General features: G+C 37.4%; 2 protein-coding genes and 2 pseudogenes across 2 annotated transcripts; all 4 read right to left on the bottom strand.

The window, feature by feature from the left end:
• Positions 1–14,127: 14,127 nt before the first annotated feature.
• LOC144372217 (olfactory receptor 14C36-like) lies at positions 14,128–20,866 on the bottom strand (annotated as a pseudogene).
• A 16,136-nt stretch (positions 20,867–37,002) lies between these two features.
• On the bottom strand, positions 37,003–37,938 carry LOC101965919 (olfactory receptor 14C36). Its single transcript, XM_005342709.2, has one exon. It carries the CDS (start codon positions 37,936–37,938, stop codon positions 37,003–37,005), a length of 936 nt encoding a protein of 311 aa, XP_005342766.2.
• A 16,364-nt stretch (positions 37,939–54,302) lies between these two features.
• Positions 54,303–55,178, bottom strand: LOC144372216 (olfactory receptor 14C36-like; annotated as a pseudogene).
• Positions 55,179–64,664: 9,486 nt separating this feature from the next.
• Positions 64,665–65,597, bottom strand: LOC144372215 (olfactory receptor 14C36-like). Its single transcript, XM_078035593.1, has one exon. The coding sequence runs from the start codon at positions 65,595–65,597 to the stop codon at positions 64,665–64,667; it is 933 nt and encodes a 310-aa protein (XP_077891719.1).
• Positions 65,598–72,089: the final 6,492 nt, after the last annotated feature.

The raw sequence follows: 72,089 nt of genomic DNA, 5'->3' as shown, positions 1-72,089 counted from the left end.
AGGAAGAGTGAAACTGGTGGTAATGCGATTCCAGATTTTAAACTATACTACAGAACAATAGTAGCAAACACAGCATGGCACTGGCACCAAAACAGGCTGGTAGACAAATGGTACAGAATAGAGGACACAGAGACAAATCCACAAAATTACAACTACCTTATATTAGACAAAGGTGCTAAAACCATGCAAGGGAGAAAGAATAGCATCTTCAACAAGTGGTGGTGGGAGAACTGGAAATCCATTGCAACAAAAATGAAAATGAATACCTTTCTCTCACCATGCACAAAAGTCAACTCAAAATGGATCAAGGAGCTAGGAATCAAACCAGAGATTCTACATCTAATAGATAATAAAATTGGCCCTAATCTTCATCACGTGGGGGCAGGCCCCAAATTCCTATAGCACAAGAGTTAAAACCAAGAATCAACAAATGGGATGAATTTAAACTAAAAAGCTCTTGAGGAAGAGAAATTATATGTGAAGTGAATAGGGAGCCTACATCCTGGGAACAAGTTTTTACCCCTCAAACATCAGATAGAGCTTTAATCTCTAGACTACACCAAGAACTCAAAAAGTTAAACAACAACAACAAAAACAAACAAATAACCCTATCAACAAATGGGCCAAGGACCTGAACAGATACTTCTCAGGAGAGGGTATACAATCAATCAACAAATACATGAAAAAAATGCTCACCATCTCTAGCAATCAGAGAAATGCAAATTAAAATTACTCTAAGATACCATCTCACTCCAATAAGAATGGTAACCATTATGAAGTCAAATAACAATAAGTGCTGGTGAGGATGCGGGGGAAAAGGTACTCTCATACATTGCTGGTAGGACTGCAAATTGGTGCAGCCAATTTGGAAAGCAGTATGGAGATTCCTTGGAAGCTGGGAATGGAACCACCATTTGACCCAGCTATTCCCCTCCTTGGACTATACCCAAAAGACCTAAAAGGAACATACTGCAGGGACACAGCCACATCAATGTTTATAGCAGCACAATTCACAATAGGTACATTATGGAACCAACCTAGATGCCCTACAATAGATGAATGGATTAAAAAATGTGGCATATATACACAATGGAATATTACTCAGCACTAAGAAATAAAAAAGATCATGGCATTTGCAGGGAAATGGATGGCATTAGAGCAGATTATGCTAAGTGAAGTTAGCCAATCCCTAAAAACAAATGCTGAGTGTCCTCTCTGATATAAGGGGGAGTGACTAAAATTGGGATAGGGAGGAAAAGCATGAGAAGAAGATTACCACCATAATGCAGTTAAAAGGACTCTCTCTGCTTCCTGTGTTCTTCACAGAATTCACCAAAATTTTCCTGGGCTAGCTGACTCTTTGGATGAAATTGCAATTTGCAGAGCCAAATAATTATGAATCTTAGATGCATTTGGACTCTAAATGCCAAGTACTCACTCCTGAGTGTCACCTGTTCTCCACAATGGTTCAGAACCACATCTCTCCTTGGCTTCTCCCATCCACTGTGTCTGCAGCCAGGGTGGATCTGTCTAGTCAGCCCAGTGCCATATGGGATGTGGGGAGCTTGGTCACCACTGTTTTATGTGAGCATGGTGCCTAGCCATTGGGAGCAGGGCCCCTGGGAACCCAGAGCTCAGCCTACAGGGACAGGACAAGGCCTGAGCCCACCACCAGGCAGTGGAATCTGCAGAGCCCAGGAGAGAGGACCTGGCCACGTGCCAGCATAAAAAGTGGATGACACATTGGAACTCCTCTGCTGGGCATTGACTTTAGTCGTTATTGAGAAACTAATGACACTGAGGAGAGACTGATGGTGCTCACTGTGTGTTTTCATCTCTGCCCTCCTTCAACTCAGAGTGAGTTAGCGGTAGGTCTTTGTATGGATTAGTTAACATGAAGTGTGGTGGGCAGCTCTCACTCATTCACCAACCTGTAAGAGGGAAACATCTAAAACTACCTCCAGTTCAGCAACAAAAGTTTCTTATCATTAAGATGAAATCCACATGATATAAAATTAAAACTTTAAAACTCTGATCCAATTTGTTTTTTAGCTGTATTAATATTAACAACTGCTTTATTACAATGCAATATATCTCTTTTTTTTTAATTAATTTATTTTTTTATTGTTGGTCGTTCAAAACCTTACACAGTTCTTAATACATCATATTTCACAGTTTGATTCAAGCGGGTTATGAACTCCCAACTTTACCCCGTATACAGATTGCTGTATCACATCAGTTACCCTTCCATTGATTGACATATTGCCTTTCTAGTGTCTGATGTATTCTGCTGTCAGTCCTATTCTCTACTATCCCCCCTCCCCTCCCCTTTTCTCTCTCTACCCCTTCTACTGTAAATCATTTCTTCCATTTGTATTATCTTGTCTTACCCCTCCATTACATAGTTCTTGATATATCATATTTCACATTTTGATTCAAGTGGGTTATGCACTCCCATATTGCCCCTTATACAGCTTGCAGAGTCACATCAGTTTCACTTCCATTGCTTTACATATTGCCATCCTAGTGTCTGTTGTATTCTGCTGCCTTTCCTATCCTCTACTATCCCCCCTCCCCTCCCCTCCCCTCCCCTCTTCTCTCTCTACCCCCACTACTGTAATTTATTCCTCCCCCTTGTATTATTTTTCCCTTTCCCCTCACTTCCTCTTGTATGTAATTTTGTATAAACCTGAGGGTCTCGTTCCATTTCCATGCTATTTCCCTTCTCTCTCCCTTTCCCTCCCACCTCTCAACCCTGTTTAATGATGGTCTTCTTCTTGTGCTCTTCTTCCCTAGTCTGTTCTTAATTACTCTCCTTATATCAAAGAAGACATCTGGCATTTGTTTTTTAGGGCTTGGCTAGCTTCGCTTAGCATAATCTGCTCTAATGCCATCCATTTCCCTCCAAATTCTATGATTTTGTCATTTCTTAATGCAGAGTAATACTCCATTGTGTATAAATGCCACATTTTTTTTTATCCATTCGTCTATTGAAGGGCATCTAGGTTGGTTCCACAGTCTTCCTATTGTGAATTGTGCTGCTATGAACATCGCTGTAGCAGTGTCCCTGTAGCATGCTCTTTTTAGGTCTTTAGGGAATAGACCCAGAAGGGGGATAGCTGGGTCAAATGGTGGTTCCATTCCCAGCTTTCCAAAAAATCTCCATACTGCTTTCCAAATTGGCTGCACCAATTTGCAGTCCCACCAACAATGTACAAGTGTACCCTTTTCCCCACATCCTCGCCAGCACTTATTGTTGTTTGACTTCGTAATGGCTGCCAATCTTACTGGAGTGAGATGGTATCTTAGGGTGGTTTTGATTTGCATTTCTCTGACTGCTAGAGATGGTGAGCATTTTTTCATGTACTTGTTGATTGATTGTATGTCCTCCTCTGAGAAGTGTCTGTTCAAGTCCTTGGCCCATTTGTTGATGGGATTATTTGTTATCTTATTGTCTAATTTTCTGAGTTCTTTATATACTCTGGATATTAGGGCTCTATCTGAAGTGTGAGGAGTAAAGATTTGTTCCCATGATGTAGGCTCCCTATTTACCTCTCTTATTGTTTCTTTTGCTGAGAAAAAACTTTTTAGTTTGAGTAAGTCCCATTTGTTGATTCTAGATGTTAACTCTTGTGCTATGGGTGTCCTATTGAGGAATTTGGAGCCCGACCCCACAGCATGTAGGTCGTAACCAACTTTCTCTTCTATCAGATGCCGTGTCTCTGATTTGATATCAAGCTCCTTGATCCATTTTGAGTTAACTTTTGTGCATGGCGAGAGAAAGGGATTCAATTTCATTTTGTTGCATATGGATTTCCAATTTTCCCAGCACCATTTGTTGAAGATGCTATCCTTCCTCCATTGCATGCTTTTAGCCCCTTTATCAAATATAAGAAAGTTGTAGTTTTGTGGGTTGGTTTCTGTGTCCTCTATTCTGTACCATTGGTCCACCCGCCTGTTTTGGTACCAGTACCATGCTGTTTTTGTTACTATTGCTCTGTAGTATAGTTTGAAATCTGGAATCGCTATACCACCTGATTCACACTTCCTGCTTAGTATTGTTTTTGCTATTCTGGGTCTTTTATTCTTCCATATGAATTTCATGATTGCTTTCTCCATTTCTACAAGAAATGCCGTTGGGATTTTGATTGGCATTGCATTAAACCTATAGAGAACTTTTGGTAATATCGCCATTTTGATGATATTAGTTCTGCCTATCCATGAACAGGGTATATTTTTCCATCTTCTAAGGTCTTCTTCAATTTCTCTCTTTAGGGTTCTGTAGTTTTCATTGTAAAAGTCTTTCACCTCTTTTGTTAGGTTGATTCCCAAGTATTTTATTCTTTTTGAGGATATTGTGAACGGGGTGGTTGTCCTCGTGTCCATTTCAGAGGATTTGTCACTGATATACAGGAATGCCTTTGATTTATGCGTGTTGATTTTATAACCTGCCACTTTGCTGAATTCATTTATTAGCTCTAACAGTTTCTTTGTAGACCATATTGGGTCTGCTAGGTATAGAATCATGTCATCTGCAAATAGTGATAATTTAAGTTCTTCTTTTCCTATTTTTATGCCTTTAATTTCTTTCGTCTGTCTAATTGCTCTGGCCAGTGTTTCGAGAACTATGTTGAACAGGAGTGGTGAGAGAGGGCATCCCTGTCTTGTTCCAGATTTTAGAGGGAATGCCTTCAATTTTTCTCCATTCAGAATGATGCTAGCCTGAGGCTTAGCATAAATTGCTTTTACAATGTTGAGGTATGTTCCTGTTATCCCTAGTTTTTCGAGAGTTTTGAACATAAACGAATGCTGTACTTTGTCGAATGCTTTTTCTGCATCTATCGAGATGATCATATGGTTCTTATTTTTAAGTCTATTGATGTGGTGAATAACATTTATTGATTTCCGTATATTGAACCAACCTTGCATACCAGGGATAAATCCTACTTGATCATGGTGCACAATTTTTTTGATATGTTTTTGTATCCGATTTGCCAGAATTTTATTGAGGATTTTTGCATCTAGGTTCATTAGAGATATTGGTCTGTAGTTTTCTTTCTTTGAAGCGTCTTTGTCTGGTTTCGGAATCAGGGTGATGTTGGCCTCGTAGAATGAATTTGGAAGTTCTCCCTCTTTTTCTATTTCCTGAAACAGCTTGAAAAGTATTGGTATTAGTTCCTCTTTAAAGGTTTTGTAAAACTCTGCTGTAAACCCATCCGGTCCTGGGCTTTTCTTAGATGGTAATCTTTTGATGGTTTCTTCTATTTCCTCAATTGATATTGGTCTGTTTAGGTTGTCTATATCCTCCTGACTCAATCTGGGCAGATTATATGACTTAAGAAATTTATCGATGCCTTCACTATCTTCTATTTTATTGGAGTATAAGGATTCAAAATAATTTCTGATTATCTTCTGTATTTCTGAAGTGTCTGTCGTGATCTTGCCTTTTTCATCCCTTATGCTAGTAATTTGAGTTCTCTCTCTTCTTCTCTTCGCTAGCATGGCTAAGGGTCTGTCAATTTTATTTATCTTTTCAAAGAACCAACTTTTCGTTTTGTCAATTTTTTCAATTGTTTCTTTTGTTTCGATTTCATTAATTTCAGCTCTGATTTTAATTATTTCTTGCCTTCTACTTCTTTTGCTGTTGTTTTGCTCTTCTTTTTCTAGAATTTTGAGATGAAGTATGAGATCATTTATTTGTTGGTTTTTTCTTTTTTTAAGGAATGAACTCCAAGCAATGAATTTTCCTCTTAGAACTGCTTTCAATGTGTCCCATAGATTCCGATATGTTGTGTCTGTGTTTTCATTAAACTCTAAGAATTTTTTAATTTCCTCCTTGATGTCTTCTAAAACCCATTGATCATTCAGTAACCTATTGTTCATTCTCCAAGTGATGCATGATTTTTCCTTGCTTCTTTTATCGTTGATTTTTAGTTTCATTCTATTATGATCAGATAAGATGCATGGTATTATCTCCGCTCCTTTATATTGTCTAAGAGTTGCCCTGTGACATAATATATGATCTATTTTTGAGAAGGATCCATGTGCTGCTGAGAAAAAAGTGTAGCTGCTTGATGTTGGGTGGTATATTCTATATACGTCAATTAAGTCTAGGTTGTTAATTGTGTTATTGAGTTCTATAGTTTCCTTATTCAACTTTTGTTTGGAAGATCTGTCCAGTGGTGAGAGAGGTGTGTTGAAGTCTCCCATGATTATTGTATGGTGGTCTATTAGACTCTTGAACTTGAGAAGAGTTTGCTTGATGAACGCAGCAGCACCGTTGTTTGGGGCATATATATTTATGATTGTTATGTCTTGTTGGTGTATGGTTCCCTTGAGCAGTATGTAGTGTCCTTCTTTATCCCTTTTGATTAACTTTGGTTTGAAATCTATTTTATTTGATATGAGTATGGACACTCCTGCTTGTTTCCGCAGTCCATATGAGTGATATGATTTTTCCCAACCTTTCACCTTCAGTCTATGTATATCCTTTCCTATCAAATGCGTCTCCTGTAGGCAGCATATTGTTGGATCTTGTTTTGTGATCCATTCAACTAGCCTGTGTCTCTTAATTGGTGAGTTTAAGCCATTAACATTTAGGGTTATTATTGAGATACGGTTTGTTCTTCCAGCCATATTTGTTTATTAATGCTGTTAAACCTGATTTGTTTTTCTCTTTGATTTTTCCCCCCTTTACTGTCCTACCTCCCACTGTTGGTTTTCATTGTTATTTTCCATTTCCTCTTCCTGTAGTGTTTTGCCAAGGATTTTTTGAAGAGATGGTTTTCTAGCTGCAAATTCTTTTAACTTTTGTTTATCATGGAATGTTTTAATTTCGTCTTCCATCCTGAAGCTTAATTTCGCCGGATACACGATTCTTGGTTGGAACCCATTTTCTTTTAGCGTTTGAAATATGTTATTCCAGGATCTTCTAGCTTTTAGAGTCTGTGTTGAGAGATCAGCTGTTATCCTGATTGGTTTACCCCTAAATGTAATCTGCTTCCTTTCTCTTGTAGCTTTTAAAATTCTCTCCTTATTCTGTATGTTGGACATCTTCATTATAATGTGTCTAGGTGTGGATCTCTTATGATTTTGCACATTCGGCGTCCTGTAGGCTTCTAGGATTTGGGGTTCTGTCTCATTCTTCAAGTCTGGAAAGTTTTCTCGTATTATTTCACTGAATAAATTGTCTATTCCTTTGGTTTGGAGCTCTGTGCCTTCCTGTATCCCAATGACTCTTAAGTTTGGTCTTTTGATATTATCCCATATTTCTTGCATGTTCTGCTCATGGTTTCTTAGCAGACTTGCTGAGCTGTCTATGCTCTTTTCAAGTTGAAATACTCTGTCTTCATTGTCTGATGTTCTATCTTCTAAGTGATCCACTCTGCTGGTAGTTTTCTCAATTGAGTTTTTAAGTTGGTTTATTGCTTCCTGCATTTCTAGGATTTCTATTTGTTTGTTTTTTATTTCCTCTATCTCCCTGTGAAATTGATCTTTTACTTCCTGGATTTGTTTATGAAGTTCCTTGTCAATGTGATCTTTCATTGTCTGATTTTGCTGTCTCATGTCTTCCTTGAGACTCCAGATCATCTGAAGCATGTATATCCTGACCTCTCTGTCTGACATTCCATCTGTTGCAGCTATTACCTCTTCTAGAGTTGAGTTGACCTGCATTGCCTGTGGTCCTTTCTTTCCTTGTCTTTTCATACTGCTGGCGTTTCTTTCTGCTTGGTGAAACTGTTGTGTTTTTGAAATTTTCCCTCTATTTATTTATATTGCTCTTGTATAGTTGAAAAGTCTCCCTTGCAGGACAGATGGTGGCTGTGATCCTCCACCAATTGGTGCGATCTGTCTACCACGCTGGCGGGCCCTAGGTCTGCTCTGCTGGTCGGTCGAAGGTCCGCCTACCCAGCAGGTGCGAGGGGCACCTCTGTCTCTCCGTAGGTTGCTGGGCCTAACCTCCCGATGGGTCCCCGGTACGCCTACCTTGCAGGCACTGTGGGTGGGGCCGGCTCCGGCCCGCAACAAGCCGCTGGGCCTGATCTGCCGCTGGTCACAGTCCCGCCTACCTTGTAAGCACTGGGGGAGGGGACGGTCCTGCCCCTCAGCAAGCCGCTAGGCCTGATCTGCTGGTGGTCACAGTCCCGCCTACCTTGCAGGCACTGGGGAAGGGGACAGGCCTGCCCCACAGAAGGCCGCTGGTGGATCGCAGGACCCCGTTCCCTGCAGGTGCGTGTGTCAGCTCTGTCTCTCCGCAGATTGCTGGGCCTGGCCTGCCCGCGGGTCGCCGGTTCTCCTACCTTGCAGGCACTGGGGGTGGGGCCGGCTCTGGCCCCAACCAGCCGCTGGGCCTGCTCTGCTGGTGGTCACAGTCCCACCTACCTTGCAGGCACTGGAAGAGGGGACGGGCATGCCCCACAGAAGGCCGCTGGTGGGTCGCAGGACCCCGTTCCCTGCAGGCGCGTGTGTCAGCTCTGTCTCTCCGCAGATTTCTGGGCCTGACCTGCCCGTGGGTCGCTGGTTCTCCTACGTTGCAGGCACTGGGGGTGGGGCCGGCTCCGGCCCGCAACCAGCCGCTGGGCCTGCTCTGCCGGTGGTCACAGTCCCGCCTACCTTGCAGGCACTGGGGGTGGGACTGTCCTGCCCCTCAGCAGACCGCTAAGCCTGATCTGCTGGAGGTGACAGTCCCGCCTACCTTGCAGGCACTGGGGGAGGGGACGGGTCTGCCCCACAGAAGGCCGCTGGTGGGTCGCAGGACCCAGTTCCCTGCAGGCGCGTGTGTCAGCTCTGTCTCTCCGCAGATTGCTGGGCCTGACCTGCCCGTGGGTCGCCGGTTCTCCTACCTTGCAGGCACTGGGGGTGGGGCCGGCTCCGGCCCGCAACCAGCCGCTGGGCCTGCTCTGCCGGTGGTCACAGTCCCGCCTACCTTGCAGGACTGGGGGAGGAAACTGTCCTGCCCCTCAGCAGGCCACTAAGCCTGATCTGCTGGAGGTGACAGTCCCGCCTACCTTGCAGGCACTGGGGGTGGGGCCGGCTCTGGCCCCAACCAGCCACTGGGCCTGCTCTGCCGGTGGTCACAGTCCCGCCTCTGCAATATATCTCTTTGTAACAGTTTATGATTCTCAAATCAGTGTGAGTTACCACACTGAATAATTGTACAATTTCCAGCTAAATCTTTTTCCAAAATACTTTTTACTTCAAATTGACCACCTAACCCATTACATACATTGTCCCTATAGTCCCTAATTGCAGTCACTGGAAAACACTAAATGTATTCTGTATCTTTGAATTTACATATTTGTGAAATTTCATATAAATAAATTCACTCAGTGTATGATGTGTATTCTGGCTGAAGTGAGCATAAAATCATTGAAATTAGTCCACCTTGTAGCATGTATCATTTGTTCATTTCTGAAAGATGAATGACAAACCATTATTTGCATATGTCAGAAAGATTTTAATCAACATATCTATTTGTGGACATATTTTTTCATTCTCTACTATAATTTGACTGATTTGTTTGGTAATCTTATGTTTTGCTGTATTTGACTTCTCTGGTAAACACACTACACTCTCTTCAATTATATTTAAAAACTGTTTTCAGTGAGCTTTGCATTGCTGTGACAAAAATACTTGAACAAAAACAAAAAACAGCCAGGCACTGTGGTGCATGCATATCATCCCAACAGCTCCTGAGGCTGAGGCAGAAGAATTGCGAGTTCAAAGGCAGTCTCAGCAATAACAATTCACTAAGCCACTCATAGAGGCCCTTTCTCTAACTAAAATACAAAATAGGGCTGGGGATATGCCTCAGTGGATAAATGATCCTCAGTTCAATCTTCAGTACTGCAAAAAGAAAAAAATATCTTTAGATGCTCTCAGCCACTTTCCTGATGTCTCTGTGTGAAATGCTTAGCATCTCTTTAGGTGCTGGTATCTATTACAGTTACACATTCCTTGGCCGTAATTTCTTTAACAATCCCTTTAAAACTCTGATCCAATTTGTTTTTTAGCTGTATTAATATTAACAACTGCTTTATTACAATGCAATATATCTCTGGTATTAATATAAATATTCTAAAGTCTTTTTAAAACTTAGAAAAGTCTGAATGTTATGGCATAATAGTCTCAGTCATGAATGTTACCTTAAAACACACTATAGAATAAGTTACTACATTTTCTTCTTGATTGCTAAACTCTCATCAAATTTTTAACTATGTATTGTTCTAAGTTTTTTGTCTTCTGAAGTTTTGATTCTACAAAGCACTGAAAATCATAATCACAATAAAGGCTCTAACAAGTACTTTAAAATATTGTTTCCTTAAAGGGTAGAGTTAATATTTCAGAAAAGCTCACTTTCCAATACATATCTTCACATAATTTGTATTACTCTAAAAATATATTTCTTTGTTAATGACTAATACACAAAAAAATATTTTTGCTAAATTCTGCAGAAATTTTACACCATTCTCATGAACCTGCAGGGTTTTGTGTTATTTGACACAAAATTTGAGATATCACAAAGTCCTTATACCAATGATTCCTTTTTTTTTTGTATCTATTGCTACCATATCTTGTGACAATAACATTTTTAAACAGGTGCTAAATATCCAACATCTTTCATCAAGAGAGACACCTTTCAATAGAACAGGTGTTTGCTTCTTAGTTTGAATCCATGCTACTTATTGATTCTTAATTTTTCTTCTTGAGCTTTAGGAGTCTTGTTAAGGAAGTCCAGTGCTAAGCTGGCATGATAAAAATTTGAGCTGACTTTTAGAATGGAGTCAAACTAAAAAGCTTTTCCTCAGAAAATAAATAAACAATAACATGAAGAGACATCCTACAGAATGAGAGAAAATCTTTACCACATTCAACTCAGGTATAGCGCTAATCTCTAGGATATATAAAGAAAGCAAAAAAAAAATTAACTCAAAAAAATGAGAGAAAGAAACACAAATAATACAATTAACAAATGAGCTAAATAACTGAACACTCTACAAGAAGAAAAAATACAATTGATAAACAAATATATGAAAAATATTCAACATGTGTAGTAATTAGAGAAATGTAAATTAAAACTACTCTAAGATTTTATCTCACTTCAATAAAAATGGAAATTATCAAGAATACAAATAAGCATTGGCAAGAAGGTGGGTAAAAAGGTGCACTCATACATTTCAGGTGGGACTGAAAATTGGTGCAAACACTCTGGAAAACAGTATAGAGATTCTGCAGAAAAATTAGAATGGAACCACTCCACTGTAAAGAATCTCAAAGGAGACATAGAAACAAGTTGGCAGAGTGACTCTTTGTCCAAGCATCCACGTTTATCTATATCAATAGGTTACATTAGGTCCTTAGTGCCATAACCACATTATTGTTTGAAGTATCACTGAGGTCTCTTATTCTGCAGTTACATTTCACGGTCACAATATTCGATGTCAGGATCTTTGTGTAGCTCTCCAGAAAGTCCATTGTCTGAAATTACTGTTAGGAGGGCAGCTCCAGGAGCACCTTTGATGAAACATTGTAGTTATCTAGCCAACAGATTCTTCTATTCCCAGGGGCTATGTGCCTAAGATCAAGATGGAAACCCTCGTGAAGAGCATTACTACAGTGGCCAGGCATCCCGTGTCTTTAACATGGAAGTTTTCCAGCAATCAGGCATTCTGCATATTTGCACAGAAACTTCCTAACCACCAAATGTGCCACATTAAAAAAGTTTATTAGAGACTTAATCTCAAATGCAGAACTCTTACAAACCAGCTATCCCACTCTTTGGTTTATATCCAAAGGACAATGTTAGCAAACTATTGTGATACAACCACACCAATATTTTTGGCAGCTCAATTCACTATAGCTAAACTATGGAACAAACCTAGGTGCCCTTCAACAAATGAATGGATAAAGGAAATGTGGTATATGTAAAGGGAATATTACTCATCATTAAAGAAGAATGAAATTATGGCATTTGCAGGTGAATGGACAAAGCTGCAGAATATCATGCTGATGGAAATAAACCAATTCCTAAAAACCAAAGGCCCAATGTTTTCTCTGATACACAGATGCTGATCTGTAATGGGGGGAGGGCTAGAGAAGAATGGAGAAACTTTAAATTGGACAGAGAGGAGTCTGGGGGGGAAAGACAGTGGAATGAGGACATTATTATTCTATATACAGGTATGATTGCACCACACATGACTCTGCCTCATGTACAGCCAGAGGATGAGAAGTTGTGCTCCAATTATGTACAATGTGTCAAAATGCCTTCTGATGCCATGTAAAACTGATTAATTAGGACAAATAAAAAAATACCATCTATACAAAAAATAGAACTGGTGTTTATAATTTAATTTCTTTCCAACTTTTTACATTAAATTTAAAATTAATTTAACTAGACCTCTCATCCATGTAAAATGTCCAATACCACTCACTAGGATTCAGTAAGCTACAGTTATAGAGGGAATGCATATAAAGGTGGAGATACAGACTTTATCTGGGGTTCTTTGAAGGTCTTTCTGTTCTGGCAGGGAACATTGGAGCAGTGAGACCCAGAAGCCATGGGACACAGTGTGGGGATGGTTGGATTCTGTTAAGCAATTCAAGGCTTCCTGTAGCAGTAAGTGCTGGGGTGCTTATCTGCTCCTACCACAAGAATTTCCTTGCCTGAAATCTTTAATAAGTGTATTCATCAATTAATCAAATATGTTTATTATTTTATATTTTCCTAGGTAATAACTACATATTTTCATATTAGTGTATGGTGAACAAATTGTTTTTCAGAATTTGTAATTCAAAATCTTGAATGTGGTATTATATAAATATTTTTTCTCATTGTGTTATATAAGTAAACCTAGATAAACTTGTCCTTCAGCATATGCCAGTTATTATTGATAATTATCAAAGTATATGCCAATGAGGGCACTAGAATACTTGGGGAGTAATAACTTGTGGGAGATGATGAAAGAGTGACACAAGACAGGTGTGGTGGTGCAAGCCTACAATCACAGTGCCTCAGGATGCTAAGGCAGGAGGATCAGAGGTTCCAAGACAGCATTAGCAATAGAGAAATGCCTGAAGCCACTTAGCATGTCTCCATTCTAAATAAAACACAAAAAAGGACTGGGTATGAGACCTTAAATTCAATCTTTGATTAAAAAAAAGAAGAATGAAAATGATGATGATGATGATGATGATGATCATCATCATCATCATCATCATCATCAGAGCACATACAATGCCATAAGGTTTTAGGGAACAAGTATAGACAGATGTACTTTAAGAAAGAAGTACAGTAAACTTGGGGATATTTAAAAGTTGACCCAGGTCAAAATTTTAGGCCAAAAAATAATGATCCACCATGTCATAATTTTGAGGCATGGCACGTTAGCATAGGTGTCACAGAAGTAAGATGTGTGGGAGCCATCAGAGCTGACTGCAACTCATCAGAAAGGCTTTTTCCCCCACACTGAGCCACTCATGGACATAATAAAAGGCTGGCAGTGGCCACTGCCAAGGATGAACTGGGTGCTCTTCCTGGTGGATGGATTTGACTGTCGGGACACAGGGTGTGGTAAACATGGCCCTCTGTTTATTCATGGACAAGGAATTACTCTTCTCATGTTCCAGATAGATTGGTTATAACTTCTTTAGCATTTAATTATTGCATATATTCAAATTAGTTAAATTCATAGAGTTAGATACCACAGTGCTTGGAAATTTGCTTGACACTTCTCTGAATAATAGCATATTATGTGAGTGTAAGTTTTTTTCAGATTTGATTGGTAAAGTTTTTCTCTGTGACAGTACTTGATATAGGTACTGCTATGTATTTGATGAATCTTTAATGCATGCCTCCACAAATGATTTCAACAAATATATTAAATTATGTTCATTCATTAAAAGACACATTGATTAAATTACACATTTTATAAAGTATCCATGGAATAATACGGTAAATGAAAAAAATCAAATAATAAAAAATCTCATATTCAAACAAAGTGACATTAGAGTAAGCAGTTTAAATTGTGTCACCCAGATATGAAGAACATTTGACCTAATCTTGAACTTCACTCAGAGAAATTAGGATGATACTGAAATGCATCTTTATTGTTTCCTTGAGAACAACTATCTTTGCATTAATCTTCTCACAGCTTCCTTTACCTGCCTGTTCCTTAGACTGTAGATGAGAGGATTCAGGAAGGGAGGAACCATGGTGTAAAAGGCAGAGAGAACCATGTCCTGGAGGGTGTCAGAGGTTGCTGAGGACCTCAGGTACACAGTTGTGCCAGAACTGAGGAACACGGAAAACACGAGGATGTAAGGGGTGCAGGTGGAGAAGGCCTTCCCTGGGGCTCTGGTGGGAAATTTTGGCACAGCAGAAAATATGCAAATATACGACATGGTTATTATAGCAAAGCAGCCACCACCAATGATTATAATAGAGACAATAATAACGATCAGGTTGCTGGTGGTGTCAGAGCAGGAGAGCTTCAGCAGAGAAGGGACGTCACAGAAGAACTGATGGACCATGTTTGACTGGCAGAAGGACAGCCAGAATGTGTTCCCAGTGTGCACACCTGTATACAGCAGATCACTGAACAGGGAAACCAGGGTCATGTGGACACAAAATTGAGGTTCATGATGAGGGGGTACTGAAAGGGCTGGCATATGGCCACTTTTGCTCCCTTATATCATCTTTTAATGCACAAAATATTTAATTATATACATCCTGAACTCTGTCTCTGTCATTTCTTCTGCTGTGCTGGTCATGGATTCTAATAATTTAGTATCTTAGTTGTTTACGGCACTTTCTTCCCTTGTTTGTTCATGGTGTTCAGGTGTCTTCTCTTCTTTACTATAGATCTGAGGTGTTACAGTTTTTATCCTATAGGCTTATGGTGTCCCTGCAGGATTCCAATACCTCTCCTTTAGTGAGGAGAACAATATTAACACATCACAATACAAACATACCGCCTTAAACCAAATAGTTGCTATTAAGATGTTAATGGTTTTGTCACAATATACAGAAATGGTGAGTTCAGTTCTCATCTTCAACACAAACAGGAGGTTTGCAAAAGGGTTTGTAGTTTCTGATGGTGGACAATGAAAAAGTTGGGGGTGAGGTGTAGGATGAAGAGTTAAGGAGGTAGGAGGTGAGAATACAGAGTTATTGGCTCTTAGGAAGAGAGGAAAAAGAATCTAAAGTTGATTTGTAGGAGTAGAAAAGAAAGAAAGTTATTTTGGGGAGACAAGCAAGTGAAAAGACAATACAGAGTACAAAAAAACATATTTTTTTTAAATGTAAAAATAGGCAATAAAAGAATTATTTTTAATTCTTTTAAACAACTGTAATATACTATTCAGACATCCCAGACCTCAGTAGTGTAATGCATGATTGGTACTTGGTTCCACAAATGTTTGGGATATGAGGGTGGGAGTAGAAAGAGAGAAAGAAAAGAAGAAAAAAATCTCTAAGGAAAATAGAAGGATTGTTTTTTGTTGGAGGTCAGGATCTTTGTGCTTCCCTTCTCATCTGATAGGTGGGTTTGTCTGTTGTTTCCTGGTGTCTCCACCCTCAGGAGGGTGAAGGGTTTTATAGTGGGAAGGTTGGTCTTGGAATCAGATGTCCTCAAGGTGGAGTATAGTATCTGCTGGTCCCCAGTGGAGACTGCACCTCAAGGATCTCCTTTGGGGCCTGCTCCTGCAATGTGGGCACTTGGTCACTTGGTCTTATCTCCTTGTGTCACCTATACCTCTCACAGTTTCTGGTCTCTAAGTCTCTAAACTGAATCTCCTTTATCCCCTCCCTTTCTACTTCCCAATCAGGAACCTTTTTCTGGAGGTCTGTGGGCAGCACGCTGGGGGCTGTACACCTGTCACCGAGAGATGTTTTGTATCTTGCAGAGAAGGACCAGGCTTTGGGGGATAGGGACCAGCAGTATAGACTCAAGCCCTGTGCCAGTTTATGGTAGCAGGGGAAGAGGGGTAGTTGGGGACTATAGGTACCTTGATCTTGCTTCTAGTCCCCAGCCCGTGTCCCAAGCTAGGATTTCCCTCAAGTAAATATGGTGACAAAGGTGTCCCACAATGGAGGCAGCTGCTGTCACAGATGGGGTCTCGTGTTGGGTTGGGTTGAGTGGTGGTATTGGGTGGCATTTTCAGAGACGCTCTGTGGCCTGCAGTGTTGTTGCTGATGGTTGTCCCCCGAACTCGTCCTTTGTCTCCAGACCTTGCCCTGTGTTCCCAGGTGCAGGCTACAGCATGCAGGGGACTATGACAGTCATTGCAGTGTCCCAAGATGGAGGCTATGGTGGGAGCCCCGTGTTGGAAGATGGGGGTCCATATGGGAGTGACATCTGGAGGCCCTATGTGTGGGCAGTGGCTGGGTATCCTGTGTGAGTGGGCAGCCCGGGATTCTGTGTGGGTGCTGATGCCAGTGGTCCCACCACTGCACAGCAGCTGGAGGTCCTGTGTGGGTGAGCTGCTGGGAGTCCTGCACTGAACTGAGGCCTGGAGATCTGTGCTAGCATGGTGGCCGGGATTGCTGCACAAGCAGCTTTTGGGGGTCCTTTAATAACTCGCAGAGAAACTGTATTACACTACTAGAATTCCAGGTCCCAGAGCACAGCCTCCCTCTAACTCGCCATCTTCAGTCCCCCTCCCTTGTCATGTGGGCTGTGCAGGGCTTGCTGACCTGCTTTGAGGTGTCCTGGTAGGTCTCATGGCATTTCTCCATGTTTCTCTATCATTTGTTTTCCTGGAGAGAAGAAATGTGTTTTCATCTAAAAATATTCATATAGCACTTATTTATTGCAACATCTTAAAGAGTGTGTTTTTATTTCAGATTATTCATGGACATAGGAGTATATATTCTGTCTCATGCTTCAGATGGTGATAGGAAGCTGCATTAGTTGTCCTGAGACTGCAAATTTGCAGAGGGAGAAGTGCTGTCCTTGCTTTACTGGGGGTGACACCTGGGGGTCACAGCAATGCTGGAAGCAAGTCCCCTGAGCATGTTCATGTTTCCCTGATGACACACACTCCATGGCAGAGTGAGGACACTATGTTCCAAGGGCATTAAGGTGCTCTGCTGCATTCAGGAGGGACATGGTCCTCTCTCAAGTCTCTTGTGTGATGTTAGGAAAAGACTTTGAGACCCTGGATTGTCAGTCAGTACTAGGAGAATAAAAGAACATTAGGACCTCAGAGGCTCTGGGAAAGGCAGAGCATGGTCAGCAATTCCTGGGTGCTGCTGGCATCTAAGGATGGCTGTGTATTTCTCTATTAGCACTAATAACAATTCCCCATGTTAAACAAGACTCTTCCTTTGAAGCTCAAGCAACTGCCTAAAGAAGGTGTTGTGTGTGGTGCAGACCATGTTCTCACATTTACATCTTAAATCATTTAGAGTTCATTTTTGAGTACTATGAAAGACAGAGGTCTGGTTTAATTCTTTCATACATGTGGATTTCTAATTTTGATTCTTTGCCTAATGTGTGTTATTGGAAACATTGTTAAATATAATTTAGTTGTAATTTCATGGATTTATTTCTATGGATTTGTGGTATATTTGAAAGTCAGAGGTGTGGATATCTCTAATTTTGCTCCTTTTTCTCAGGATTAGGTTTGGTATTGAGGATCTTCTGTGATTCCATACTTGTTTTAGAATTTTTTTCTATTTATGAAAAAGATTTTGAGTATTTTGATGGAGTTCACATTGAGTAGTAAGGATATTTTAACAATATTTATTATTTCAATTCATGAACATAGGATAACTTTCATTTATTTTGTGATTTCTTTATGAATATTTTATACTTTTAAATCTAGATTTTTTAACCTCCTGATTAAATTTATTTCTAGATATCTTTTGAAGCCATTAAAATATATTGACTTCTTGATTTGTTTTGTAGAAGTTTTGCTATTACTTTGTAGAGATGATACTAGTTTTGTGTATTTATTTTGTATCCTATTACTTCTTGAATTTGTTTATTATTTCTAACAGTTTTGGGTGGAGTTTTTAGATTTTTTCTCTATAAAATAATATCATCGTTATCATAGGATGATAACTGATCTCCTTCTCCTCAATTTGCATGCTTCTTATTTCTTTCTACTATCTAATTCTCTGGATAGATCTTAAAGTAGTGTATTAAAGAAAAATCATGAGAGTAGTCATCCTGGTCTTCTTCTATGTCTTAGAGTAAAGCTTTCAGATTTCCCCTTTCAGTATGATGTTAGCTGACGGTTTGTCACCTATGACCATTATTGTGTTGAAATATGTACTTTCTACCCTTAAATTGTGAGCTTTATTTTTATCATAAAAAGATGTTGAGTTTGTCAAGTAATTTTATATGCCTTTGAAATAATTATATAACTTTTATCTTTTCTTTTAATGTGACATATCACATTCATTGTGTATATGTGTAGATGTGCTGAACCCAATAGTAAATAATATTCCCTGAGACAGATTCCATTTGATCATAGTGTACAATATTTTAAATGTGTTCTTGAGTTTGGTTTGCCAGTATTTTATTGAGGAATTTTGCATCTCTGTAATTTTACATTTCTGTAATTTCTGTTTTTGTTGGATTCAATATTAGAAAAATAAAACATTAATATTATGTTCAAAATTTTCTGACTTTCTGCATCTCAATAGTTGCTTTTTCTGACAAGTGTTAAATGAGAAAGATGCTGAAGTTCATTTTTTCCAGCCCTAAAAGCTTACTTGTGATCTCCACAAGCTGAGTTCCTGCCCTGGTGTTCCACTTGAAAATGGGGAAAGGCTGGGCAGGTTGGCACGTGCCTGTCATTTCAGTGTGAGGCTGAGGCAGGAGGATCAAAAGTTCATGGAAAACCTGGGCAACTATGCGTGGACCTGAGCAACTTAACAAGACCCTGTCTCAAGAATACCAGTGGCAGGAGGTCCATAGAACCTAGGGGAGCTGTTCTTGTGCCCCAGGACCTCTGGCAGGATCCAAAGCCAAAGAGTGATAGACATCTTCTAAATATCCCAAATCTCAATGAAATTTAAACCAAGATTCAACAAGAATTTCATTCAGTTTGGCATGGTTTACTACAAAGAACTCTAATGTGAACACAGACTGTGGCCTGCCAGTGTATCCTGAGGCAAGCAATGTGGTTTAGAATTTTGAATAATACTTTTTATTGAGTTTCTTTTTCTACTCACTTATATTTTCAAATTTATTAATTATATTTTATCTTAATATTTTGACTTCCAAATTAATTATTTCTCTTTTAATATTTTGAATTTCATCTTATTTTACTCAAGATTTTAAGTGTCTTTTTCAAATTATTAAACATGTTTCGTTTTCAACATTTCAAAATCCAATTGATTTATACTTTAGGTACAGAAAATGATATTAGAAAACAAGGACACAAATATCTTTGTAAAAATTTACCTAAAGTATAAAAAAAGGCAATGAATGAAATACCAATAAAAATGAAGAAAGAAAAAAATCACATAGGAGAAGAAAGAATGGTAAACAATATTAAATGCTTTTAATTGGGGATTTGTGTTGTTCATATAAAAACCCAAGGCTAAGTATGAAGGCTAAAATATCAAATAAACTAAAGCATATTTAAATATAGGTATAAGATCAAAGGTTAATTCCTATTATCAGGGAAGTTGTACTATTAATTTACATACTCTTTAGAAAAATAAAACTATATAAATTTAAATAGAATCATAATTATTTTCTTTTAGTGAGAATTTCCAGATGATCCTGAATTCAAAATAATAGATTTGTGATGAAAATGTAAATCACATGCACACTAGGGCCTTACCATCTTAGTTCTGAATTACCAAAAGGAGATACAAAGGTTATTTATTGGTGGTGTATGAGTTAGGTAAAAATAAGCCCTGCACGTGCTGGTAGGGGAGAGCATCCCCCATCCCTGCTTGGAAGCTCTGTCAATATAGAGTTTGGAGAGAGATGGGTTGCTCTCATAAAAAATGCACTCATGGCAAGAATGGAGGAATTATTTACAAAGATATTTTTCTCAGTGTTTAGATAAGAAAAACCTGAATAGAAAATACATCCAAAATAGGATTAAATCATTACACAAAGTCTGGCACTAAGATCAAGTAGTATGAATCTCTGAATCACACTCAAGGATCTATACTTAGAAGGAGTGTAAAGACGTGAGGCTGTATGCACAACTGTAATGCTCTTGAACTCGGGATTCTAATCCATATCTGGCATACTTTATGAAAAACAGTGCCGTGTATTTACACATCACATCTAATAAAATGTATTATGAAAATAAGAAATCAAGCCTCCATAGTAAATATTTTATTGATATTACAGTGGGATTACAGTTGATTTTATTGCTTCTTTTTAATGTGTCTTTATTTGTAGTATTCACAAAATTCATTTATACAGAAAGCATATGTTTTAAGAATATAATTCAATACAATTTTTTTTTAAAGTAAACACATAATATCATTGACCTGAATTTTTTTTTCCTTTGTATGAAGAACCAGAACCTGTAGGTATCATTTGAAAAGACAAATCCCAGAAGATAACCCTCAAGCTCTTGTCCAATTCGAGAGTCCAGTGCAAGAATCCAGTGCCAGAGTCAGCCTAAGTAAGTGGTCTCGTGAGACTCCGGGGATGGGGAACCAGAAGGAGGCTGGGAACTCCTAATGCAACTTGGTGCTGGTCAGTCCTGGGACTTGGTGGGCGCCCCAGCAAGGGGCGCGTTCCTCTGCAGGCCTGGGGCCTCTGATCCTGCCCCCTTGCCCTCCCTGCTGGGCTCTCAGGCTGCGCCCTGCTCAGTGCTTGGCTTCCAGTCCTCCCTGCAGCAGCGCTTGGCCATCTCCGCTTCTCACCCCCTTCACCGACATCCGCAGTTATGACAGCCAGCCTTGCTTACTTTTGTAGAACACATTGATTGAAAAAATTAGACCATTATGATTTATTTGTTCATCGATATACTTTCTCCATGGACTTCTGAGCTGCACCAAAGCAAGAATTTTATTTCTTGTTCACAGTATGTCCACCCATCAGAGCAAAGCACCAGGCTCATGAGAATCAATTATTGAAGAACAGTGATAGGTTTCTAGAATGTTCCATAAAATTTTACACTATTTGGCAACATGCAAAGGCTAATTTCCAAATGAACAATGCCAAGTCCCTTTCACATAACATAAGTTTTGTGTCCTGTGCCTCTCATGTTCCTGATTTCTTTGGAAGATTTCTACGTTTCTGGGAAGACAAAAAAAAATCAGTATTCTGGTGCTTAGTTCTGTGTCCCAGTTAGTGTATTTAACCAATGCCTCTGCCACACCTTTTCCACCTTGCCAAGTAGAAAATGTTCAAATAATACCAATTCCATAAATGTCTCACTTGATTCCCCCTCTCTCTTTCTATCCCCCTCTCCCCATTCATATTTCTCTCCCTCCCCTCCTCTCTTTCTCTCTCTCTCTCTTGGTACTGGGCATTGGACCCAGGTGCACTTAACCACTGAACCATATTCCCAGCCCTTTTTTATTTTTTGTTTGGAGACAGGGACTCACTGGGTTGCTTAACACTAAAAAATTTGCTGAGGCTGGATTTGAACTCACCATCATTCTGCCTCAGCCCCCTGAGCTCTGGGATTACAGGCATGTGTCCCTGTCCCTGGTCCATCTCTATTTTCAGGGATGGTAATACCTTGATATTTATACTTTATTCCTAGTTGGTTTTTGAGAATTATGATGATGGACATATATATGGTAGAATCAGGCAGCAGTTATAGTGATTTCAGTTTCACCAGTTCTGGGAATGTCAGCACTTGTTTCTGGAAGTACCCTATCACCCCCTGTCTTCTGGAACAGAATTTTCTGCAGCAATGGTTGTTGTAGCCATTCATCAGGTAAGAACAGTGATGGGGATGCTATGCTTGGTACTTTAATTTACGTTACTTAAGGCCAAGGAAGTGGTGCCCAACCCTCTTTACACTCCTTAAATATTGGTATCTCTTCTATACCCAGGTACTGCTTCAATCACTCAGAGAACGGTACTGAAGATTACACTGGGGGCACAGGACTATTGGCTCTGGGATAATCTATAGCCCATGCATTTCTATTAATATCACCATATAATGCTAAATAATATCTGCTTCTTTGGGATGAAAACATAGATAAATGAAAGTTAAACTTTTCCACTTTTAATTCCATGTATAAACATGGCTGAGTGTATAATCTGGAAAGAGCATGTAAGTATTCTAAGGTGACCATGTAAGGTTTTCAACTGGAAATGCAAGGGCTGCAGATTTTATAGAAGAGTTACAAGAGGTGCTGCAAAACCACCTTGGTTTAAACAGACATTTATAAGAAAGTCATTGCATCCCATTGTCCTCTCCAAATAAATGGCAGTAGAGTCTTTCTACAAATTTTGCACACAAAATCTTGCTTACCATTATGTTTGAACCCTGATGACAAAAACCATAGGGAGGACCAACCAGAGCTACCCTGTCGCCTCTTCCAGCTTGGGATCTCTGTGTTGGAGCCCCAGAAGGCGTGCTGCTGGTGGAGATGGCCTTTTACCACCACATTGCTGTCTGCCAGCCCCTGCGCTACACTGTCCTCATGCACTGTCCACTCTGTTGGAAGTTTGTTTTCTTAGCCTGGCTGTCTGGTCTGATAGTGTCTCTGTTCCAATCTTCCATCACCTTCCAGCTGCTTTTCTGCCCCCATCACTTCCTGTATTGCTTTCTGTGGGAGATGCCTGTCCTCATGCACCTGGCCTGTGGAGACACCACCAACAATGAGTGGCAGATGACCATATCGGCTGTCATCTTTACCATGATCCCTGTTGGGCTGATCCTAGCTTCCTATGGCTGCATAGCTTAGGCTGTGAGGAGCATGAAGTCAGAAGAGGGAAGGATGAAAGCCCTTTCCACCTGCTGCTTCCACTTCCTCATGGTCTTCATGTTTTATGGGACAGTGGCCATGAGTACACTGACCCTAAGTGCAACTTTGCTTCAAAGAATGACAAGCTTTTCACCTCCTTCTACACTGTGGTCACACCTCTGTTGAACCCTCTCATCTACACCCTGAGGAACAAAGAGGTACATGATGCTTGGCTGAGATAGCTGGGAAAGTGGGTGAACCCAAGGAAAAGCAAATAGTGGAGGATTTGAATCAAAAGGGAAGTTTATTAATGAAATGCATACAGTTTCCTAAACAGAATCTCTCTGCTAATGAGGAGTAAACCGTTTTGCAAACATACTATTTATATTGTAAACTACAATTTATCACACCATTTATGTTTATTGTGACAAAAGTGTTGCCATTTAGTAAGAGCTCTTAGGTTTAAGGCTAGATAGCATTTGCATTGGGTGCTGATGATATTGATCTCCTTCTTAAAGATGAGATACCGAAAAATTTAGGGGATAATATAAGTCTATAGGGTAGAAACTGTGCGGCCTCAGATCCACAGTATGAGAAGCCACATGAACAACATGAAAAAACAAGGGAACAAAGTTCCCAAGAGAAAGAAAGATGCTAGAAAAACAGAATCCATTGACAACAAAGTGGAAGAAATATCAGAGAAGAAGTTCAGAATATGCTCAGTTAAGCTGATGTCAGAGGAAGTATGATGGAAAGAGTGAAATCAGAGACAAATTTCAGGAGGTAAAATATTACTTCAATAAAGAGAGATTATGAAATTAAATCAAACAGAAATTCTATAATCTTGAAAATAAAATTGACCACAAAGAGATGGTGGTAAGAAACCATAAACAGAAATTCCAAGAATTATGGGACAATATGAAAAAAACAAAATGTAAGATTTATCAGTGTAGAAGAAGGCATAGATATACAAATCAAAGGAACACATGATATTTTCAGTGAAATAATACCAGAAAATTTCTGCAAACTGAGAAATGAAATGGAAAGTAAAATACAAGAGTCTTTCAGGATCCCCAAATGAACAAAATTATGACACCCACATGAATGCACAAATACCTAACAGAGAAGGATGAAATTTTAAAGGCTGCAAGAGAAAATTATGAAATTTCCTATGAGGGAAACTATTTTGGATCTCATTTGATTTATCAACCCACAGCCTCAATGCTAGGAGTTCCTGGAACAACATATACCAACTCCAAAAGAAAATAGGTGCCAACCAAGAATCTTATATCCAAAAACATTAAGTTTCAGATTTGAAGATAAAATAAAAACCTTCCATTATAAACAAAAATTAAAATAATACACAACTAGAAAGCCTGCAGTACAGTACATTCTCAGCAACATATACCATGAGGTTGAAATAAAAAAAAAAAACAGTGAAAACCAGCATAGGGCAAAAATACACTAAACAAAAAGCCAATCAAAGGAGAAACTAAATCAAGTTCAAAACTGGTAATAAATTGTTCCAGGATCTCCTGGCTTTGAGGATCTGGGTTGAAAAATCTGCTGAGATCTGAATTGGTCTTCCTTATATGTAATTTCATTTTTTTTTCTTGTGGCCTTTAAAATTCTATCTATATTCTGTATGCTGGGCATTTTCATTGTAATGTGTCTTAGTGTAGATATGTTGTAATTTTGTACATTTGGTCTATTTTATTTGATTTTCCAATTCATTTTTATGCTTGGGAAATTTTCTGATATTATTTCATTGAAGAGATTGTGCATTCCTTTGATTTGAATCTGTGAAGCTTCCTCTATCTCAATAAATCTTAAATTTGGTCTTTTGATGGTATCTCATAATTCTTGGATATTCTGTTCATGGTTTTTTACTATTTCCACTGTGAGGCCAACTTTTCAAGATTGTATATTTTTTCTTTATTGTCTGAGGTTCTGTCTTCCAAGTGATCTAGTCTGTTGTTGATGCTGACTATTGAGGATTTTTTAGTTGGCTTATTGTTTCTTTAATTTCAAGGGTTTCTTTTTGTTTGTTTGTTTGTTTTTCAGAATCTCTATCTCTTTCTTGAAGTAATCTCTTGCTACCTGTATTTGCTCTCTTATCTCTTTGTTGGTGTTATTGATGGTTGCATGTATTTGTGCTCTTATCTCTTTGCTGGAGTAATTGGTTCTTGCCTATATCTGCTCACTTACATTGTTCTTTAATTCCCAGGTCATTTTAGTTATGTATATTCCCAATTCCTTGTCTTATACATCATCTATGGTTCTATCTATGGATTCTATTGTTGTAGTATCTTGGTTTGTTTGGGGAACTTTCCTCCCTTGTTTTTTCATGATGTCTATGTGACTTCCTCTCTTGCAGCATAGATGCGATGTATTATAGCTTCTGCCCTATTGTCTTATAATATCTTTAGAGGTTACCAATACCTCACATTTAAGGGGGAGATCAATATTACAGTGCTCAATGTACCCAATGTGTATCCCTATATCATTAAGCTTCTATTTTTATATTAACAGTTTTGTCACTATAACCATAAATGATGAGTTTGCTTATCTTATACCATATAGTCAATAGGTTTGTGGAATGGTTTATAGTTTCTAATGGTAGAAGAGAGGGTGAGGTTTGGCTGAGATGTTTATGAGGTAGGATGTGATAATATAGAGATATTAGATTATATGGCTAGTGAAAGGGCAATCATAAGAAATTGGCTTTTAGTAGGAGAAACAAGAGAGAGGCAACCCCATGCAAGATTCCCTTTCACATCAGCAACAGGATAACTTTTAGCACCCCTGGTAGAGATACCTCTAGTGCAGCCAAGACCACAGGAACCTTGGTGATGTCTTACCAGGTCGTTATTGTTGTTCCTTGATAGAAACAGTGATATCTAAGTTTCATGGTGATGGTGGCCTCAAGCCTATGTGTAACCTAATGTTGGGCTGTGGAGCCATGCTTTGGTAAATAAAGAACCTAGCATGGGGCGCCTCTCTCCAGTTGCTGGTCACAGGGCTCTGGGGTGGGCAGAGATCCTGGAACAACATATACCAAGTTCTAAAATATAATGTATGCCAACCAAGAATCTCATAGCCATCAAAATTAAGCTTTATATTTGATGACAAAATAAAAACCTTCCATGATAAACAAAAGTTGAAGCATTTACAGCAAGAAAGCCTGCACAATAGAAAATTCTTGGCAAAATATTTTACAAGCAGGAAGTAAAAAAGCAACAATAAAATCTGCAAATGGAAGAACTATAATAAAGGAAACACCAAACAAAGGAGAATCCAAGTCAAGTTAAATACTAAAATAAACAAAAATGACCAGAAATACAAACCATATCTCAATAATAACTTTGAATGTCAAAGGCCTAAGTTCACCAGTCAAAAGTCATAGACTGGTAGATTGGATTTTTAAAAAAGATCCAATAATATGCTTCTTTCCAGAGACTCATCTCATAGGAAAAGACATACACAGACTGAAGATGAAAGGTTGGGATAAAATATATTATTCACATCGTCTGTGTAAACAAGCAGCTATTTCCATGTTTGTATCAAACAAAATAGAATTCAAGCCAAAGTTAATCAAAAGGAATAAAGATGGACATTTCTTACTGCTTCAGGGAAACATACATCAAAAAGACAATAATTATAAATATATATGCCCCCCAAAATGAAGTATCTATGTTTATCAATCAAACTCTTCTCAAGTTTAAGAGTCAAAACAATAATAATTATTTGAGATTTTATGAGGTAGGATGTGATAATATAGAGGTATTAGATTATATGACTATTGAAAGGGCAATCATAAGAAGTTGATCACCCACAATAATACTGGGTGACTCCAACACATCTCTTTCACCACTGGATAGATCTTTCAAACAAAAACTGAACAAAGAAACTATATAATTGAATAATATAATAAATAACTTAGACTAAATTAACATATATAGAATATATTATTCATCAAGGAGTGAATACACTTTGTTCTCAGAAGCACATAGATCCTTCTCTAAAATAGACTATATATTATGCCACAGAGCAACTGTTAGTATATACAAAAAAAGTGGATATACTACTCTGAATTCTATCAGCTCACAATGGAATAAAATTAGAAATCAATGACAAAATATAAAATATAAAATAAAAGCTACTTAAACACCTGGAGACTAAATAATATGCTATCAAATGAACAATAGGTTGCAATAGGAGGCCATCCTCGAACATTATTTGAGTTACCTCCTTGGCTTGGTGAAAGGCATTTAGGCACAGCTGTGTCTTAGCTTTCCCCATCCTTCTCCAAGTCCGAGGGCTTGTCTGTGCAGAGTCGTGTTTGGCCACTGCCCCAAAGACCCAATCATTGCCCTTGACCTTGGGATGCTGCCCCCCTTAATATTCATTGAATGGGATTTTCCCCAGAATTTTTCATTCCCCAATAAAAGTCCACTCCTTGGTGTGTTCTCTTTCTCTCTTGTTACCCTCTTTAGTAAACCTCACTACCACATTCGGTGGCTTGAGGCTGGAGCTGGGAGGAGCCATCCTGGAGCTGGTTTTAAAGGTAATTAGAGTCTTGTCTCTTTAATTTAAAACTCCCTAGCATTTTCTCAAGACTTTTCAAACCTTCTTTCATGAAGTCAGCTTGGGTCATGGGCTAGAAATGCGCAGATTAAAAAATTCTTAGAGGTAAATGAAAACACTGATACAATATATAGAAATCTCTGGGACACTATGAAGGCAATTCTAAGAGGAAAACTCATTGCAAAAAGTTTATTCCTTCAAATAAAAAAAGTCAACAAATAAATGTCCTAACATTACATTTCAAAGACCTAGAAAAAGAAGAATAAATCAACCCCACAAAGCATTAGAAGGCAGGAAATAATTAAAATCATACCTGAAATCAATGAAATTGAAACAAAAGAAACAATTGAAAAAAAATTGATAAAACAAAAAAGTTGATTCTTTGAAAAAAATAATAAAATTGACAGACCCTTAGCCATGCTAACAAAGAGGAGACAGAAAACTCAAATCAGTAAGATACATGATGAAAAAGAAAATATCATGACAGACACCACAGAAATACAGAAGATAATTAGACATTATTTTGAAAATTTTCACTCCAATAAATTAGAAAATATTGAAGGCATTGACAAATTTCTAGAGGCATATGATGTGCCCAAACTAAATCAGAATGATATACACAATTTAAACAAAACAATTTCAAGCAAGGTAATAGAGGACACCATCAGAAGCCTACCAACCAAGAAAAGCCCAGGACCAGATGGACACACAGCTGAGTTGTACAAGACCTTTAAAGAAGAACTAAAACCAATACTTCTCAGAGTATTTGATAAAATAGAAAAAAAGGGAACACTTTCAAACTGATTAAATGAGGCTAATATCACCCTGATTCCAAAACTAGACAAAGATATATCAAAGAAATAAAACTTCAGATAAATATCACTAATGAATATATATGCAAAAATTCTCAATAAAATTCTGGGAAATTGAATACAAAAACATATTTAAAAGATAGTACACCATGATCAAGTAGGGTTCATCCCAAGGATGCAAATTTATTGATTTACATATGTTGGTTCAACATATGGAAATCAATAAATGTAATCATCAAATGAATAGACTCAAAGATAAAAATTATCATCAAATCAATAATGCAGAGGAAGAATTTGACAATATAAAGCACCCCTTCAGGTTCAAAACACTAGAAAAACTAGGGATAACAGGAACATATCTCAGCATTGTAAAATCTATCATGTTAAGCTCCAGGCAAATATCATTCTAAATGGAGAAAAATTGAAAGCATTTTTTTTTCTAAAAACTGGAACAAGACAAGGATGCCCTCTTTCACCACTTATATCCAACATAGTTCTTGAAAATCTAGCCAGGGCAATTAGACAGACAAAAGAAATGAAGTCATACAGATAGGAAAAGAAGAACTCAAACTAGCACTATTTGCCAATGACATGATTGTATACCTAGAAGACCCAAAAAGTTCAACCAAAAATTTTCTAAAAACTAATTTACTCCATTATTGTGTATTGGGACACAAGGACGCTCAGATTAAAAAAAATTTCTCTGGGGTTTTGTAGACTTTCAAATTTTTTCCACTTCTGTGTACTGTTAGAAATCAGTATGTTATACCATTTTTTAATAAATCACTATGTAATCAATCATCAAGTCATTGGTACAAATTCCTTGATTTTGGACATTGTATCATTCAAATTTTTCTCCTTTTAGTAGAAAGTCCAGGACTTCCTGCACAGTGGTTAATGAACTAATGCCTGGTGGCTTTGTTGAATGACTATTCACTGGCACTAGCTTTCTGTATTCTACTGACTTACAGATGAAGAGCTCCCAAACAGGCTCTGTCCCTTCTACATGGCTGTAGCACTCACAGTACAGGCTGGTGTGAGGTCATGCAGGCCCAGGGGCTTGTGCACTTGCAAGGTAAGGTCTCTTTAAAGCAGAAATTTGTCAACAGGTATTTACCAATGATACAAATATGACTACAGGTGTTTCAGATACTGAGGTTTTGGAAAGAAGAGAAGTATTGGTATTTTTAAATAATTTGATTTAGATGAGAGAAATAATATAATGATCCGTAAATACATATGACAAGTTCATAAGATGTTGGGTGATGAGATAAATCCATATTAAAAATCTTCTATACTGACTTCTGGGCTCTCCAGCAGTCCTTGGTGAAAACCTCTAGACATTTGTGGCAAAAATGACATGGACAATTGAATATGTGTTTGGGATCTGGAAGCTGATGTAGAACTGCAGACATTTTTTTCTTTCTAGATTCTTTTCTACTAATATATGTACTGTTTTTGTTTCTCAAAAAGAAATTAGTTAATTCTCCATGAAGTAGATTGAATTATATCATCTTAATTGATGTCCTTTTTTGCTTATGTGATTTAATTACATCTTGAAAACTTCTTTGAATTAAACTTACTGTTTTCATGGATCAGTCTCATAGAAAAGTTAAGATTATGGATGTGATACAATAAATATATGCATCACCACCTAACATTTATAATCACTCAAAGTATTCCTATAGGACTACAAAATATGAGTACTTTAGAACCTAGATTCTTTGACATTAAAATAAGCTTTACTTTGTGTAGCTTGACCTCAATAATTTTAGAGTGTTCAGAACTACATCTTTCTTTAAGGGGTGAAATGATTATTAAAAATTTCCTAATAAAATCCAAAATATGGGTACATAAATAAAGCAAAAGTCAGGTAGCATGAACATCAGAAACAGAAGTAGGAGGAGAAGTTAGCATAGGTTTAATACCAGAAGTATAAGAGGGACGGCTCCAGGTGCTTTCCTCCTAAAGTGGGGACAGCTGGGAGCTTTCCCTTTTGGTAATTCTCTTGATAGTGCTTAACATGAGGAAAGGTATGGCACACAGATTGCATGTAAATATGCAAAGATTTCTTGAGTGTAAGATACAGGAATTCATTATTTTCTAAATTATATCTTTCTATATTATTAATTATGGCTTAGTGCTGTTGATCAGCCACAGAGGAATGCTGAGGAGTACTTTATTACATCCATACCTTCTTAATGTACTTGTAAAGACTGCACAACTGTCTTTTTTATATTTCTACCAATAAACACACATCCCCATCACATCTGATATACATTTAATATAAAGTGTGAAAATTATTGAAAAAGAGAACGTATTTGTGATCAGGACAAAAAGGTAAGGTTCATAAATTTAAAATGTTTCAATGAAAATTGTATACAATATTAGATGGTTTTATTTCCCACAGCTACTAAAAATATTTAAGTATGCAATTTGTATAAACGAATTCATTCATCTACCTCCCTGTCACCTACAATGTATTTGGTACTTGATCCCTGTTGCCTTAATCTGAATATATTTCTCTGTCAACTCTCTAATCTGTGCAGATAAGTTTGTGAAATTGAGTGTGTGGTAAGTAAAAGTGAATTGAAAAGAAGGATTTTAAACCCACAAGAGGCAGCATGAAGAACTATCACATGCGGTACTTGCGAAAACTGTGCAAATCTTCACCACACTCCAGGTATACTATCAGTGAAGAATAGAAATCATCGCAAAAAACTACAGTGTTTACAAGACTTCTGTGTGTCAGTTATTCTCTGCAGAATTAACTTTCTGGACTAGATGATAATCTGGATGAGATTGCAGTTTGCTGAGCAGGATAAAGATGAGGCTCATATGCCTTTGGACTATAATGCCAAGAATTTACTCCTGAATGTATCCTGTTCTCCACAGGGGAGCAGAACTGAGTCTCTCCTTGGCTTCTCCCATCTACTCTGTCTGTAGTTAGTCAGGGTGCATCTGGGTAGTCAGCATATGGTATGTAGAATGTGTGGAGCTCTGTCACCCCTGCTTTATGTGAACCTGGTGCCTGGCCAGTGGGAACAGGGCCCCAGAGAGCCCAGAGCTCAGCCTGCAGAGACAGCAGGAAGCCTGAGCAAACCACCAGGCAGCAGCCCTCCTGAGTCCAGGAGAGAGGACCTGGCCATGTACCAACACGGACAGTGAATGACACTTAGAAACTCCTCTGCTGGACATCACTCTAAGTCATTATTGAGGAATGAGTAACACTGAGGAGAGACTGATGTTTCCCTGTGTGTTTTCATCTCTGCCCTCCTTGACCTCAGTGTGAGTTAGGGGTGCTTATAGGGATCAGTTAACATCAAGGGTGGTGGGCAATTCTCACTCACTCCACAACCTGTAAGTGGGAAAAATCTAACACTATCTGTAGTTTAGCTACAAAATTTATTGTCATGGAGATGAAAGGCACATGTCATGAATTTAGCCTTTGTAACAATTTGTAATTGTCAATTCAGTGTTATGTACAAAAATATGCAATTGTACAACATCCAACTACATCTTATTCCCAAGTATTTGTTTCAGTCTTAATGAAACATCTATCTATTGTCCCAGCTTATCTTTACTTACTGTCACTTGAAGGCACTAAGTACAATCTCTTTGTTAGAATTTATGTCCTGGAGATGTTGTATAAGTAGATCATTCAGTGTGTGATCTTCACTCAGCCTGATATTTTCACAATTGGTTCACATTATAGCACTTATTACTATTTTATTCTTTTAGTGGATGAGTAAGTTTCCATTATATATTCATATCAGCATTTTTAAAAGTCCATATATCTACTACCTATAGCCATCTTGGTCTTTTGTTCTGTTAAGTAGTGTGTGATTTGTCAATCATTGTCTATTGGGTTTTGTTGGTTCCTGGGTTAGATTCCATATATATGGAGTGCTATTGTTTTCATGTGCCATTGGATTTGGTTTTCTAGATGTTGCTGAGAGTGCTTGTATATATCTTGTTCAAGGATATGGGTCTATAATTTTCTTTTTTGGTGGTTTTTGTGTCGTTTTCTGGATCTTATATTAGGGAAATGATGGTTTGTGGAATGTGACTTGAGGAGTTGAAGTTAATTTCAGTTCCCTAGAGTTGTTTCAGGAGACGTGGTGTCTCTTTTTTTTTTTTGAAGGTTTTTTAAAACAGTAGTGAAGACATGATCTGCTGGAGGTTTCTTTACTGGGAATATTTTATTACTGATTCAAATTTATTGGTCATATTGATATCTGGGTCTTTTATTTTCTCATAATTCAGTTCTGGTGTGTTACATCTGTCCCCAAATTATTCATTTTGCATAGATTTTCCAATATGTTGGTATGTGTTTGTTTATACGAGCTGCTAATAGGTCTTATCATTTCTGCAACATTAGTGAAGTGGTCTTCTTTTTATTCTTTGATATTTTATTTATTTGGGTCTTTTTTATTGTTAGCATAGCTAAAGATTTGCTAATTTTGTTTTTGTTTTTACAAACAACTTTTTGTTTTCTTGATATTTTCTGTTGATATTTAGTGTTAATTGCTTATTTCTGATTTAATGTTTATCATTTATTTTCCAACTGCTTTTTACACGTGTAGGTGTCTGTTTTCTGTTGTCATGGTAGGGTCTGCACTTAGTCTTTCTGCTTTTTTGATGCAGGCATTCAGTGCAACACCTTCTGCCTTAGTAGTTCTTCATGAATTTCATATGTTTTGCCTTGTATGGTTCTATTTTTATTGATAGTCTTAGTAAAAGGGGTATTTTCCAGTTGCTTCTAATGCCTCTCATTTAAAATTAGTCTATTCTTAATTTTTTTAAAAAAGGAGTTTGTTCTTCAGGACAAAGTCCATACAAAATATTTTTCCCAACTTCAGAAATGTGAAAGATTGATCAACCAACAGACTATGACCACATATAAAATGTCAGACATTTTCACACATAATACATGGAAGGTACACCACAGTTCAGGAAGCATCTAGGTGAGTTGATCTTGGGATGCACTTATGCCAATATTTGATGGACAAATTTGTGCATATGATGTTGGACTAACTGTTGTTCTTGTCAGCAGTATGTGAGTACACTGATTTCTCTCAACTGTAGCTACAAGAGTTCCACCAAATGACATGAAGTTTAAGGCCAGTCAATATCATTTATTCTCTTTTAAAATTTGATTTATCCATTTTAAAACAACCCACACTTTCAATCACACACTTGAGAGGACATTACTTTCTCCTCACATTGATTCAGAGGCTCCCCTTATAGTTGGTATGAAGGTAGGAAAATTCAAGTTACTATGTATCATGTCTTCTGGGCTCTGATCTCCTCCACTGTCTCTTTTGCTCTTTCCACATCTTTTCTCGGACTGTCTCAGTGTTCCCAAACAGACCAAGGGAGCTGCAACTCCAGCTGGGTGGCCCTTTGCCCTCAGTGCCTGGTCCAGCTGTGTGCACTCAGGTCCAGAGGGCTGAGTCCATTTATTTTTTCTGTCTTAATTTCATTCATCAATATTTTGTAATTTTAAGTGCACTGATTGTTCACTTCTTAGGTTAAATTTAGTCTTAAGTTGTTTATATTTTCAAAAAATGTGTTCTTTTTAAATTATCAATGTCAGTAGAGTGTATTTTGACAGATTTATACAGAGTACATCTTATTTTAATTATTCAAATTCTTTTGAAGTATACACATAGTTTGATGCTCTTGTAAATATGATGTTTTTTGTTAATTGAGTTTTTTGGTAGTACATTAAAATTAACAGAAAAGCCACTGGTGACAAATTTATCAAAATAAAAATTTCTTCTCTATCTCAACCTCCTCTGTAGTTCAATGCATATAAATCCTCTGTAGTTGTTCCTCATTAACTTCTGAGAATTTGTCATATTAAACATTCTTTTTTTTTACAGTTTCCTCTGAGTGTGATAAGCAGTGATTAATACCAGTAACTGGGTTCTTCTGTTTTATCACAGGTCATATTTAGAACCAGCTGCTTTGAAGGCTTCAGGGATGCTTGTCTTGGCCAGGCATAGTTTCCTACCAGAAGTCCCCATCCTCGCACTGCAAGATCCACTCACAACCCCCAATACCAAGTTCACTAGCAGACCCTCCTTTCAGAAGTCTCTTCTGCAGCTTTCAGAGGTCATCTCTCCCCTGGTTCCCAGCATTTACCTGATGTGCTACATTTCCAATGGTAGAAAATGCTTATCTTTGAATTTATTTATGGAACTCTTTTTACTTATTTTGCCTTTTGGTGATTTTTAATTGTACATAAAGATTCACTTTAATATAATTATACACACAGAGAACTTAATTTACTTGATTACAGTCCCTGGATCCCCTTTCTCCCCTCCTCATTACCCTGATTCCCCTGTTCTATTCTACTAGTCTAACTTAACCTCATCTGATCATTTATTTGTTTTTCAAATCTGTTTTCGTTGTAGTTGTACATAGTACCTTTATTGCATTTATTTATTTTTATGTGGTGCTGAGGATGAAACCCAGGGCCTCACATGTGCTAGATGAACACTCTACCATGGAGCCCCAACCCCAGCCTCTGTTTGTTTATTTTTAATTGGAGTTTTATAGATGCACATAGAGATGGAATCCACTATAGTACATTTACACACACTCATGACCCTTTCCTATCCCTTCTGCCTTTCTCTGGATCTCTTTCTTCTATTCCACATGTCTTCCCTAGGTCTTTATAATATCCAACCCAAATTTCCCCCTTACTTTCCTCTAGATTCTGCTTATGAGAGAAATCATTTGACCCTTGCCTTTCTGAGTCTGTCTTATTTCACTTAGCATAATGTTTTTTTCCCTCCACCCATTAACCAGAAAATATCACAATTTAATTATTTCTTTTAAATGAATAAAACTTTACTGTGTACATATATCACATTTTCCTTATTCATTCATCTGTTTACCATCATCTGGGCTAGTTTCATAAATGGATATAGTGAATTTTGCTTCCACAAACTTTGATATGGCTATATCACTGTAGTGTACTGCTTTAGTTTTTTTGCATAAATATAAAGGAATGGGATGACCCAGCTATGGGTCACAGGATGATTCCGCTAATATTGTCAAAATGGCCATACTACAAAAAGCATTATACACATTTAATCCTATTCCAATTAAAATCCCAATGACATTCTTCATAGAACTAGAAAAAGCAATAATAAAATTTATTTGGAAAAAATAAAATACCCAGAATTGCCAAAGCAATTCTTAGCAAGAAGAGTGAAGCAGGAGACATTGCAATACCAGACCTTAAACTATACTACAGCGCTATAGTAACAAAAATGGCATGGGCTTGGCACCAAAGGAGACATGTAGACCAATGGCACAGAATAGAAGACACAGAGACAAAATGACAAAAACTTCTGCTTCAACAAAATAACTACTGGGAGACACCTCACATCACATTCATAAAATTTACTGCTGGCCCCTCAAACCCCATGTCCATTTCACAATGCAAAATTAACTTACTCCATCTCCAAGTGTTTCATAGTCTTAATAATTCCAGCAGTGCTCCAAAATGGAAGTCCAAAATCTTTCCTGAAACTGTAGGTAAACTATTGGCTGTGAACCTCTATAAAACATCAAAAGAAAATACATACATCCAGTATTCACTAGCAGACAGTAAATCTTCCATAAGCAAAAGGCAGTAATAGGGGGATATGAAGAATGGATTAGGGCTGAGGAAATGCAAAACCCAGTTCAACAAATATGTCCCTCAACTCCACCTGTAATTCCTCATGTAGCATCTAAGACTCTTGACAACAAGAAGATATTTCCAAAGTGCTTAGGTATTCCTGCTCTTTGGCTTTGCCATTTGCAGAGCACAGGCAGATGCTCTCTTTTCCTTTGACTGTACAGATACAGGCTTACATTACATACTTACAGAAAGTTGACAGTTGACATAGGGCAGACAATTAGGTCAGATAATTAGTGTCTGTCATTTCATTTTTATCAGACATGACAGATGTCTTAAATATTACAGAGTTAATTTTTCATGGGGAAGGCAACCATCTGAATGCTCACCTGCAACTTAGCCCCAATGTTTGGACCCCATCTCTGGGTCAATCATGGACATAAAAAGGACTGGCAGCCAACATGGCCTAGGAAGGCAATTTGGCTTCTCCAGGGGATGAATTTGACTGTTTTGACACAGGGATTGGTAATCATGGCCCTCTGTTTACTACTTGGACAAGGACTTTTCTCTTTTTTTATATTCCAGAAGGAGAGAAATGTTACTCTGATTCCCTCTACACTTTTGGTAATAACTTCTTTAGGATTTGATTTTTGTGTATTTACAATGTACTCAAATTGACACAATTGTGTATCAGAGATCTTCCATATTTATTTCACACATCACTAAATGAGATTACTAAATATGATCAAATGATTTCAGGTTGTTCTCATTATTGATTTGTAAGGTTTGCATCTGTAACTTTACTTGATAGAAGTATTACAAACTATTTGATGAATCATAAACAGATATAATCTCAAATGATTACAGTACACAGCTTGAATTATACTCATTCATTAACAATGTATTTGCTAACATTATACATTTTATGAAGAATAAATAGAAATGATGTTATAAATTAAAACAAAAATTATTTTATAAGTTGAAGTACCCAGGACCCAATAAGGTGACCTTAAAATAAGCACTATGACTTCTGAAGCACAGCTATGAAGAGCATGATCTCTGATTAAGAACCTTAAACAGTGAAATTAGGATAATGCTGAAATGCATCTTTATTGTTTCCCTGAGAACAGCTGTCTTCCCATTACTTTCCTCACAGCATCTTTTACCTGCTGGTTCCTGAGACTGAAGATGAGAGGATTCAGGAAGGGAGGAAACATGGTGTAAAAGGCAGAGAGTACCATGTCCTGGAGGGTGTCAGAAGTTGCTGCAGACCTCAGGTACACAGCTGTGCCAGAACTGAGGAAGATGGACACCACGAGGATGTGAGGGGTGCAGGTGGAGAAGGCCTTCCCTGGGGCTCTGGTAGGAAATTTCAGCACAGCAGAAAATATGCGAAAATATGACATGGCAATAAGAGTAAAGCAACCACCACCAATTGCCACAGTAGAGACCAAAAAGAGAACCATGTTGCTGGTGGTGTCAGAGCAAAACAGCTTCAACAGAGAGGGAACATCACAGAAGAACTGGTGGACCACGTTTGTCTGGCAGAAGGACAGCCGGAATGTGTTCCCAGTGTGCACACCTGCATATAGCAGACCACTGAGCAGGGAAGCCAGGGTCATGTGGACACAAAACTGGGGGTTCATGATGAGCAGGTACTGGAGGGGCTGGTAGATGGCCACATAGCGGTCCCAGGCCATGATGGTGAGAAACAAAAGTTCAACACATGCACAGAAAATGACCAGGAAAATCTGTGTTGCACAGCCAGCCACTGAAATGGCCCTGTTGCCAGTGAGAGAGTTGACACAGGCTTTGGGTACAGTGATGGAAATGTAGCACATGTCCAAGAGGGACAAGTTCCTGAGGAAGAAGTACATGGGTGTGTGCAGGTTCTTGTCAGCAGTGGTGATAGTGAGGATGAGAATGTTCCCTAACAAGGTAGCTAGGTAGGTCATTGGGAATACTGTGAAATAGAGGAAACTCAGATCCCAGTCATCAGGAGAGCCCAGGAGGAGAAATTCAGTTACCATGGTGGCATTGGCCATTTGCTGTAAATTCTGGTTGACTGGGAAGATAAATAGATAAAAGTGGAAAGAAAACAGATTTACTGCAATTACTTTATATATTCATATGCACCATTTTTTCTTGTACTTTTCAGTAGCTTTCCCTGCAGAGGAAGGTCACTCTTGGTTTTCTGATATTTTTACTCATTTCTGAGCAGAGTGCACCTCCCAGTGCAGGTGTGGAGGTCTGCTGCCCAGGGTGTGTGTGTGACATTCAGGGCTTGTCCTCAGCTCCCCATCAGGTCTCCCCTGACCTCTTGAGACTCCATGCAGAGTGTGTGAGATTTTTTTCTTTTTTTAATGATCTATAATATAGATACCTTTATTCTCTTCCATGAATACAATTTCAACATTGTTTTGCCATTTTTCCACACTAAAAAATTCAAAGTATGATTAATAATTTCTATTGTAATTAATTTTATAATATTTGTTGTATTGTCTCTCAAGATTTACATTGTACTATTTTTTTAAAAGAGAGAGAGAATTTTTTAATATTTACTTTTTAGATTTTGGTGGACAAAACATCTTTATTTTATTTGTTTATGGTGCTGAGGATTGAACCCAGCACCCCACATATGCCAGGCAAGCATGCTACCATTTGAGACACAGCCCCAGCCCAATTTTCTAATATTTTTACATAGTAAATTCTTCATTATATAGGAGTATTTATCTCCATGAACATGAAAAAATTTTTCTCACGAGGAAAGCATCGCAAGTATTCAATCATTGCCATTCCAGGGCTGCCGGTCTAGTGCTGTGGTAAACTGAGGGGATCTGACTGCACCTGGACTCTCCTGAAGTCCCCCACTCTCCCTGCTTCTCCCCAGGATGGGGTGGTCCTGTATGCAGGCCACACAATCTCAGATAGGTATCTGGTCCTGTTCCCACTGGGGCTCTCTTTTTCTCTCCAACACATCAGTGTGAGGTGTTTAATGCTCCAGATTCCAGCTCAGTTGACATTCTCCTAGACTTTTATTTTTTACCTTAATGTGTTTTTGCTCTGTATTCAGCACTATGAAGTTAAAGATTCCTTTATCTATATAATAATTTGTCATTGTCTTGTTGACACCTTCCATTTTAATCCTTTCCTCCAAATGTCATGATTATACAAAGTGATGCTGACTGTATACACTAAAAGGAAGATTTTGCTAATATTTGTAGTACTTCTGAAGCAGCTCAGACTGGTTCAATCCAAAATCAGCAAAATTGTCATTTCTTCAGCTCTCTGAAAACCTGGGTCCACCTCAGCACCTTGCCAGGTTAACCACACTCACCCTTAGAAAAGCAATCTTTCTCATAAGATTGTCTGGCCCTTACTTAAATTTCTTGTGTCCCCGAGGGTCAGGGGTGTGATCCCAGACACAGGTAGGTTGGTGTTAATTTCACAGTAAATTTCAAGGACCCCTACTCAGTCTAATTGCAATCTCTTGCTTGTCCTATTCCCCATTTCTCCATGACATAAAACTGAATCTCATGCCTCAGTGACCCCCTTGTTCACAGCATGTCCTAGAACTTGCTGACAGAGGGCCTTTTCTACTGTGACATAATGATTCCATTTTCCTCATTACTACGTACTGAGCTTTAAAGGAGGCTCAAATGTAACTTTTCCTCAGAAACCTTCTTCGTAGCTTCTAATTATTCTTCTATTTCTCTCTAGTGTTAGAAATCAACATGTTAGGGCTGAGGTTGTGGCTCAGTGGTAGAGCACTCCTCTAGCATGTGTGAGGCCCCAGTTCAATCCTTAGCACCACATTAAATAAATAAATAAATAAAATAAAGATGATATTGTGTCCAACTAAAAAGTAGTTAAAAAAAATTAATATGTTATTCTACCTTTCAGTAAATCAGTATGTATTTATTCCCCAATTGCTGTTGCAAATTCATTGATTTTTGACCATGTATTCCTTCATGTTTTTATTCTCTTAGTAGCAAGTGCACGACTTCATGTGTAGTAGTTAATAAAAAATGCAATGTATCATGATCCACTAACTACTAACATGAACTAAGTTTTTATTTAACTTATTTACAATTGAGTAACTCCTAAATTGGTGAATTCCTCTCTTCACATCTATAAGAAATACAGTGTACCATCTTTTGCAATAACTCACCCTTGCCTGTGGGCATAAAGAAAAATATTTTCAAATTAGGTAACCTTTCCACAAATATTTACTAATGATTCATAATGTGACAAAATTCTCTGGATACTGGGTTTACTAAAAGAAGTAAATTATCATCTTTAAAACATAATTTGAGTACTGTGAAGGAAAAATAAAATGGTACATATGTAAAAAGTCAAATAAACATGAAAAATTCTGAAAGTATGTATGATGAAACTAATCAGGTTTCTTTATGGAAATCTGTCAGGTTTTTCAACTTTTATCCTGGATTCTTGGATCTTCAAGAGTTTTGGTTGATCATCCCAGAACATCCTGTCACATACAGATGGGACATAAACATGGGTTTAAATCTAGAAGTTGCATAGAACTATGGAGACATTTTCTTTCTTTTTCAAAATGTTCTAATTTTTTTTGTGTGTATGGTGCTGAGTGTTGAACCCAGAGTCTGGTGCATGGGAGGCAAGCACTCAATCAACTGTTATATGTCCCTAGTGTTCTTTCTTTATTATTGTTTTTAACACTAAACCACCTCCTGTTTTTCTTTCTCCAATAGAACTTAGAAATTCTCCACAACTAATTTAAATTATAGGAACTTACTTCATGTCCTTTTTTCCTTGTGTGATTTAGGTATAGTTTAATAAATTCTTCTCAATTCAACTTTCTTTTTTCATATACCAATCAATATTGGGGAACTTCCAGTTATGGAGAACTGATGCAGAGTCATGTATAAATACAATAAAATAAATTTACAAAGCACCAACTATTTTTTTTACATAGGACCTTAGACATTTTCAGTAGATTCTAAAGATATGGTGACTTTTTGAACCTGGATTTTTAAAATAAAAAAATATGGCTTAGATTGCATAGATTGATCTTAAAATTTTAGTATGATTCAGTATGACATCCTCACTTAAGTGGCAAAAAAATACCTACAGAAAATTCCCTCTTAAAGACAATAAAAATGAAGGTATAAGTAACAGAAAGGGTTGGTAGAAGTGAGAGTCAGGACAACGTGTGTGAGGAGAACTAGCATGTTTTAACTCCAAGAACATGAAGAGGGACTGCCCAAGTGCTTTCTCTGTAAGTGAAAAGCCAGGAGTTTTTATTTTTTTGCATTTCTCTTGATACTATTTAAAATAATTAAATATATGATAAATAGATCATTTCAAAACTGCTAAAAAATATTTGGTTTCAAGGAACCAAGAATTAATTATTTCTAAATTACATTTTCCAATTAGGAAATTGATTAGTGTCTTTGATAAACCATTAAGGAATGCTGAGGTACATATGATATGAAAATCAAAATATGTTTCCAACATGTTGCAAAACTTTATATTTATATTGATACCACTAGACACACACATCCTGATAGTCAACTTAGTATACACTCAGTAAAACTGTTAAGAGTAGGATTGAAAATTTGGGCACAGTGACACATGCTTGTAATCCAGCAGCACAGGAGGCTGAGAGAGGAGGATGGTAAACTCAAAGCTAACCTCACAACTTGTTAAGTCTGTGTCTCAGAATAAATAATCAAAAGAGCTTGGATGTTGCACAGTGCTTAAGCACCCCTGGGTTCAATCTCTGAAACCCCAAAAACAAAAAGTAACAAAAAAAAGAATAAGTGAAAAAAAGGTATTTGTGATCAAAAGAAAGGGGTGAGATTAATGTTCAAAATATTCCAATGAAAATTGTATTCTACATTTAATATCTTATTTCCCACTGTTATTGACATGTATGCATGTTTATCAGTTGTATAAAAACATTCCTGTCTACCTACCTTTCCTATACCATATTTTGAATTTTGTTCTTACTGTCTTAATGTTAATTTGTTTGTTTTTCTCTGGAATTTGGTGAACTTTGCAAGTGTACTAGAAGTAATAGTAATCTGAAAAAAAGAATTTTAAACCATCCAGAATCAGCATGAAAAATTTTCACACACTATACGTGCAAACACTGTGAAGATGTCCCCAGGGTCCCTGTGTTCCTATTGCAGCAGTGGCAATCACCCCCAAAAGCATAGTGCAGTTTTAAGGACTCTCCATGTTGCTGTATTCTTCTCAGAAATAAGAAATCTTTTTCTGGACTAGCTGACTCTTTGGATGACACTGTAATTTGCTGAACAGAATAAAAGTGAAGTTCAGATGCATTTAAACTCTAACTGCTTATTACTCACTCCTGAGTGTCACTTGATGTCAACATGGAACAGAACCATGTGTCCCCTTCTTCTCCCATCAATGATATCTGCAGCTAGGGTGAATCTCGCCAGTCAGCACAGTGCCATGTGGGATGTGGTGGGGAGCTCAGTCACCTCTGCTTTTTGTGAACCTGATGCCTGGCCAGTGAAAGCAGGGCCCCCAGGAGCCCAGAGCTCAGCCTGCAGAGGCAGCAGGAGGCCTGAGCACACCACCAGGCAGCAGCACCTCCAGAGCCCAAGAGAGAGGACCTGGCCACGTGCCAGCATGGACAGTGGAACAGTTCTGCTGCACAGGGCCATAAGTCATTACTGGGAAATGAGTAACACTGAAAAGACTGATAGTTCTCCCTGTGTGTTTTCATCTCTGCCCCCGTCTCCTCATTATGAATTAAGGGTGTTGGTATGGATCAGGTAACATCAAGGCTGGTGAGCAACTCTCACTCACAAACTTGTAAGTGGAAACCATTCACACTGTAGGTGAGCAGAAAAATTTATTTTTATCATTGACATGAAATTCACATGACATAAAGTTTACCTTTGTGACAGTTCATAGTTATAAATGTAGTGATATTTACTACATTACCACGTTGTAGATCATCCAACTACAACTTGTTCCCAGATACTTTTATTACTTCAGATGAACCATCTAATCTGTTACACATGGTCTTACAGACACTAGAAAACTCTAGTTATATTCTGTACCTCTGAAATTATATATTTGTGAAATTTTATATAAATAAAATCATTCAATATATGTTCTAGCTTGACTTTCCCTAACTTTTGCAAAATCAGTCCACCCTGTACAGGCATTGTTTGTACTTAGGATGAAGGACATTCTGTTACAGGTACATTCCACAGATCTTTAAATCAGCACATCTATCTGTGCACTTATTTCTCCTCAATCTGATAATATAATGTGACTGATTTATTGTGTATTATAAGTTTGGCCATTTGGTCATCTCTGGTATACACTCTCCACTCTATGTGATTATGATGAATAATTGTGTCAGATTTGCATGGCTGTGACCAAAATACCTGGTTTAAAAAACACACCCACAATAAACAAAAAACAACCCAGATTAGGGAAAACATATTTTTTCTCAGGAGTTCAAGGTTTTAGTCTATCTTCGGCCAATTTCATGACTTTTATGCCCATAGTGGGGCACACTGAGGACCAGCACATCATAGGGAAGATGCTCAAAATATGGCTCCAGGTAAGCAAAGACAGCAAAGGGGAAAGAGGGTTAGAGTTAGGGTTAGAGGAAAGCTATCAGGGATTAATCCTAGTGGGCCACCTCCTCCAGCAATGTCCCAAATACTTAAAGCTACCACCCAATCAATTCATTCAAATTAAGATGGATTGATTAGGTTTTAGCTCTCATAATCAAATCTTTCTACCTTTGAAAATTCCTGCCTCAATTCAGGCACTTTTTGAGACACCTCACATCCCTTCCATAATTTTTCAACCCCAGACCTCCAAAACTCATGTCCATTTCACAATGCAAAATGAATTTAGCCCCTCTCAAAGCGTCTGTTAGTCTTAACAATTCCAACTTTACCTTAAAGTTTGAGCCAAAAATCTCACCTGAAACTGAAGGTAAAATCTTGGTTGTAAGCCCCCATAAAAATCAAAAGCAAGTTACATGCATCAATATCCACTGTAGAACATAAACCTTCTTATTCCAAAAGGACTTAGTAGGGCTGTGGAAAGAATGGGTGGGGTAGAGGAAATAAAAAATCAGCTGAGAAAACAACTCCATCTGTAATTCCTCCTGTAGCAGCTAGGACTCCTGAATGTAAGACAATATTTCCAAAAGGCCTGGTAAATCTTGCCCTTTGGCCTTGCCAGTTGCAGAGCACAGGGGTTCTCTTTGCCTTTTCATGGCAGAGAGTTTATGTGACTGGTAACTGTTAATTTATTGGGATTCCATGCCAACTTTTGCTGCACATTCACAGCTTTACCTAGTCACCCTGTCAGGGGGAGCCTGCAGGGCCTCAGACTATGCTACAGTTCACTTGGGCTACCAAGCCTTTATTTGAATAGATGGTGGAAGGCATTGATTTGAGCACCCTGCATTCCTGTAGAGCTGGCACAATGTAAATGATGCTAAAGTCTGATACCAGCTCACAACATATTTGGGTCCCCAAAATTAGTACAATGGTGGTTTCTGAATGCCTTCCTTGCTTAGCATGGTAGAACAACTTCCTGTGCCCTCTGTGCAAGCAGGGTGGCTACAGGACACTTCTTAAGGGAATTTCCCCATCTACAACCTTGAGTATGCAATAGGTATGATCCTACAAATTTATTAGATTCTCTCAGCTCCTTTCCTATTGAAGAGGTATGAAATACCTAAAGGAGCATCTCTTTAGGGACTTAAGTTTGTTTCTAATCACTCATTCTTTGGACTCAGCTTTTAAAATGATCTATTTAAAATTCTGCAAGTATTCCCTTGTCTGAAAATTTAAGAAATGCCTTTATTAATCAATCACATATATTTAGGCTTTCATATTTTCCTAGGTAATAAATGCATTTTTGTTTTTCTCCACATATTCCTGTTAGTGTATTGGTGAACAAAATTGATTGTTTAGATTTTGGAATTAAATACACTGACTGTTATTTGTACAACTATTTTTTTCCTCATTATGTTATATCAGTACTTGTAGGTAACTTGATATGGAGCCTATATCAGTCATAATTAATGATGAACAAAGCAGATGCCAATGAGGACAATAAAATGTTTGGAGAGAAATAACTCATGTGAGATGATGGGCTGCCACAAACTGGGCACAGGAGTGTACACCTGCCATCCCACCCATGAGGAGGTTGATGAAAAATGATCACAGGATTGAAGCCAGCCTCAAAATATCCTGGAGTTCCTATGCAACGTAGAAAGACCCAATTTTCTGTGATACAACGTGGCACATTGAAAATAAATCACTGGGTTATTCTTGAAGTAGGACATTAAGTTTCTTAGATGGTGGGAAGGAATGGCAGATAGAAATTCGGCTCTGCATCCTTCAACCTTTTACAGAAGGTAGGGTACATTTTTATAGCTCTAAACATCAAGCTACCAGTAAGTCAAAACCATAGTAACATGGGAAGTGGGTCAGAATTACCCAGTCAGAGTACATTAAGTAGCCCAATAAAAATAGGAATTAAAATGAGAACAACTTACATATGTAGTTCCTAATAATACAATGGGAAAGAATAATTGAAACATTTTTTTAGGCTTATACGTTGCCATACAGGGTGTGCTTGGCAGAAAGTGGATTACATATGCAGGGTTTTCTCATATGAGAAGCATTTCTCATATGCAATGGAGTCTCAGGGTAAAATGGAGTTTGTCTGCTTAAAGCATATAATTTGTCCCACAAGAAAAACAGAAAAAAAGTTTAGGGATGCAGCCTTGGTTCAGTCCTTCTGAGTACAACAACAGCAACAACAACCAAAAAGATGGCCAGAAATGCTCCTAGAGGTTTACATTACAAAATCCAAAAACACAGAGAAATTTTCAAGTTTACACAGGTCATACAGTGAGGCCAGACAATTCCTGGCCACTTTTTCATAATGATCAGGTATGATCATTATCATCATTTTTACAGAAGTACCATGTGTTGGAGGAAAACCCTTAGAAATCTGACCTGCAACTTAGCCCTGAATTTGGGTCTCTCAAACTAGACCACCCATAGACATAATAAAAGATTGGCAGCCATAAGAGCCGGATGACCCCAAGGTGCTTTTCCCCAGTGGATGGATTGTACTGTTGGTTCATGATGAATGCAACCTTTCCTTTCTCTTTTCTTCTTGGACATAGACTATCTTCCTTTATTTATATATGTTAAATGGAGAAAAGTATCATTGTGATTTTTTCTACGTTTATTATTATAAAGTCTTAAGAATTTGATTTTTATATATTTTCAAAGAAATTAAATTGACACATTTTGTATCACAGTTTGACAGCAGATTATGTGACTGTATATTATCTTCATGTTTTATTTGTAAAGATTTCCTCTGTGGCAGTAGTTTATGAAACTTAAATATATAGCTCCAGAAATTATTTCAGAAAATATATTGGATCATATTTATATATTAAAATGGATTGGTAAAATTAAACTATTATGAAGGATCCATGGTAATAATAGGGTAAATCACCAAAAAATGCTATAAAATAATTGAGATTCTAGTGAGGTGATAATAGGGTAGGCAGGGTAACATGTAAAAGTCCACATTAGAAGAGCATTTGATCTCATTTAACTCCACTCAATGAAATGAGGATAATGCTGAAAAGCGTCTTCATCATTTCCCTGAGAACAACTGTCTTTGCATCACTCTTCTCACAGTTTCCTTTACCTGTTTGCATCTGAGACTTTGTGTAAGATGCTTTAAGAAGGAAGCAGGCCATGATAGTGAGAAATAGAAATGCAACATATGCACAGAAAATGACTAAGAACATCTGTGTTGCACAGCCAGCCACTGAAATGGCCCTGATGCTACTGAGAGAGTTGACATAGGCATTGGGGACAGTGATGGAAATACTTTCCCTAACAAGATACTCAGGTAGGTCAGTGGGAATACCGTGAAATAAAGGAAACTCAGATTACAGATATCAGGAGAGCCCAGGGGGAGAAATTCAGTAAGCATGGTGAAATTGGCCATTGAGTGGAAATTCTGGTTGTCTGAGAAGATAAAGAGATACACAAATTTAAGCAAAAATATGACTAATAAAAGTGGTTTGGCCTGGGTCCATTGCTCTGTGGTAGAGCACTTGAATAGCATGTGTGAACTACTGGGATTGATTCTTAGAACTGCATATAAATCAAAAAATAAATAAAATATTAATATTCATAGACAACTGAAACATATTTGAAAAATAATACAGTTAGTTTACACATTCATGTCCAATGTGTTTTCTTGTACTTTGCAGTAGCTTTCCCTGCAGAGGAAGGTATTCTGGTTTTCTGATATCTTTAATCATTTTTGAGCAGAATGCTCCTCTCAGTGCAGGTGTGGAGGTCTGCAGCCCAGGGTCTGGGCCTGACCTGCAGGGCTTGTCCTCAGCTCCCAGTCAGGCTTCCCTGACCTCCTGAGACACCATACAGAGCACTTCAAGGGTGGCCCACCTCCTCTTCCCCATGACCATGTGTGTCACATGCATTCCTTTTGTTCTCCATTTTCATCACCTTCTTTTATTTCATTAATATAACTGTCCAGATTATTTTCTCATTTTCCCACATATAAATTCAAATCATAATTCAAAAAAAACAATTTAGGTAGCAAATGATTCATAATGTTGTAGTATTTATTCTCATGAACATGAAAAAAAAAAACAACTTCTCATGAGGAAAGTTCTCCACCAAATTTTCCCATTCCAAGCTCACAGGTCTGGTGTTACAGAAAACTGTGTGACCTGACTGCACATGGCTACTCTTCAGTCCACTACTTTCCCTGTTGCTCCCCAGGACATGAGTGATGCTGTCTTATGGTCACACACCATCAGAAAGGCACCTGTTCCTAATCCAACTGGCGCTCTCTTTTCTTCTTCAACAAATCAGAGTAAGTTCTTTATAATCTCCTGCTGACATTCTCCTAAACTTCTGCTTTTACCCTGTTGTGTTTTTATTGCATGTTCCGCACCATGAAGGTAAAGATTTCTTTGTCTAAAAATTAATTTGCCTTAGCCTTGTTGACATATTCTATTGTGTTTCTTTCTTTCTTTTTATTTTCAATATCTTTATTTTAATTATTCATTTTTATGTGTTGCTGAGGATTGAACCTAGTGCCTCACTTGTGCAAGGCAAGCACTCTGCCACTGAGCCACAACCCTAACCCTATATTTTTTCTTCACAATTTTATAATCTTACAAAAATACTGACCAAATACACTTAAAGGAAGATTTTGCTCATAGTTCAAAACTTCCATAACAGCTCAGACCACTTGAATCCCAGGCCACCTCCATCATAGTATACTCAGGGCTCTGTCTTTCTGGGTCCTCCTCTCCACCTTGACATACTCACCCTTAGTAACATTACTTTCATGCTGAGCCTGCCTGGGCTTCTATGGAAAAATGTGTGTCTCCTGGGGTAGATGGTGGGTGGCTAGACACAGTTAGGGTGCTATAATTGCAGAGTGAGTGTGAAGTTCAAGGGGTCCTACTCAGCGTATGAAGTAGGACAAAATATATAGTGTTAAAAGAACACACAATAATATTGGTAAGAAACCACAAACAGAATGTTCAAAAAATATGGGATAGCAAAAAAAGATCAAATTTAAGAGTTATTGAGATAGAAGATGCATAGAGTTCCAAACAAAGGGAATAAACAATCTATTTAATGAAATAATGTCAGAAAACTTTCCAAACATGAAGAGTGAATTAGAAATCCAAATTCAAGAAGCCTATAGGACATCAAATGTACAAAATCACAAAAGATCCACACCAAGACACATTATAATAAAAATGCCCAACAAACAGAATGAAGAGAGAATTTTAAAAGCCATGAAAAAAAAGAATCAGATTACAAAAAGGGAAAAGCAATTAGAATAACAGCAGATTTTTAAACACAGACTCTAAAAGCTTGAAAATCCTGGAACAACATATATCAAGCTCTGAAAGAAAATGAATGCCAACCAAGAATCTTGTATCCAGCAAAATTAAGCTTTAGATTTGATGGAGAAATAAAAACTTTTCATGATAAACAAAAGTTGGAATAATTTATAGTTAGAAAACTGGCACTATAACACATACTTGGAAACATATTCCATGAAAAGGAAACAAAAAACAATGAAATAAGCAGAGGTAGGTAGCACCCTAAAGGAGAAACTAATCAAAGAAGAAAATCAAGTCAAGTTAAATAACAAAAGTAAATAAATATGGCTTGGAATACAAAACATGTCTCAATAATAACCCTGAATGTTAATGGCATAAACTCACCAATCAAAAGACATAGGCAAGAAGATTGGATTAAAACAACAACAACAACAATGTGCTGCCTCTAGGAGACTCATAGAAAAAGACATACACAGACTGAAGATGAAATGTTGGGAAAAATTATACCACTCACATGGACTGCGGAAGTAAGCAAGGGTTTCCATCCTCATATCAAATAAAGTGGACTTCAAGTCAATGTTAATCAAAAGGGAAAAAGATGGAAATTATATACTGCTCAAAGGAACCATACCAACAAGCTGTAACAATCATAAATATATATTCTCCACAATCATAAATATATATTCCCCAAACAATGGAGCAGCTATGTTCAGTAATTTTTTCTCAAGTTCAAGAGTCATATTGACCAAAACACAATAATATTGGATGACTTTAACACACATCTCTCACACCTGGACAGATCTTCCAAACAAAAATTAAATTCATAAAACCTATAGATCTCAATAATACAACTAATAACTTTGACTTAACTTACATATATAGAATATTTCAACTGACATCAAGTGGATACACCTTTTTCTCATCAGCACATGGATCCTTCTCTAAAATAGACCATATATTAAGCCACAAAACAACTCTTAGCAAATACAAAAGAGTCGAGATACTATCTTGCATTTTATCAGATGATAATGGAATGAAATTGGAAATCAATGACAAAATAAAAAATAAAAATTACTCCAACACCTGAAGACTGAACAATATGCTACTGAGTGAACAATGGGCTGCAGAAGACATCAAGGAGGAAATTAAAAAATTCCTAGAGGTAAATGAGAAATTAGATACAACATATTGAAATCTCTGGGAAGCTATGAAAGCGATACTAAGAGGAAAGTTCATTGCATGGAGCTCATTTCTTAAAAGAGAAAAAAGTCAACAAATGAATGAACTCACACTACATCTCAAAGCCCTAGAAAAAGAAAAACAACTCAACACTAAAAGCAGTAGAAGACAAGAAATAATCGAAATTAGAGCTGAAATCAAGGAAATTGAAGCAAAAGAAAGAACTGAAAAAACTGACAAAACAAAAATGGTTCTTTGAAAAAATAAGATTGACAAAACCTTAGCCATGCTAATGAAGAGAAGGAGAGAGAAAACTCAAATTACCAGCCTATGTGATGAAAAATGTAATATCACAACAGTTTACTGCAGAAATACAGAGGATAATTAGAAATTATTTTGAAAACATACACTTTAATAAAGTAGAGGATATTGAAGGCATTGACAAATTTCTTAAGTCATACAATTTGCCCAGAATGAACCAGGATGATATACACAATTTGAACAGACCAATATCAAGTGATGAAATGGAAGACACCATCAGAATTCTACTTCTAACCAGGAAAAGCCTAGGACTGGATGGATACATAGCAAAATTCTACAAGACCTTTAAAGCAGAAGTAACACCAATACTCTTCAATTTATTTCAGTAAATTGAAAAAGAGAGAGCACTCCCAAACTCATTCTATAAGGCCAATATCCTCCTGATTCCAAAACTAGGCAAAGACACATCAAAAAAAGAAAACTTCAGGCCACTATCTCTAATGAAAATAGATGCAAAAATTATCAATAAAAATCTGGCAAATAAAATACAAAAACATATAAAAAAGATCATGCACCAAGATCAAGTGGGATTCATGCCAGGGATGTACGGTTGGTTCAACATACAAAAATCAATAAATGTAATTCATCACATCAATAGCCTTAATGATAAAAATCATATGATCATCTCAATAGATGCAGAAAAAGCATTTGACAAAATAGACCTCCTTTATGTTCAAAACACCAGGAAATCTAGGGATAACAGGAACATATCTCAATATCATAAAGGCTTTCTATCTTAAGCCCTAGGACAACATCATTCTAAATGGAGAAAATTAAAGGCATTCCTTCTAAAAACTGGAACAAGACAGGTATGCCCTCTTTCTCCACTTCTATTTAACCTAGTTCTTGAAACACTGGCTAGAGCAATTAGACAGATGTAAGAAATTAAAGGGATACACATAGGAAAACAATAAATCAAATTGGCACTATTTGCTGACAATATGATTCTGTACCTAGAAGATCCAAAAAGCTCCACCAGAAAACTTCTAGAACTAGTAAATGAATTCAGAAAAGTAGCAGGATATAAAATCAACACGCATAAATCAAAGGCATTTCTGTATATCAGTGACAAATCCTCTGAGGAGAAAAACTACTCCATTCCACAATAACCTAAAAAAAGGATACTTGAGAATCAACTTAATGAAAAAGGTGAAAGATCTATACAATGAAAAGTACAGAATCCTAAAGAGAGAAATCAAAGAAGACCTTAGAATATGGAAAGATCTAGCTTGCACTTGTATAGACAGAATTAATATCAAAATAACTATACTACCAAAAGAACTGTACAAATTTAATGAAATTTCAATCAAAACCCCAATGGTATTCCTCATAAAAATAGAAAAAGCAATCATAAAATTCATCTGGAAAAATAAGAGGCCCATAATAGCTAAAGTAATCTTTAGCAGGAAGAGTGAAGCATATAAACTATACTATATGCTTTGTAGTATAGTTTAAGTTCTGGCATCACTATACCAAAACTTAAACTATACTACAGAGCAATGGTAACAAAAACAGCATAGTATTGGCACCAAAACAGACTGGTAGATCAATGGTACTGAATAGAGGACACAGGAAATAACCCACAAAATTACAATTATATTAGACAAAGGTGCTGATAACATGCATTGGAAAAAAGATAGCCTCTTCAAAAAATGGGGCTGGGGAAACTGGAAACTTATACACAACAAAATGAAATTAAACCTCTATCTCTCACCATGCACAAAACTTTAATTCAAAGTGGATCAAGGACCTAGGAATTATTCCTGAGACCCTGCACCTAATAGAAAAAAAAGTAGGCCCTAATATTTATCACATGGGATTAGGCCCCAACTTCCTTAATAAGATTCATATTGTGCAAGAATTAAAACTAAGAATCAATAAATGGAATGGATGAATTCAAACTAAAGAGTTTCTCCTCAGCAAAAGAAACAATCTGTGAAGTGAATAGAGAGCCTACATCTTGGAAGCAATTTTTTTAGCCCTCATACATCAGATACAGCACCAATCTCTACAGTATAAAAGAACTCAAAAAAGCTAAACACCAAAAGGCAAATAATCCAAGGCCAAGGACCTGAACAGACACTTCTCAGAAAATGATATACAATCAATGAATTTATGAAAAAATGTTTATCATTGCTAGAAATTAGAGAAATGCAAATAAAAACTACACTGATATTTCATTTCTCTCCTTTAAAAATGCCAGCTATTATGAAGACAAACAACAGTAAGTGTTGGCAAGGATGTGGGGGGCAAAGGCACACTCATACATTGAAGGTGGGACTGCAAATTGGTGCAGCCAATATGGAAAGCAGTGTGGGGATTCCTTGGAAAACTGGGAATGAAACCACCATTTGACCCAGCTATCCCTCTTTTCAGTCTATACCCAAAGGACTTAAAAACAGCATACTGCAGGGACACAGCCACATCAATGTTTATGGAAGCACAATTCACAATAGCTAAACTGTGGAACCAGCCTAGATGTCCTTCAGTAGATAAATGTATAAAAAAAAATGTGGCATATATATACAATGGAATATAACTCAGCAGTAAAGAAGAATAAAATCATGGCATTTGCAGGTAAATGGATGGCATTGGAGAAGATAATGGTAAGTGAAGTTAGACAATCCCACAAAAACAGATGCGGAATGTTTTCTCTGACTCATATTGGGTTAGGGAGGGGGAGCATGGGAGGAATAGATAAACTCTAGATAGGGAAGAGGGATGGGCAGAAAAGGGAGGGGCAGGGGATTAGCAAGGATAGGACAGAGGTGTGGGCGGGGAAGGGAGTGAGAAGGGTGTTAGCAAGGACAGTGAAATGTTATGGACATCATTATCCAAAGTACATGTATGAAGACATGAATTGGCATGAACATACTTTATATACAATCAGAGATATTAAAAATGTGTTCTATATGTGTAATAAGAAATGAAATGCATTCTGGTGTCATTTATTTTTTAAAAATTTAAAAAATTGTGCTCTATATGTGTACAGTATAGATCATAATGCATTTTGCTGTCATATATTACAAACTAAAATTTAAATCACTAAATCAATAAATCACTACCAACAACAAAATGACTATCAAAATAAAGATAGAGGTTTACATTACAAATTCAATAAATGTGAGAGAAATGTAAGAGTTGACATGGCCCAGACACATGTGTCAGACAACTATCGTCCATTTCTTCATGATTATTAGGACTAAGTCATTAGCACAAACACTACAGGAGTAAGATGTGTGGAAGACAAACCATCAGATAGCTGATCTCAATTCATGGACATAATCAAAGACTGGCCCTGTCATGGCCAAGGAAGCACAGGCTGCTGTTCCCTGTGGAAAGTTGTGAATGTTGGGACACAGGGGGCATTAACTATTGCCCTCTCTTTACTTCACAGACAAGAGTCTCTTCTTCTTGCCTGGTCTAGATGGAGAAAAAATATTACTGTGAAATTCTCTACATTTTGGGTATAACTTCTTTAGGATTTGATTTTTATATATTTAAAAGTAAATGAATTGGCACAATTATGTATCACAGTGTTTACAATTAGGTTCTACACTGTTCTGAATAAGAGAAAATTATTTAAGAATAAATTATCTCCAGATTTTATAGGTAGAGTTTTCTTTGGTGACAGTATTTGATATAGGTAGTTGACATATGGAACCATTATTTAAAATATATAACCATGAATGATTTCAGCAAATATATTGAATTATATTTAATCATTAAAAGATGCATTGATGAAATTACACATTCTAAGAAGGATCCATGGAAATGATGTAAATAACAGAAATATACCTTATGAAATAACTCAGCTTCTAATGATATAATAGAAAGGTAGACAGAGAGTGTAACTTGTAAGGCACAAATATGAAGAGTATTGTTTCTATAAGAACTATTATCAAAGAAATTAGGCTAATGCTGAAATGCATCTTTATAATTTCCCTCAGAACAACTGTCTTGGCATTACTGTCCTCACAGCTTCCTTTACCTGCTTGTTTTTAGACTGTAGATGAGAGGATTCAGGAAGATAGGAACCACGGTGTAAAAGGCAGAGAGAACATGACCTGGAGGGTGTCAGAGGTTGCTGAGGACCTAAGGTACACAACTGTGCTGGAACTGAGGAAGATGGACACCATGAGGATGTGAGGGGTGCAGGTGAAGAAGGCCTTCACTGGGGCACTGGTGGGAAATTTTAGCACAGTAAAAATATGCAAATGTATGACATGAATATTATAGCAAATGAGCCACCACCAACTATTATAATAGAAACAAGAATAAGGACGTTGTTGCTGGTAGTGCAGAGCAGGAGAGCCTCAGCAGAGAGAAGATGTCACAGAAGAACTGGTGGACTACGTTTGACTGACAGGACAGCAGGAATGTGTTCCCAGTGTGCACACCTGCATACAGCAGACCACTGAGCAGGGAAGCCAGGGACATGCGGACATAATACTGAGTGTTCATGATGAGAGGATACTGGAGGGGCTGGCACTTGGCCACATAGCAGTCCCAGGCCATGATGCAGAGAATTAAAATCTCTACAAAGGCACAAAAAAGGATCAAGAAGATCTGTGTTGCACAACCAGTCACTGAAATGACCCAGTTGATATTGAGAGAGTTGACACAGGCATTGGGGACAGTGACAGAAATGAAGCACATGTCCAAAATGGACAGGTTCCTGAGGAAGAAATACATGGGCATATGTAGATTCTGGTCAGCAGTTGTGACAGTGACACTGATAATTTTCCCTAACAATGTACCCAGATAGGTCATTGGGAATACTGTGAAATAGAGGAAACTCAGATTCCAGCTATCAGGCGAGCCCAGGAGGAGAAATTCAGTTACCATGGTAGAATTTGCCATTTGCTGGAAATTCTGTTTGCCTGGTAAGATAAATAGATGAGAGAGGAAGCAAAAAATAATTAATATAATTATTTTACATATTTATGTCCAAAGTGTTTTCTTATATTTTGCTTTAGTTTTCCCTGCAGAGGAAAGGTCCCTCTTGTTTTTCTGATATTTTTAATCATTTTTAAGCAGAGTGCACCTCCCAGTGCAGCTTTGGAGGTCTGTAGCCCAGGGTCTGTGTGTGACTTTCAGGGTTGTCCTCAGTTCCTCCATATTGGCTCCTCTGACCTCCTGAGACTTTCATGCAGAACACTAGCAAGCATTGGTCACCTTCTCTCCTGTTTGATCACCTGTTTGACAGCGTGTTCTTTAATGCTCTGTTATTTAGTTACCTCATTGTCTTCCATAAATGCAATTTCACCACCTTTTTGCCATTGTATGCACACTGTATAATTCAAATTATAATTTATAAATATTTTTGTAGGAATGGTTTCAGAGACTTTATCATCATGAACATGAAAAACTCACACATGCTCAGCCAGACAGATTCAGCTCCCCCAGGGGCTGTTTTTCTCTCTAGCAGATCAGTGTAAGGTCTTTAGAGACTGACATTCTACTAAACTTCTACTTTTTAACCTTAATGTGGTTTTACTCTGTGCTCAGCACCATGAGGTTGAAGATTCCAATGTCTAGACAATAATTGTTCCTTTTCTTTTGACACCTCCCATTATATATCATTCTTCTTAAAGTTATCATAATTGTACAAAAAGATACTGACTGCATACCCTAAAAGGAATGTTTTGCTCAGAGTTATAGCACTACTGAAGCACCTCAGACTGGTTTAATTTTTTGTCACCAAAATCTTTATCTCCTCAGCCCTCTGCAATTTGGGTCTTCCTCAGCACCTTTCCAGGTTAACCACACTCACTCTTAGAAAAGAGACCTTCCTGCTGAGCCTGCCTGGGCTCTTCTGAAAATGTGTGTGTCCCCAAACTCATTGGTGGGTGGCCAGACTACTTAATCTACCTGCAATCTTTTGCTAGCCCCATCCCCCATTCCTCCCTGACACAAACCTGGACTCACACTTCAGTGAAACCCTTGTTCACAGCATACCCTGAATCTTGTTGACAGAGCCCCTTTTCTACCAAGACTTAATTGATTTAATTTTCCCCATTAGTATATACTGCTCTTTAAAGAGGCTGAAACACAACTTTTTCTCTGAAACCCTTTCTTAGCCTCTAATTTTTCTTATACTTTTCTGTGTTAGAAGTCGACATGTGACATGTTATTTTACCTTTTAGTAAATCTATATGTACTAATCACCAAAATTACTGGTATAAATTTCTTGATTTTGGACCTTGTATCATTCATCTTTTTATTCTCTTAGTAGCAAATAAGTGATTTCTTGCATAGTAGTTAATAAAAAAATACAATGTAGCACAATTGACTAACTGCTAACATGATCTAAGTTTCTTTATTCCACTAATTTACAAGTGAGTATTTTCTAAATCATTGATGTCCTTTCTTCACTTCTGTAAGAAATACAGTGTGTGTTCCTTTGAAATAACATACCCCCACTTCTGTGCAGAAAGATTTTTTCAAAGCAGGCAATCTTGACAAATATTTACTAATGACTTATAATATTTATAATATGGCAAAATCTACTGGGATTTAGTAAAACTATTTTTTAAAGAGAGAGAGAGAGAGAGAGAGAGAGAGAGAGAGAGAGAGGGGGGGGGGAGGGGGAGAGAGAGAGAATTTTTAATATTTATTAATTAGTTTTCAGAGGACACAACATCTTTGTTTGTATGTGGTGCTGAGGATTGAACCCGGGCTACACTCATGCCAGGCTAGTGTGCTACCACTTGAGCCACATCCCCTGCCCCCAAAGATTATCTTTTTTTAAAAAAACATGATTTGAGTACTGTGAAGGAAAAAAATAAATTGTTACATATATAAAAATTCAAATTAATATGAAAAATTCTGAATGTGATATATGATGAGACTAATTAATAAGGAAATTTGCCAGACATTTTATCCTTTAACCTGGATTCCAGGAGCTACAGGAGCTCCTATTGATCACCCCAGGACATCCTGTAACATACAGATGGGAGGTCAACATGGGTTCAAATCTAGAAGGTGCATAAAACTACAGAGACATTTTCTTTCTCTATTATTGTTTTCTACACTAAGCCAAATACTGTCTTTCCTTCTCCAATAGAACTTAGAAAATTCTCTGCAAGCCAGTTTGAGTTACATTAACTTACTTGACGTCCTCCTTTGTGTGATTTAGCTATGGTTTGATAAATTTCTCTGAATTTGACTTTCTTTTTTCATGTATCAATCTTCAAAAACTTTCATTTATGGAGCAAAAATCCAAAGTCATGTATAAATACAATAAAATAAATGTAGAAAGCACCACCTAATTTTTACAGAGAGCCTCGGATAATTTCCATAGATTCTAAAGATAGGATGACTTTTTGAACCTGGAGTTTTAAAATAAAAGTATGCCTTACATTGCATAGATTGGCCTTAATATTTTGATGTGATTCAAGTCTACATTCTCATTTAAGGGGCAAAAATGCCTATAGAGAATTCTCTCATAAAGACAATAAGATGAAGGTATAAATAACAGAAAGGGTTGGTAGAAGTGAGAGTCAGCACAATGTTTGTGAGGAGAACTAGCATGTTTTAACTCCAGGAACATGAAGAGGGACTGCCCAGGTGCTTTCTCTGTAAGTGGTAAAAACTGAGAGTTTTCTCTTTTTAATTTCTCTTGATGGTGTTTCAAATAATGAATTATATAATAAGTAGAGCACTTCAAAACTGCAAATATTGTTTGGTTTGGAAGACACAAGAATAAATTATATTATAAATTACATTTTCCATATTAGGAATTATTGATTACTGTCTTGGATAAGCCATTAAAAAATGCTAAGGCACATATATTTTGAAAATAAATATATGCTTACAAATGTTGTGAAACTTTATTTTTATATGTATAACCACTGGACACACACATCCTCATAGTCATATATAATATATATTTAGTATAAAAACTTAAGAATATAATTGAAAACTTAGTCATGTTGGTGCATGCATATAATCCAGCAGCTCAGGAGACTGAGACAGGAAGATTTCAAGTTCAAAGCTAGCCTCAGCAACTTGTCAAGACCCTGTCTCATTATAAATAATTAAAAGGACTGGGAGGGGCTGAGAATGTGACTCAAGCGGTAGCGCATTTGCCTGGCATATGTGTGGCCCGGGTTCAATTCTCAGCACCACATACAAACAAAGATGTGTCCGCCAAAAACTGAAAAAACAAAACTTCTCTCTTCTCTCTCTCTCTCTCTCTCTCTCTCTCTCTCTCTCTCTCTCTCTCTCTGTCTCTCTCTCTCTCTCTGTCTCTCTCTCATTCGCTAAAAAAAAATAAAAGGGCTGGGAGGTTGCTCAATGATTAAGCAGCCGTGGTGTCAATTCCTGACAACAAACCAACAAATAAAGGAATAAAAATTGAAACATGTATTTGTGAACAAAACAAAGTAGGGAGATTATATTCAAAATATTTCAATGAATCTTGCCTACCATATTCAACATATTTCCCACAGTTATTGACTTAAGTACATGTGTATCAGTTTTATAAAATCATTCCTATCTACCTACCTATCCTATACCATATTTTGCATTTTATTTTTGTTGTCTTAATATGAATGTTTTTATTAGTCTTCTATGGAATTTCTGTGCAGACTACTTTGGGCTTTATCTAAGTGTACTAAATGTTAAAATAATCTGAAGAAAATAATTTTAAACCAACAAGAAGCAACATGAAGAACTTCCATACACAATGCAGATGCCCCCAGGGTCCCTGTGTTCCTATTGCAATGTTCACAATCACAGACATCATAATGCAGTTATAAGGACTCTATGCTTCCTGTGTTCTCAGAATCCACAAAACTTTTCCTGGGATAGCTGACTCTTTGGATGAAATTGCAATTTGCAGAGCAGAATAATTATGAATCTTAGATGCATTTGAACTCTAAGTGCCAAGTACTCACTCCCGAGTGTCACCTGTTCTCCACAATGGTGCAGAACTGCATCTCTCCTTGGCTTCTCCCATCACTGTGTGTGCAGCCAGGGTGGATCTGTCCAGTCAGTCCAGTGCCATGTGTTATGTGGGGAGCACAGTCATCACTGGTTTATGTGAATCTGGTGCCAGGCTAGTGGGAACAAGGACCCTGGGAGCGCAGAGCTCAGCCTGCAAGGACAGCATGAGGCCTGAGCACACCACAGATTAGTTAACATTAAGTGTGGTGGACAGCTCTTACTCATTCACCAATCTGTAAGAGGGAATGTCAAAGACTACTTCCAGTTTAGCAGCAAAAATTTCTTATCATTAAGATGAAATCCACATGATTTAAAATTAACCTTTATAACAGTTCATGGTTCTCAAGTTGGTGTGAGTTACCACACTGCATAATTGTACAATTTCCAGCTACATCTTTTCCAAAATAATTTTTACTTCAAATTTACTACCTAACCCATTACACACATTGTCCATATTATCCCTAATTGCAGTCACTGGAAAACATTAAATGTATTCTCTATCTTTGAATTTACATATTTGTGAAATTTCATATAAATAAAGTCAGTATATGATGTGTATTCTGGCTGAAGTGAGCTTAACATCATTGAAATTAGTCCACCTTGTAGCACGTATTATTTGTTCATTTCTGAAAGAGGAATGACAGACCACTATTTGCATATGCCAGAAATATTTTAATAAACATATCTATTTGTGAACATATTTTTTCATTCTCTAGTATAATTTGACTGATTTTTGGTTATCACTTGTTTTGCCATATTTGACTTCTCTGGTAAACACTCTACACTCTCTAAGAATATGTTTAGAAACTGTTTTGATGAGAAAAAAAACCTGAACAAAAACAAAAAACCGCCAGGGACTGTGGTGCATGCATATCATCCCAATGGCTCCTGAGGCTGAGGCAGGAGAATTACAAGTTCAAAGCCAGTCTCAACAACAGCAAGGTGCTAAGCAACTCAGTGAGGCCCTGTCTCTAACTAAAATACAAAATAGGGCTGCAGATATGCCTCAGTGGTTGAATGATCCTCAGTTCAATACCCAGTATTGAAAATAGAAAAAAATTTCTTAGATGCTCTCAGCCACTTTCCTGATATCTCTATGTGAAATGCTTAGCACCTCTGTAGTTGTTCATATCTATTACAATTACACATTCTTTGGCCCTATTTTCTTAAACAATCCCTTTAAAATTCTGATCCTATATGTTTTTATCTCTATTAATATAAACAATTAATCTCTGGTATTAATATAGATGTTCTAAAGCCATTTTAAAACTTAGAAAAGTTTGAATATTCTGGCATAATATTCTCAGTCATGAATATTATCTTAAAACACCCTATAAAATAAGTTACTACATTTTCTTGATGGTTGCTAAACTCTCATCAAATTTCTAACTATATGTTGTTCTAAGTCTTTTGTTCTAAAGTTTTGATTCTACAAAGCACTGAAAAAAAAAACAATCACAACAAAGGATCTAACAAGTACTCTTATATATTGTTTCCTTAAAGGGTAGAGTTAATATTTCAGAAGAGTTCTCTTTCCAATAGATATTTTTCACATAAATTATATTACTATAAATATCTACTTATTTGTTTATGACTAATACAAAAAGAAATTTTTTTGCTAAATTCTGCAGAAATATTATACCATTCTCATGAATCTTCAGGGTTTTGTGTTATTTGACACAAAATTTGAGATATAACAAAGTCCTTATACCAATGTTTCCTTTTTTCATATCTATTGCTATCATATCTTGTGATAAAAAAACATCTTAAAACAGGTGTTAAATATCCAACATATTTGCAGATGAGGTAGAGAGGGATGATGGGTGGGGAGGGGAGGGGGGATAGTAAGAGGGACACCTTTCAATAGAACAGGTGTTTCTTAGTTTGAATCCATGCCATTTGTTGATTCTTAATTTTTCTTCTTGAGCTTTAAGAGTCTTGTTGAGGAAGTCCAGTGCTAAGCTGACATGATAAAAATTTGGGCAGACATTTGGAATGGAGTCAAACTAGAAAGCTTTTTCTCAGAAAAGAAATAAACAATGACGTGAAGAGATATCCTACAGAATGAGAGAACATCTTTACCACATGCAACTCAGGTAGAGTGCTAATCTCCAGGATATACAAGGAACTCAAAAAACTTAACTCAAAAAAATGAGAGAAAAAAAAATAATCTAATCCACAAATGGGCTATATAACTGAACAGACATTGCACAGAAGAAGAAATACAATTGATCAACAAATATATGAAAAATGTTCAACATCTGTAGCAATTAGAGAAATGTAATTTAAAACTACTCTAAGATTTTATCTCACTCCAATCAGAATGAAAATTATCAAGAATACAAATAAGCATTGGCGAGGAGGTAGGTAAAAAGGTACACTTATACATTGCACATGGGACTGAAAATTGGTGCAACACTCAGGAAAACATTATGGAGATTCCACAGAATATTTAGAATGGAAACACTGTAAAGAATCTCAAAGGAAACATAGAAAGAAAGTAGTAGATTGACTCTTTATCTTAGTGGTCACGTTTTTCTATATCAATAGGTTACATTAGGTCGTTAGTACCATAACCATTTTACTGCTTGGAATACCAGTAAGGTTGCTTATTCTGCAGTTATATTTCACAATTACAATATGCAATGTCATGAGCTTTGTGCAGTTCTCAAGGAAGTCCATTGTCTGAAGTTACTATTAGGTGGGCAGCTCCAAGAGCAACCTTGATGAAACATTGTAGTTATCTAGCCAAAAACTTCTTCTATTCCCAGGAGCTATGTGCCTAAGATAAAGATGGAAACCATCATGAAGAACATTGCTACACTGGCCAGGCATCCCATGTCTTTAACATGTAAGTTTTCCAGCACCCAGGCATTCTGCACCTTTGCACAGAAACTTCCTATGCACCAAGCATGCCTCAGTCATGAAGTTTATCAGAGACCCAATCTCAAACACAAAACCCCTATAAACCACCACTTGACCCAACTATCCCACTCTTTGGTTTATATCCAAAGGACAATGTCAGCAAACTATTGTGACACAGCCATATCAATATTTATGGCAGCTCAATTCACAATAGCTAAACCATGGAACAAACCTAGGTGCCCTTCAACTGAATGGATAAAGAAAATGTGATATATATATATATATATATATATATATATATATATATATATATATATATATATATATATGAACGTGGTCAGCATTAAAGAAGAATGAAATTATGGTATTTGCAGGTAAATGGACAAAGCTGCAGAATATCATGCTGATGGAAATAAGCCAATTCCTTAAAACCAAAGGCCCAATGTTTTCTGATGCACAGATGCTGATCTGTAATGGGGGGAAGACTAGGGAAGAATGGAGAAACTTTAAATTGGACAGAGGGGAGTGAGGGTAGGGGAGTGTGAGATGGGAAGACAGTGGAATGAGGACATTATTATTCTATATACATGTGTGATTGCACCACACATGACTCTGCCTCATGTACAGACAGAGGATGAGAAGTTGTGCTCCAATTATGTACAATGTATCAAAATGCCTTCTGCTGCCATGTAAAACTAATTAATTAAGACAAATAAAAAATTAACATCTATACAAAAAACCTGGTGTTTATAATTTAATTTCTTTTCAACTTTTTACATTAAATTTAAAATTAATTTAACTAGCCCTGTCATCTATGTAAAATGTCCAATACCACTCACTAAGATTCAGTAAGCTATATTTGTATAGGAAATGCATATAAACATGGAGTGTACAGAATTTATCTGGGGTTCTTTGAAGGTCTTTCTGTTCTAGCAGGGAACATTGGAGCAATGAGAACCAGAAACCATGGGACACAGTGTGGGGATGGTTGGATCCTGTTAAGCAACTCAAGACTTCCTGCAGCAGTCAGTGATGAGGTGCTCATCTGCTCCTACTATAAGAAATTCCCTTGCCTAAAAACTTTAATAAGTGTATTCATCAATTAGTCATATATGTTTATTATTTTGTATTTTCTTAGGTAATAAGTACATTTATGTTTTTCTCCACATTTTCATATTAATGTAATGGTAAACAAATGTTTTTTCAGAATTTGTAATTTAAAATCTTGATTGTGATATTATATATTTTTTCTCATTGTGTTATATAAGTAACCTTAGATAAACTTGTTTTTAAGCAGATGTAATTTATTATTGATAATTATCAAACTATATGCCTGTGAGGACATTAGAATACTTGGGGAGAAATAACTTGTGGGAGATGATGAAAGAGTGCCACAAGACAGATGTGGTGGTGCAAGCCTGCAATCACAGTGCCTCAGGACGCTAAGGAAGGAGGATCAGAGGTTCCAAGACAGCATTAGCAATGGAGCTATGCCTGAAGCCACTTAACAAGACCCAGTTCTAAGTAAAATACAAAAAAGGGGCTGGGGATGAGACCTTAAGTTCAATCTTTGGTTAAAAAAAAAGAAGAAGAATGAAAATAATAATAATAATAATAATAATAATAATAATAATAATAATAATAATAATAAAGCAGATACACTGCCATAAGGTTTTAGGGAACAAGTACAGACAGATGTACTTTAAGAAGTACAGTAAACAGGGGGAAATTTAAGAGTTGACCCAGGTCAGAAATTTAGGCCAGAAAATAATGGTCCACCATGTCATAATTTTGAGGCATGGCATATTAGCATAAATGTAACAGAAGTAAGATCTGTTGGAGATAATCCATCAGAGCTGACTGCAAATCATGCTCCAGGTTTAGTACCCTACACTAAGTCACTCTTGGACATAATAAAAGACTGGCAGCAGCCACTGCCAAGGAAGCACTGTGTGCTCTTCCTGGTGGATAAATTTGACTGTCGGGACACAGGGTGTGGTAAACATGGCCCTCTGTTTATTCATGGACAAGGAATTACTCTTCTCATGCTCCAAATAGATTGGTTATAACTTCTATAGGATTTAATTGTTGCATACATTCAAAGTAGTTAAATTGATACAGTTAGGTACTGCAGTGCTTAGAAATTTGCTTGATAATTCCTGAATAATAGCAGATTATGTGAGTGTAAGTTTTCTTCAGATTTGATTGCTAAAGTTTTCCTCTGTGATAGTACTTGATACTGGTACTGCAATGTATTTGATAAATCTTTAATGCATGCCTCCAAAAATGATTTCAACAAATATATTAAATTATATTTACTCGTTAAAAGACACATTGAGTAAATTACACATTTTATAAAGAATCCAGGGAATAATACAGTAAATTAAAAAATCAAATAATAAAAAATCTCATATTCAAACAAAGTGATATTAGAGTAGGCAGTTTAACTTGTGTCACCCAGATATGAAGAGTATTTGACCTAATCTTGAACTTCATTCACAGAAAATAGGATGGTGCTGACAGGCATCTTTATCATTTCCCTGAGAACAACTGTGTTCCCATTACTCTCCCCACAGCTTCCTTTACCTGCTTGTTCCTGAGACTGTAGAGGAGAGGATTCAGGAAGGGAGGAACCATTGTGTAAAACACAGAGAGAACCATGTCCTGGAGGGTGTCAGAGGTTGCTGAGGACCTCAGGTGTACACCTGCACTGGAACTGATGAAGACGGAAAACACAAGGATGTGAGGGGTGCAGGTGGAGAAGGCCTTCCCTGGGGCTCTGGTGGGAAATTTCAGCACAGCAGAAAATATGCGAATATATGACATTATTATTATAGCAAAGCAGCCACTACCAATGACTGTAATAGAGACAAGAATAAGGACCATGTTGCCGGTGATGTCAGAGCAGGAGAGCCTCAGCAGAGAGGGGACGTCACAGAAGAACTGATGGACCACGTTTGACTGGCAGAAGGACAACCGGAATGTATTCCCAGTGTGCACACCTGCATACAGCAGACCACTGAGCAGGGAAGCCAGGGTCATGTGGACACAAAACTGGGGGTTCATGATGAGGGGGTACTGGAGGGGCTGGCAGATGGCCACATAGCGGTCCCAGGCCATGATGGTGAGAAAAAAAAGTTCAACACATGCACAGAAAATGACCAAGAAGATCTGGGTTGCACAGCCAGCCACTGAAATTGCCCTGTTGCCAGTGAGAGAGTTGACACAGGCATTGGGGACAGTGATGGAAATGTAGCACATGTCCAAGATGGACAGGTTCCTCAGGAAGAAGTACATGGGTGTATGCAGGTTCTGGTCAGCAGTGGTGATAGTGATGATGAGAAGGTTCCCTAACAAGGTACCAAGGTAGATCATTGGGAATACTGTGAAATAGAGGAAACTCAGATTCCAGCCATCCGGAGAGCTCAGGAGGAGAAATTCAGTTACCATAGTGGCATTGGCCATTTACTGGAAATTATGGTTTTCTGAGAAGATAAAAAGAGAAGAGGGAGGAAACAAAAAGCATGAATAATATGATTATAATGAATAATACAATGATACTCAGGTCCACAGTGTTTTTCTTGTACTTGAAGTAGCTTTCCCTGGAGAGGAATGTCACTCTTGGTTTTCTGATATGTTTAATCATTTCTGAGCAAAGTGTACCTCCCAGTGCAGGTGTGGAAGTCTGAAGCCCAGGCTCTGGTCCTGACCTACAGGGCCTGTCCTCAGCTCCCCATCAGGCCTCCTCTGACCTCCTGAGACTCCATGCAGAGCACTTCCAGGGTTGCCCACCTTCTCTCCTGCATGGCCACCTGTGTGACCATGTGTTCTTTAATGCTGTCTCTAACAAATAAATTAGTTGCTTTCATTCTCTTCCATAAATACATTTGTAACATTATTTTGCCATTTTATCAATTCTTAACAATTCAAATCATGAATAACAATTCAAATTATAATTTTTTTAACATTTCTACATTGGAACATGACCATAACCTTGAAGTAGTTAACACCAGGAACATGAAAAACTTTTACTCATGGAAAACCATCTCAAGAATTCAAACATTCCCATTCACACTCACAGGACCAGCTTGTGGGAAACTGGGGTGACCTGACTGCCCCTGGACTCTCCTGCTGTTCTTCACTCTCCCTGCTGCTCCCCAGGACATGGACAGGACTGTCTCACAGCCTCATACCTTCAGAGAGGGACCTGTCCCAGCTCCAGCTGCAGCTCTTTTTTCTTCTCCAACACATCAGTGTGAAATCTTTGAAGTTTCCTGGTTCCACCCAGCTGACATTCTCCTAAACTTCCATTTTTTACCTTAATATGTTTTTGCTCTGTGTTCAGCACCATGAAGTTGAAGATTCCTTTTCCTATATAATAGTTTGCTTACTTTTTCTCGACACCTTCCATTATATTTCTTTCTTCTCAAAGGCATCATAAGTGTACAGAATTATACTGACTAAAACACTTCTGCAGTAGCTCAGATGAGTTTAATACTGAGTCTCCTACATTGTCATTTCCTTTGACCTCTGAAAACCTGGATTCTCCTCAGCACCTTGCTAGTTTAGCTACACTCACTCTTAGAAAACCGATCTTCCTGTTGGGCCTGCTTGGGCTCCACTGGTAATGTGTGTGTGCCCAAGTTTCAAGGGTTGATGTGCAGACACAGATAAGCTGATGTTAATTTCACAGTGGGGGTGAATTTCCAGTGGTCCCACTCAGTCTACCTGTAATCTGTTTCTCCCCAGCCAGATTCCTCTTGGACACAAACCTGAAGTGCACACCTGAGTGGCATCTTTGTTCAAAGCATGCTCCTTGGACTTTGGGACACAGCCTCTTTTCTACTTGACATGCTGATTTTATTTTCTCCATTACTATGTATTGGGCTAGAAAGGAGACTCAAATCAATATTTTTCTCTGGGAACTCTGTACAATTTAAATTTTTTCACTTTTATGTAATGTTAGTAACAGTACATCATACTACCCTTCAACAAATAAGTATGTATTCATCACTCAAATCACTAATACAAATTCCTTGACTTTGGACATTGTATCCTTCACGTTTTTCTCATTTTAGTAGCAAGTGCATGACTTCCTGCCCAATGGTTAGTTAACTAATTCCTGGTGACTTTGCTGACTGACTACTCACCTGCACTGGCTTTCTATATTCTAGATAAATCTGATTTATAGATAAAGAGCTCCCAAGCAGGCTCTGTCCCTTCTACACTGATGTAGCACATGCAGTGCAGCCTGCTATGAGATCATACAAACCCAAGAACCTGTGGACTTGCAAAGTCAGCTCTCTTTAAAGCAGTAATTTGTCAACTGATGTTTACCAATGATACAAATATGGCTACAGATGTTTCAGATTCTAAAGTTTTAGAAAGAAGAAATTATTATGAGAGAAGTAATACAAAGATATAAAATGTAAGAAAGTAAATACATTTGACTAGTTCAGAAGATGTTGGGTGATGAGAACAAATCTGTATTGAAAACCTTTCAGGTTTTCACCCTTCTATACTGATTTCTGAGCACTCCAGGGGTCCTTGCCAAAAACACCTAGACATTTATGCTAAATATAAGACAGACAATTCAATATTTATTTGGGATCTGGAAGCCAGCACAGAACTATACAGACATTTTCTTTGTTTCTAGTTTTTCCTGCTAAAACATGTACTGTTTTTGTTTCTCCAAAGGAACTTAGTAAATTCTCCAGTAAATAGTTTGAATTCTATGACCTTAATTGATGTTCTTCTTTGCTTATGTGATTCAACTCCAACTTGAAAAATTCTTCTCTAAATTTGACTTGCTGTTTTCCTGGATGAGTCTCCTAAGAAATTTCAGATTATGGATGTGATACTATAAATATATGAATCACCACCTAATGTTCATGGACACTAAGAGTATTCCTGCAGATGTACAAAAAATGGTTACTTTGTGAACCTAGAATATTTAACATAAGAGGTAAGGTTTAGTTTCTGTAGCTTGACCTTAACAATTTTAGAGTGTTCAGAACTACATTCTCCTTTAAAGGGTGAAAGTGATCATTTAAAATTTCTTCAGAAAAGTACAAAAATGGGGACATAAATAAAGCAAATTTCAGGTAGCATGAGACTCAGGAACAGAAGTAGGAAGAGAAGTTACCATGTGTTTAATGCTCAAGTATAACAGGGACAACTCCAAGTGCTTTCTTCCTAAAGTAGAAGCTTTCCCTTTTGGAACTTCTCTTAATAGTGCATAACATGAGGAAAGGAATGGCACACAAATTGAATGTAAAAATGTAAAGACTTCGTGGGTTCTAAGATACAAGAATTCAATATTTTCTAAATTACATTTTTCTGTATTAATAATTATGGCTTAGTGCTATTGATCAGCCACAGAGGCATGCTGAGGGGTACTTTATTACTTCCTGATCTTCATAAGGGTCTTCTGAAAGCTGCACAAGTCTCTTTCTTCTTTTTTATTTCTACCAATGGATACACATCCTCATATTCACATTTGAAAAACTTTTCATATAAAATGTGAAAAATATCAAAAAATATATTTGTGGTCAGGGCACAAAGGTAAAGTTGATAAATTCAAAATGCTTCAATGAAAATTGTATAGAATATTAGATTTTTCATTTTACACAGCTACTGAAAAATATTAATGTATGTAATTTGCATAAATGAATTCATATCTACCTCCTTGTCACCTGCAACATATTTGTCATTTAGTCCCTGTTGCCTTAATATGAATATATTTCTTTGTCATCCCTCAAATCTGTGCAGATATGTTTGTGCATTTGTGTGTGTGGAAATTAAAAGCTAATTGAAAAGAAGAATTTTAAACCCACAAGAGGCAGCATAAAGAACTATCACATGCAGTACTTGCAAACACTGGGCAGATGTCCACCACACTCCAGGTACATTACTAGTGAAGAATAGAAATCATAGAAAAACTACAGTGTTTTTAAGACTTCTGTGTGCCTGTTATTCTCTGCAGAATTAAGTTCCTGGGCTAGCTGACAATCTGGATGAGATTGCAGTTTGCTCAGCAGAAAAAAGATGAGGCTCAGATGCCTTTGGGCTCTAAATGCCAAGTACTCACTCCTGAGCAGAACTGAGTCTCTCCTTGGCTTCTCCCATCAACCATGTCTGCAGCCAGGGTGGATGTGTGCAGTCAGCACAGTGCCATGTGGGATGTGGGGACCTCAGTCATCTCTTCTTTATGTGAACCTGGTGCCTGGCCAGTGGGAGCAGGGCCCCAGGGAGCCCAGAGCTCAGCAGAGACAGAGGATGCCTGAGTACATCACCAGACAGCAGCACCTCCAGAGCCCAGGAGAGAGGTCCTGGGCATGTGCCAATGTGGACAATCTATAACACAGTGGAACTCCTCTGCTGGGAAACACCCTAAGGCATTGTTGAAAATCAAATAACACTGAGGAGAGACTGATGGTGCTCACTGTGTGTTTTCACTTCAGCCCTCCTTCACTTCAGTGTGAGTTAGGGGTGTTTATGGGGATCAGTTAACAATGAGGGTAGTGGGCAACACTCGTTCACTCCCCAACCTGTAAGTGGGAAACATTTCAAGCTATCTGCATTTTAGCTGCAAAATTTCTTATCATGGAGATGAAAGGCACATGTCATGAATTTAGCCTTTGTAACAGTTTATAATTATAAATTCAGTGTTATGTACCACAATATGCCATTGTACAATATCCAACTACATCTTATGCCCAAATATTTGTTTCAGTGTTAATGAGACACCTATCCATCATCCCTTCTCAAGTTTACTTACTGTCAATTGAAGCCACTATGTATAATCTCCACATTTTAATTTATGTCCTGGAGATTTTTTATGAGTAGACAATTCATTATGTGCTCTTTTTTATGACTTCACTCAGCCTGATGTTTTCACAATTGGCTCACATTACAGCATTTATCACTATTTCATTCCTTTAATGGATGAATAAAGTTCCATTATATGTGTATACTAGCACTTTAAAAAGCCCATATATACACCAATAGCCATTTCGTTTCTTTGTTCTATTAACATAGTGTAAGATTTGTCAGTCACTGTCTCATGGGCTTTGTTGACTGGATAGATTCCAAATTAACACCATGTGCTATATTTTTGATGTGCTGTTGGATTTGGTGTTCTAGGTTTTGCTTAGAATGCCTTCCTATGTCTTTATTAAGGATATGAGTCTGTAATCCTCTTTTTTGTGGTATTGTTGTGTCTGGATCTAGGAAAATGATGGTTTTGTGGAACATGACTTGAGGAGTTTAAGTTCATTTCAGTTCCCTGGAGTGGTTTCAGAAGATGTGGTGACACTTTTCTTTAAATTTTTGGTAGAACAGTAGTGAATCCATGACCTGCTGGAGTTTACTGCAAACTATTATTCCTGATTCAAATTTATTAATCATATTGATGTCCAGTTCTTATATTTTCTCATAATTCAGTTCTGGTATGTTATATTTGTCCCAAATTTAATGCTTTCTTGTAGATTTTCCAATATGTTGGTATGTGTTTGTTGATAAGAGTTGCTAGTAGGCCTTAGCATTCTGTAGCATTCTTTTTATTTTCTGATATTTTATTAATTTGGGGCATTTTAATTGTTAGTATAAGATATTTTCTATTGGTATTTAGTATTGATTTCTTATTTCTGTTCCAATGTGTATAATTTCTTTTCCAACTGCTTTTTATAGGTGTGATTTGTCTGTTTTCTATTGTCATGGTAGGGTCTGCACTAGTCTTTCTGCTTCTTTGATGCAAGCATTTAGTGTAACATCTTCTGCCTTAGTAATGCTTCATGAAAGTCATAGGTTTTGCCTTGTATGGTTCTATTTTCATTAATAATCTTAGTAAAAGGGGTTTTTTTCAGTGGCTTCTAATGTCTCTCATTTAAAGTTAGTCTATTCTTGATTTTTAAAAAATAAATTTGATCTTTAGGACAAAGTCCATAGGTAACTTTTTTCCCAACTTCAGAAATGTGAAAGAATTATCAACCAACAGACTATGACCACATATAATATGTCAGACATTTTCACACATAATACATGGAATGTGCACAGTTCAGGGACAAGTTTGATGGACAAGTTTGTGCATATGATATTGGACTAACTGTTGTTCTTGTCAGCAGTATGTGAGTACACTGATTTCTCTCAACTGTAGCTACACGAGTTCCACCAACTGACCTAAAGTTTACTGCTAGTCAATATCATTTTACTCTCTTAAAAAATTTTGATTTATCCACTTTTATCACAACCCACATTTTCTATCACAAACTTGAGGGGACATTCCTTTCTCCTCATAGTGCTTCATTCTCCCCTTACAGTAGGTATGAAGGTACGGAAATCTAGTCTAATGTGTATCATGTCTTCTGGGCTCTTATCTCCTCCACTGTCTCTTTTGCTCTTTCCACATCTTTTCTCTGCCTGGCTCAGTGTCCCAAACAGACCAGGGGAGCTGCAACTCCAGCCTGGGTGGCCCTTTGCGCTCAGTGCCTGGTCCAGCTGTGTGCAATCAGGTCCAGAGGGCTGAGTCCATTTTTTTTCTGTCTTAATTTCACTCATAAAAATTTTGTAGTTTTAAGGGCACAAGTTGTTTATTTCTTTGGTTACATTTACTCCTAAGTAGTTTAGACATATGTTTAAAAATTGTTCCTTTTACTTAGACATGACAGTAGGATATATTTTGACAGATTTATATAAATATGGAATACATCTTATTCTAATTAGAATTTCAGTCGTTTGAATCATATACTAAGTTGATGCTATTATACATATAATGTTTTTTCTTATCAAGTTTTAATTTATTTTTAGTTGTGGACAGACATAATACATTTATTTTTATTTATTTGTTTTTATGTGGTGCTGAGGATTGAAACCAGTGCCTCACACATGCATGGCAAACACTCAACAAACTGAGCCACAACTCCAGGCTGCTTAATTGATTTTTTATTATTGTTCAAA

This window comes from Ictidomys tridecemlineatus (assembly GCF_052094955.1).
Source record: "Ictidomys tridecemlineatus isolate mIctTri1 chromosome 1 unlocalized genomic scaffold, mIctTri1.hap1 SUPER_1_unloc_7, whole genome shotgun sequence".
Lineage (NCBI taxonomy): Eukaryota > Metazoa > Chordata > Mammalia > Rodentia > Sciuridae > Ictidomys > Ictidomys tridecemlineatus.
This window is presented reverse-complemented; position numbering and strand designations above follow the sequence as displayed.

Bases quoted from the DNA above. Each gene is read 5' to 3' on its own strand.
- LOC101965919 (XM_005342709.2), bottom strand. From the start codon at position 37,938: ATGGCCAATGCCACCATGGTAACTGAATTTCTCCTCCTGGGCTCTCCT.
- LOC144372215 (XM_078035593.1), bottom strand. From the start codon at position 65,597: ATGGCCAATGCCACTATGGTAACTGAATTTCTCCTCCTGAGCTCTCCG.